The 60948-nt window shown below is 56.3% G+C and overlaps 3 protein-coding genes across 6 annotated transcripts in view; 1 reads left to right on the top strand and 2 right to left on the bottom strand.

The window, feature by feature from the left end:
* Positions 1-4435: 4435 nt before the first annotated feature.
* On the bottom strand, positions 4436-28560 carry L1CAM (L1 cell adhesion molecule). Of its 2 annotated transcripts, XM_045805127.2 has the most exons (27): positions 28466-28560; positions 18725-18914; positions 15318-15423; positions 14872-15074; positions 13679-13801; positions 13402-13572; positions 13059-13170; positions 12741-12925; positions 12462-12593; positions 12189-12332; positions 11466-11577; positions 11182-11348; positions 10915-11071; positions 10616-10740; positions 10380-10490; positions 9899-10096; positions 9630-9700; positions 9228-9450; positions 8637-8752; positions 8208-8409; positions 7995-8117; positions 7710-7883; positions 7491-7610; positions 7250-7402; positions 6793-6927; positions 6378-6450; positions 4436-5747 (listed from the first exon to the last, which is right to left on the bottom strand). In XM_045805127.2, the coding sequence occupies exons 2-27, from the start codon at positions 18798-18800 to the stop codon at positions 5516-5518; spliced, it is 3744 nt and encodes a 1247-aa protein (XP_045661083.1). In that variant the 5' UTR covers positions 18801-18914; positions 28466-28560; the 3' UTR covers positions 4436-5515. The 2 variants fall into 2 exon arrangements, with proteins under 2 accessions (XP_045661083.1, XP_087715508.1); XM_087859382.1 differs by lacking the exons at positions 6793-6927; positions 28466-28560 and having other exon boundaries at positions 18725-18905.
* A 16685-nt stretch (positions 28561-45245) lies between these two features.
* Positions 45246-48318, top strand: AVPR2 (arginine vasopressin receptor 2). Of its 2 annotated transcripts, none has more exons than XM_087860262.1 (4): positions 45246-45420; positions 46256-46315; positions 46713-47594; positions 47797-48318. In XM_087860262.1, the coding sequence occupies exons 2-4, from the start codon at positions 46291-46293 to the stop codon at positions 48000-48002; spliced, it is 1113 nt and encodes a 370-aa protein (XP_087716388.1). In that variant the 5' UTR covers positions 45246-45420; positions 46256-46290; the 3' UTR covers positions 48003-48318. The 2 variants fall into 2 exon arrangements, with proteins under 2 accessions (XP_087716388.1, XP_045644443.1); XM_045788487.2 differs by lacking the exon at positions 45246-45420 and adding an exon at positions 45714-45795.
* A 257-nt stretch (positions 48319-48575) lies between these two features.
* ARHGAP4 (Rho GTPase activating protein 4) overlaps positions 48576-60948 on the bottom strand; it is a 16908-nt gene continuing 4535 nt past the window's right edge. The window contains exons 2-22 of one of the 2 annotated variants that reach the window (XM_045788475.2): positions 60578-60785; positions 60339-60501; positions 60132-60194; positions 59663-59860; positions 58828-58956; positions 58525-58746; positions 54085-54186; positions 53743-53934; positions 53567-53651; positions 53296-53323; positions 52978-53080; positions 52058-52118; positions 51888-51965; positions 51671-51805; positions 51463-51568; positions 51139-51372; positions 50984-51057; positions 50712-50895; positions 50444-50536; positions 50057-50171; positions 48576-49156 (exon numbers count right to left, since the gene is read on the bottom strand). In XM_045788475.2, coding sequence (XP_045644431.2) covers positions 48926-49156; positions 50057-50171; positions 50444-50536; positions 50712-50895; positions 50984-51057; positions 51139-51372; positions 51463-51568; positions 51671-51805; positions 51888-51965; positions 52058-52118; positions 52978-53080; positions 53296-53323; positions 53567-53651; positions 53743-53934; positions 54085-54186; positions 58525-58746; positions 58828-58956; positions 59663-59860; positions 60132-60194; positions 60339-60501; positions 60578-60785 — 2804 coding nt within the window. In that variant the 3' untranslated portion in view covers positions 48576-48925. Of the gene's footprint in view, positions 49157-50056; positions 50172-50443; positions 50537-50711; positions 50896-50983; positions 51058-51138; positions 51373-51462; positions 51569-51670; positions 51806-51887; positions 51966-52057; positions 52119-52977; positions 53081-53295; positions 53324-53566; positions 53652-53742; positions 53935-54084; positions 54187-58524; positions 58747-58827; positions 58957-59279; positions 59512-59662; positions 59861-60131; positions 60195-60338; positions 60502-60577; positions 60786-60948 lie in introns of those variants that run through there. The other variant, XM_087860261.1, reaches the window with a different exon arrangement.

The following is a 60948-nucleotide window of genomic DNA, read 5'->3' as shown; positions in this document are numbered from 1 at the left end:
GTCTTTCCATTTCTTCGTGTCATCTTCAATTTCATCAATGTTTTATAGTTTTCAGGGCATGGGTCTTCCACCACTATGGTTCAGTTTATTCCTAGGTATCTTATTATTTTGGGTGAAATTGTAAATGGGATTGTTTTCTTAATTTCTCTTTCTGGTGCTTCATTATTAGTGTATAGATATGCAACAGATTTCTGCATGTTAATTTTTGATCCTGCGACTTTACTGAATTCCTTTATCTGTTCTAGTAGTTCTTCGGCGGAGTCAGTTGGGTTTTCTACATGTAGTATCATGTCATCTGCAAACAGTGAACGTTTTCCTTCTTCCTTACCAATTAGGATGGCTTTTATTTCTTTTTATTGTCTAATTGCTGTGGCTAGGACATCCAATACTATGTTGAATAAAAGTGGTGAGAGCGAACAGGGCACTCTTGTCTTGTTCCTGACCTTCAGGGGAAAGCTCTCAGTTTTTCCCCATTGAGGATAATGTTTGCTGTGCATTTTGCATCAGTGGTCTTTATTATGTTAAGCTGTGTTCCCTCTAAACCTACTTTGTTGAGGGTTGTTTTTTTTTTTTTATCATGAATGGATGTTGTACATTGTCAAATGCTTTTTCTGCAACTCTTGAAATGATCATATAGTTTTAATCCTTTCTCTTATTAATGAGATGTATCATGTTGATTGACTTGTGAATATTGAACCACACTTGCATCCTGGGAATAAATTCCACTTGATCGTGCTGAATGATCTTTTTAATGTATTGTTGGATTTGGTTTGCCAGTATGTTGCTTAGTATGTTTACATATATGTTCATCAGAGATATTGGCCTGTAGTTCTCTTTTTTGTGGTGTCTTTATCTGGTTTTGGTGATACTGGCCTCATAGAATGAATTTAGAAGATTTTATTTATTTATTTGACAGAGATAGAGACAGCCAGCGAGAGAGGGAACACAAGCAGGGGGAGTGGGAGAGGAAGAAGCAGGCTCATAGCAGAAGAGCCTGATGTGGGGCTGGATCCCATAACGCCGGGATCACGCCCTGAGCCGAAGGCAGACGCTTAACCACTGCGCCACCCAGGCGCCCCCACACGGCATTGCTTCTGATCCGGGAACTCACTTTACAGCAAAAGAAGTGTGTCAACGGGCCCATGCTCACAGAATTCACTGGTCTTACCATGTCTGTTCCCCACATCCTGAAGCAGCTGCCCTGATAGAAAAGTGGAATGGCCTTCTGAGGACTCAGTTTCAGTGCTGGCTAGTCTGATCCTAAACGTTTATTTGTTGAGAGTTTTTTGATGACTAATTCAATCTCCTTGCTGGTAACTGTTCTGTTCACATTTTCTATTGTTCTGCCATCTTGACATCACTGAATTTAGGGCAGGATTGAGTTCAAGTTTAAGTCAACCAACCAAATAGGCTGTTCAGAGTCCCTTGCAGCTGCATAGTCTAATGTTAAATACAGAATCTCTCGTAAAGGCACGCAGCTCAATAAATTGTGTCTAACTCAATGTTACATTCTGTCCTCTTTGGGGTAATATCTCTAGAATTCACTCTTACACATAGTCTCCCAGCTTTCTGCCAGTACTTATTAACAAAAATCTTGCTATTCTTTTGGTGTATAAGCTATTTCCTCTTGGGTCTTAGTGTGTGCCTATCCCCCCGAAACTTGCTCAGAGTAGACCCTAGCTATGGGTTTGATGGCAACAGGGGATGGTTGTGGTGGGTCTTGAGGAGAACGGGTACCCTCTTGCAAGGCACCAGAGAACTTGCATGAAAGCCCTAAACATTCTCTTACTTTTTAAGGGACACCTGGCTGGCTCAGCAGTAGAGTGAGCAACTCTTGATTTCTGGGTTGTAAGTTTAAGCCCCGCGTTGGGTGTAGAGATTATTCAACATTAAAATCTTTAGGGGCGCCTGGGCGGTTCAGTCGGTTAAGCATTTGCCTGTCATTACTATGAGAGATCCTTCCCTAGTGCCTTGAGAGGGAGCACAACTCTGCCGACCCCTTGATCCTGGACTTTTGGCCTCTGGAACCAGGAGATAATACATTTCTGTTGTTTAAGCCCCCTGGTTTGTTGTCCTTTGTTACAGCAGCCCCTGCAGACTCATGGTACAATGCGTAGGGGCTGCAATTCTTCCAACTTAGCAACTTCCAGACAGGGGCAGGGCCTAGCTAGTGCCAGGGTTCCTGAGCTCAGAAGAGGGCCCTGTGTGGCTGGGACTCAGACCTCTGAGGAGGAGGGGCACTGCTTGCCTGGTGATGGTGTCTCAGAGGTGGGATGCACCAAAGCTGTTTTTGTAAGTGTTGGGAAATTTGAAAATTCGTTTCAGCTGGTGCCATGGGACTAAACTGCTTGCTGCTAGCATGGAGAAGACTGTCGGGGGGACACACAGGAAGGGGCACGTCCCTTCCTCCTCCTCCAGCCTTGCAGTCTCCCTCTAACACCCTCTGGTAGCAGAGCCTAAGATGGAGCCAGCTGGCAAAGTACGAATGTGGTTTGCACACTCCCCACTCTGGCATCACAAAGCAGGTGACAGCAAAGTAGGTTGAGACCCAAAAGACGACAGTTTGATAACTGGCACACCCGCTCCCTGGCTCAGCACCTCTCCGCCCAGGGCATGTACCCCTGAGGGGCTGCACGTACCCACTTTATCCCTAACAGCCAGGCCTGGAAAGCGACAAGAGAATGGGTACATTATTTGTGGGGTGTCCCTACAATGGGTACGACTCAGCAATGAGGAGCAGTGAGGAACTGATACAGACAGCCACACGGATGATGCCACAGGAGAGGTCGTCTCTGGAGCAGCTTACTGGATGGCCGTAGGCATGAAGGGAATGTTCTACAGCTTGATCTGAGTGGTTTTCAGGGCAGCAAAATAATTCTGTAGGGTACCGTAAATGTGGATCAGTGTTGTTATACGTTTCTGCAAATCCATAGAACACACAACACAGAGTGAACTCTAATGTCAGCTGTGGATTCTAGTTAATAATAAACCGTAACTGGCTCATTGGTGGTAGCAGGCATCCCACACCAGTGCGAGATGTTAACAGGAGTGAAAACTGCTGAGGTTGGGGAGTGAAGGACTCTGTGTATGAATTCTACTCTCTGTTCAATTTTTCTGTAAACCTAAACTTGCTTTATTTTAAAAAATTGTTTAAGTAGGCTCCACATACGATGTGGGGCTTGAACTCACAACCCGAAGATCAAGAGTCCACTCTACTGGGGCGCCTGGGTGGCTCAGTCATTAAGCGTCTGCCTTCGGCTCAGGGCGTGATCCCGGCGTTCTGGGATCAAGCCCCACATCAGGCTCTTCCGCTATGAGCCTGCTTCTTCCTCTCCCACTCCCCCTGCTTGTGTTCCCTCTCTCGCTGGCTGTCTCTATCTCTGTCAAATAAATAAATAAAATCTTAAAAAAAAAAAAAAAGAAAAAGAGTCACACTCTACTGAGCGAGCCAACCAGGCGCCCCAAAGTCTGGGGCACCTGGGTGGGTCAGTCAGTTAAAGGTCCAACTCTCCATCTCAGTTGAGGTCTCGATCTCAGGGTCGTGAGTTCAAGCCCCGAGCTGGAGCTGGAGGCTACTTAAACAAGAGCAACATCCGGGAAGGTGGCAGTTCCCCATCGCCAGGACCCCGGGCTCCCTTGGTGTTGCTGCACAGCCACCCCCGGTAGTCAGCTTCCCTTCAGTGGTCTAGGCTGGCTCTTCCCAGGCTGCCTGACATTTGCGTTCCAGCGAGGAGATGGAGTGGGGCAGGGAAAGGCCCAGCCTAGAGCCCACCCGTCTACTCACATTCCACTGGCCCCACCTAGGTGCAAAAGAAGACCAGGAAATGGATCTTCAGCTGAGCAAAAGCCTATTGTTAGGTCAAAATAGGCACAGGTCCTGGGGAAAAGAAGCGGATGCTGACTGCCACAGCTGGAGATTAAGCAAGAATGAGGAGCAAAGACAAGTCTTGAGGAAGCACAGAAACAGGGCAAGAGCCGGAGGGGTGTACAGTGGGAGGGACAGGTGTTTTTAATGATGGAAGCTGTGATAGCATGTTTGTCTGCCCACAGGACTGATCAACAGGGACAGAAAAATTAGAGATGCAGAAGAGAGCAATCCCTGAGCGGCTCACGGACTGGGAGCCATTCCCCAGGCAGAGGGGCTGACCTTGACAGTCTGCAGCTCAGCCACGGGGGTGGGAGATCAAAGGGTTCGGGTCCATGGCTGGGGGACTGATCTGGCAGTGGGAAGGTGGGAATCTGGGGAATTCTCTTCTGATGCTTTCTCTGCTCAGTTACAGATGAAACACAGACTGCGACTGAGCTGTGCGGAAGGCACGGGACCTCACCTTGGAGAGCCAGGGGGCAGATGTACTCAGAAATCCCCAAGGCAGGCTGGTCAGCCCTGAGGGTCCACGTAAGGAAACCGTTCTCAGTAAAATGATGACAGTTCCTCTTCATTCACAGGTTTTTATTTGCCTGTCATAATTCTGATATTTATGTACATATATATATATTTTTGTTTTTTGTAAAGGGCTCATCAACAGACCAAGCAAAGGCATACAGGGAGACCTTGGCTGCCAGGCAGGAGCGCAGCAGAGCTGGGAGAACCAATCTTTCCTTTTTCCTTTCTTTTTTGTGTGTCTGTTTTTATTTTTCCTAGGATGGGATCATCAAAGCTAATTGCTATAAAACCTAGAAACCACCTAGAGACTCAGACATCTGCCTACACACTAGTGGCATATGGGGAAAGGCGAGGGCACAAACTTTCAAAGTCACGGTGTATTTACATTCCCAAGGTTGAGGGGCAGGGGAGGCTGAGGAGGGGCACTACTCAGACCGGGTGGGGTGGCTAGAGGGTCCTGGGCTGCAGGCGGTGGCAGGGGCAGCAGGGAAGTGTGCCTGCCCCACACCCTGGCAGTGACAGAGGCCACTTGGATGTTGTCTGGTGGGCACCGAAGGCAGCATGTGTACAGAGCTCCTGGAAGCCGGCCGCGGGGTTGGGCAGGCCGCGGGAGGAAGGTGCCGACGAGGGTGATGCTGGCAGGTGAGGACTCTGGGCTCTCCAGATGGCCTCCCCTGCACCCGTGGCCAGCTTGCCCAGCTCCCATCCTGGCTGGAGCAAATGGTGGGGACACCGAGTTCTGTCCCCAGTCCCAGCCAGGCTGTCCAAAAAGCAGCCACCCCTTTTTCTCTGCCCAACCACGGCCCAAAGGCTCCTGACGTGTGGGTGACTGGCCCCCAAACTGGAACAAAGCAGTGTGTGCCCAAGAAGGGGTGCAGCTGGGTTTTGGCAATAAAGTGGGGACCGGGTAGTCAGAAGGGGATTAGAGGCAGTGAGTTCCTCTCCTCTGCCCCCAACTTCAAGCCTCCCAGAGGCCCAGGGCCACAGGGTGGGGCCGAGGCCTGGCAGGGAGTGGACGGAGCCTCAGTCCCGAGGTCAGCACAGGTGCTGGGCTTGGGGGTCTTGGCCTCTGACTCCCCTGTAGCCCGGCCCTGGCCTTGGCCCTGCCTGGCCTTGCCTGGCTAGAACGCACTACTCAAGGGCCCCGGCAGGGTTGATGGGGGAGGCGGCCCCTGAGCTGTCATTGCCTCCTGCCGCCTCCTTCTCCTTCTTGCCGCTGTATTGGCCAATGAAGGAGCCGTCCTCATTGAACTGGACGTCCACGCTGCCCCCATAGTCAGCCAGGCTGTCGTCACTGCCCAGGGGCTTGATGTCTCCATTGAGGGATGGCTGGCTGCTGCCAAAGGCCTTCTCCTCGTTGTCGCTGTAGGGGCAGAGGGCAGGAGGGAGTGGGAGGCTGCCCAGTGGAGCCCAGCAGGAGCTGGCGGGTGCTGGCCTGATGGAGGAGGCCCGGCTGGAGGGCGGGACCCAGGTTCCACCTGCCTTTCATTTGCTCTGAATGCACTGGGGTCTTTAAGAAGTTCTCATCCTTGATGCGCACCCAGGAGGGCAGGTGGTGTGCACACCACCAGAGGGGCAAAGCGTGGGCATGCCTGGAATCCCGGGGGCCGCGAGGAAACAAGTGGGCACTCAGCCTGCAGGTGAGCGAGACACGGAGCAGGGGGCAGAGACAGGTAGGCCCAGAAACTGGGTGTCAGTGTGGGGACCAGCTGGGGCATGTTGGCTTCTCCCTGAAACAGGGAGCTGCTGGGCCAGAAGGCTGGGGGAGTGCAGAGCCCCCGGCAAGCGGCGGCCAATGGCACTCGCAGGCACACTGTCCGTGGGAGGGCCCCTGCCATCAGACTCTGACAGTATCTTCCCACCACCTCCGTCTTACCTCTCCAGGGACCTGACATCACCCAGCAGCACAGAGAAGAGAGAGAGACAGGGTCAGATATGAAAGCGAGGGTGGTGCTTGGCGGCCTGCTGGCCCCGGCTCTTACCCCCAGCTCACCTGTACTCGCCGAAGGTCTCGTCCTTCATCGGCCGGGCCTCGGAGTCCACCTGGGTGTCCTCCTTATCCTTCACTGGGGACACAGACACAGAGAAGGCCCGGCTTTCTCTCCCACCCCTGCCTAACTTTGGACACTGGGCCCCATCCCCAGGTTGGAGACACCGGCGAGGCCTCCCCTCTGTGCTCCCAGTGCCCCCAGCGCTCTCTCAGCAGCGCTCAGAAGCCAAGAAGCCTTCAAGGTATACCACTCACCCCACGTGGGCCTGAGTGCCATTTGCTGCTGGTCTGCACAGAAGCTCCCTTCGGGGCCCCTGCCTTCCCCCACATGCCCCTGCCATCCTGCCAGAGGCTCAGGGACCGAGGAGGACTTGTAGAAGCTCTACCACCCTCTCCTGAGCCCCAGGCCAGGGGTTACCTGAGTATTTGCCACCTTTGCTGCGTTTGATAAAGCAGAGGATGAGCAAGACAAGGAGCAAGAGAATGATGGCACTGATGAAGCCGATGAACCAGCCCTCAGTGGCGAAGCCAGCGGGAGGGAGCCTCACACGGCCTGGGGGGAGGTCAGGAGGACACTGAGCCTGGGCCCAAGCGAGACACCCACTCCCAGCCCTCTGCCCCTGGGGACAGACACCAGAGGGGCCAGGGGTGGTGGTGATGACCTGGGGCTAAAGCACGCTTGAAACTGACACTTGGGGGGGACCTTCTGCAAAGATGACTGCCCCGGAAACAGTTAAAACAGAAAGGGGCCATTTCAGGGGCCTGGAATTCTCCATCACAGGCCAAGCAGCACCCAGATTCCAGGAGGAGGACAGTGGAGCCATGCCATGGGGCCTGGGGCAGTGGCGGGCATGCTGGGTGGACGGAAGCCTCACCGGTGCCGTTGGTCTTCACGGCCATCTTAAGGAGCACCCTCTCCTTGAGCAGGTGGATCTCATAGTCGGTGTCGGGCTGCAGGTCCCACTGCGTGTAGGAGCTCTGGTTGTAGCTGACATACTGTGGTGGCAGATGAGGGCTCATCTTCTCGTCTGCAGGCGCGAGGGCAGCAGGGGTCAGCAGGAGTGCCATGCAGCAGCCCGGTCCCATGCCACCCCCTGGGGCCCCTTTTGTGCTCACCCCCCAGGGCTTTGAACCAGATCTGGAACCCAAAGTTGCACTGGCCCTCCTTGGGAACCCAGGAGACCACACTGTAATTCTCGCCGGCCATGGCCGAGATGTTGCCAAAATCCGGGGTCCCTGGAGAGCAAGAGGAAGTTGTGGGTCCTCAAGGAGGCTCGAGGCTGGCCCTCCTGGGCCTGGATGTCTGCGGGGGCCTCCTCGGCCCCTCCAGCTCACCAGATAAGGCCATGGTGCCTCCCTCCCGCACAATGGCCTCTCCGGGGCCCTCCTTCGTGGTGGCCTGCAGCTGGAAGCGGTACCGCAGGTGGGGGCTGAGGTTGGTCAGGTTGTGCATCCGCAGCTCGGGGTCCGGAAGGTCAAAAGACAGCTGCTCCTTGTCCCCGTCATCCACTGCGAGGAGAGGCAGGGAGTTGGCTGTGGCTTCCAGCTCTGCCTACCCCCCAGCTCCCCTCTATTTCTCGGCCATGCCGGCCTGGGACACAGGGCCCACGACACACGCACGAGGGTGGTAGGAGAGCACGTAGCCAGTGAGCACGCCGTTGTGGCTGAGCGGGGGCTGCCAGTGCAACAGCAGGCTGGTGTCCGACTGGCACTCCAGGTGCAATGCCTCAGGGTGGCCAGGCACTGTGGGGCACAGAGACGAGCGGCAGGTCCTTGCCCGGGCCTGCCTGGGGTGGGGGGCGGGGTGGGGGGCGGGGCGGGTACAAGTCTCACCTCCCTCTGGGGTCCTGAAGTTCATCTCGCTGGCGGGCCCCAGTCCTCGGCCATTAAAAGCCTGCACCTCCAGATGGTAGGAGCTGTAGGGCCGCAGGCCTCCCAGGATGGCACTGGTCGTGTTGGCGGGCACCAGCACGTGGCCTTTGTGGGCGTGCCTTTTGCTGTGCTTCCTCTGACTGCCCTCCCACCAGTATGTCACCTGCAGGGGGGGCAGGAGACCCCACAGAGGCAGAAGGCGTCCAGCAGCGCACACCCTCGGTGCGTGCTTCCCACTGCCCTCAATGGGGACCCTTTCCTCCCACCCCAAGGACTTCTGGGAGAGCAGTTCGCAGGGGGAAGAGGCCCACCCCAAATGCTGCTACTCCAGGTGGCCTCACACCTCACCCTGGGGATCCTCCCACCCCTATGCCTTGAACCCTTCCTTACATTGTATCCTCGGAGGTGGCCCTTGACCTGCGCTGGGTCTACGGGCCACCACCTGACCAGCACGGCACTCGAGTTGAGGATCTTGATGCCTTCCAGCTCAGGGCTTGCCTGGGGGTCTGAAAACAGCCAGTGACATGGGTGAGGGCCTGTGGCATCCAGAGGCCAGCCCAGAACCCTCCTGCAGAAGGAAGATGGATTTAGATACTATATGGGGGGCAGGGCATACGCATCGCGTTGCAAGGAGAAAAGATCTTGACCAGGTGATCAAAATTAATGTCTGGTAATGTTCCAGATGCAAGGAAAGGAAAGGGGCAGAACAACTAGACTTGATGGGGGATCCTGGACTGTATCCTGGACTGGGGGAAAGACAGCACTGACTGACACAATTGGAATCACCAGCTGCCAACTTGAAAAATAGAGGGTAACAATGATAAGCTTCTGTACTTTCATGAGGACACTTTGCTTATGGAAGAAAACGTCCTTACTCCTAAGAAATGCTCTATTGAGAGCCCCAGCATGGAGGGAGGGGTGGGGGCCTCGCAGGGGCATGCAGTCTCCACCCGCTGTGGGCAAGTCCAGCTCAATACTCACAGTCTTCCCCCGAGTAGCCAATGGTAATCTGGGGCTCAGGGCCCTTGCCCTGGCTGTTGACGGCCTGGACTTTGATCTCATAAGGCACAAAGGTGGAGGTGTTAGACACAACCAGGAAGGGGTCGCTCACGATCTGTTCCTGCCAGGTACCCCGAGTCCCCTGAGGGCGCCACTGGACACGGTACTGAACCTGGGGGGCATTCCAGTCCATCCACCTAAGGGGCTAGAGGGAGGCAAGCAGAAGAGGAGCTGGTCGGCCAAGAGCACCCCCCTTCTTTGACCCACCCCCGAGCCCAGTCTCATCTCCTATCATCCTCTGGCCCTTCGCACAGCCAGGGGGAGCAGCCAACACCTGGATCCTGGCCTGATGTCCTGGGGCATGCTCAGCCCGGGGCCCCTCACCTTCCAAGTGATGACCATGTTGCTGGTCTCGTTCCCTTCCCCCTTCACGTCCACAGGGTTCTTCTCTGGGGCTGGAAAGTAATGTGTTACCACATCAAAACTGCGCGCGCTGTGAAGGCCAAGACCCAAGGAATGAAGGGCCCTTTCTGGCCCCGGAAGCCAGGATCCAGAAGCTCTGAGAGAACCCTGCCTCCCAACTCCCACTGGAAACCTAGAAGCAGAGGGGCTCGGGCAGGTCACCTCTTTCCCTTGTACCACAGGTGGCTCACCTGCCTCAGGTGTGACCACAGTCTCAGAGGCTGGGCTGGGCTCTCCAGGGCCGTATTTGTTGATGGCAGTAACCCTAAAGGTGTAGTGCACATAGGGCGATAGCTTGAGGGTGGTGGAGGTCTGGTTCCCAGGCACCTTGCCCAGACTATACCATTCCTGAGGCGCCATCTCCTTGTCTTCAAATTCAATGTCATACTCTGCCAAGAAGTGAACCGGTGATTTGGCGTGTGGCTTATGGGGGGGGAGGTAAATGGGGGTACAAGTCCGGCTCTTCCTGAGTGGGGGAGGGAGTGCCCAAGGCGACAGGCAACTTCAGAGTCCCATGAGGAACTGTGAGCCCCAAACACAGGTGCATGCCCCAGTGAGGGGGGCGGTCACGGAGCCGTGGGCCCAGGAGGAGGGCGGTCCCACAAGGAGGGAAGGCTACCGGGGGTGGCAGTAGGGCGGTGGGGGGGGGCACGCCACGCTCGGGCCTCTTACTCTCAATGGGGGCGTTATGGTCGTCGGCGGGGCTCCAAGACAGGCGCACCTGGCTCTGCTTCAGCAGGTGGCGGTCAGACAGCTCCGGCTGAGGCACCGGCCCGGGGCTCCCTGAGGGTCACGGAGGGTGGACTCTCTGGGCCACACGCCAGCTGAGCACCCCGCTCCCCGGCTCAAGAGGACCTGTGCCCCCCCATGCCTCTGGGCTATGAGCCCAACACCACTGTAGGACTCACCCACCACCAGGAGCTCTGCCCTGCTCTCCACCACGTCCAGCTCAGTGCCGGCCACACAGCTGTAGTTGCCCTGGTCACTGTAGTCCAGACTGTGGATGACCAGGCGCCCGTCCTCTATGAAGTACCTGGCGGGGGGGGCATGCTTGTCCTTTTGTACTGTTCCCCTCCCCTCCCTCTCACCAGAACCTCCCTGCTCAATGCAAGAGTGCTCCCCGATGCATGAGGCCAGGAGGTTTGGACATCCTGCTTTCCCCACTCTGCCCCCTTCCACCAGGCCCAGGTTGGGGCTGGGCCCGCACTTGTCACTGTCCCCAAACTCCTGGAGGTTTCGACCGTCCCCTCGCCAGGTGATGCTGTGCTGCAAGGAGGGGTCAAAGGAGGCCTTGCACGTGAAAGTCACTTTTGAGCCTTTCTTCTCGATTGCACTCTGAGGCCCCTGTGTGATCTGAGTGGCATCTGAGGACAATGAAGGAAAGGGAGAGTCACTCCAGTGTCCTCCAGAGACCCTAACCCTCCCTTGTGAAGGTGTTGCTGATTACATCGGCGGGGGGGGGTTATAACCTGACCTTTGACCTGCAGGTTAGCCACAACGGTCACATTGTTCTGGTCATTGGCAGCCTGGCAGAAGTAGTGGCCAGTGTCATTGGCCTGGAGGTCCCGGATGCCCAGGGTACCATTGGTGTAAGGGAAGAAGCGTTCATCCTGTAGCACCGTCTTCCCTTCCTTGTCGAGCCTAGTGTGAGCAAGGCAGGCCCGGCTCAGACCCCACCAGGCTGGGTGTCCTGCCCTCCCCAGCTCCCTGGGCCAGAAGACGGCTTAGAGGTGCCCCCTTTGGGAAGGGCTCACTCACCACTGGACACTGGGCACAGGGGCTCCAAAAGCCTTGCACAGAAGATAGGCGGTGCTGCCCTCAACCGCCATGTAGGTCTCGTTGTCTGGGGTCAGGATCTTGGCCGGAAGCTCTGGGGAGAAGTAGTTACGGAGGACAGGGCAGGGCTCAGGGTAAGGCGAGGGTCCACAAGCCGTCAGGGCAGGCACGAGGTTCAGCAGGGCAGCCTCTCCCAGGAGGGCTTGGGGGGATGCTCAAGTCCCTAGCAGTCCTGCCCATCTTGCTTCCCTGCACCCAGGCTGAACCTGCCTTCCAACGTTCCTCAGATACGCCTCCCATCCCAAACACCCAAGTTTGACCAATTACTTGAGGCCCCACTGACAGCCCACCTCTTCCTGAAAGCCTTCCTGGCCCATCCCCGTGTTCCCTGAGGCTCTGGGAGAGCAGCCACCAGGCTGGCCTCAGGCACACCCTGGCCAGGGTAGGCTTCCGCTCAGTGACATGCGGTGGGCCAGAGCACGCTCTGAAGCCACTCTGTCATCTGTAAATGGTGGCAAGACCCTGCCCTTCTTCCATGCCACCACCCTCCACCCCCACCCCACGCTGTTGATGAAGGTGGGTGAGAGGTTGGGTGAAGGACCCCGGCGAGGAGAAAGGCAGCCGTGGTAGACAAAGCAGCTGTTGGCTGAGTCAGTCCAGTGGCCTTGCCTGGCGGGCTGCAGGACAGACAGACGGGTTACTCACGAACAACATAGATGTAGGCATTGGCCAGCAGGAGTCCATGCCGGTTGCGGGCCTCGCACTGTGTCACCATCGTGTCGCTGGGCTGCACATTGCTCAGGATCAGGGCCCCACGCTGGATCCGGTACTTCTGGTCCTTGGCCAGATCTGCATGAGCAGCAGGGGGGCCCACGGGCCCAGGGCAGAGCAGTGAGGCACGCTGAGGCCCCTCCTCACCCTCCCCGTCCTCCCCGGGGCTCCCCGACACTCCCTGCCCCTGCCTGAGGCCCCACTCACCCTCTACAGGAATCCCGTTGATTCTCCAGGTGACTTCCGGTTGGGGCCTCCCCTGCACTTGGCAGTCCAGGCGGACGGTCTCTCCAGGCCCATACAAATGGCTCTGGGGCTTGTGTAGCCAGTAGGGGGCAGCTGCAAAGGGGAGGAGAGCGGCCCTAAGCCGGCAGCCGGCGCTTGCCCCGACCCAGACCCTGCCCCCTGCCGACCAGTGGGCACCGCAGACTGCCGTCCCGGGAGGTCATTCCTGGGAGCCGGTGCCACCCAGTGGAGGCATCGTACCCTCCACGGTGACGTAGTAGGTGTGCCGGTCGCTGCCCAGTGAGTTCTCAGCCAGGCACCGGTACTCGCCATCATCCTCCTCCATCACGTTCAGCAGCTGCAGGGTCTTGTTGTGGTTCTGGTAGGTGACTCGGTCAGCTGGCATGGGGCCACTCGGACGCAGCCACTTGATGGTGGGTGTGGGGCTGCCCGGGGCCATGGTGGAGGGAGGCCAAGGTGGGGGAGAGCACATTGGAGAGAGCACAAGGCTGATCAGCTCGGTCCCATGACAGAGGTCCCATGGATCTGCCCACCCCCGCCCAGGGCACCCAGACTCACAAGCCCTCAGCGATGCATTCCAGGACCAGTGGCTGCCCCTGCAAGGCTACCAGGTGGCTGCTGGAGTTGGTGGGGAAGAGCAGGCGTGGTTTCCTGTCAATCATGCTGTTGGCTGTGAGGAGAAAGGAAGTGGGTGGCATGGCCCACTCCTCACTCCACCCATGAAGTTACCAGGCTAGGTGCCTCCCCTGCGAGGCCCGGGGGCTTGTTTCCTCCTCTGTCATACAGGGAGGGCCCCATCTCTGTTCTCGCTTCCTGGGAAGGGGTCTGGGCAGGGTGCAAGTCATCTGATCTTTGGGATGGGCCGTGCCTGAGGGCGAGAGAGAGGGCGGGTGGGACTCACTGGCCTTGACCCGGAGGTCAATGGGTTCCTTCTGAATGATGGTACGGGTGCCGGGGAAGTGGGCGTGGCAGATGTAGTCTGAGTGGTTGTCCGAGGTGAGAACGTTGGCGAAGTAGAGATTGCCGTTTTGGCCCATTGTCACCCGCTCATCCTGCTTGATGTGCAAGATCTCTGCGGGGGTTGGGCAGGGGGCAAGGAGGCAAAGGTCAGGCCCCCTCCAGGAGGATACACCCACTACCACCTTCACCCCAGTCAGCAGCCCCTTATGGGCACCCACTGCTATTCATCCAGTAGATCCGGAGCGGCTCGGCACTGGGCGGAGGGTGGCAAGGCAGAATCACCGACTCCCCTTCCTCCACCTCCACAGGCTTCACTGTCTCTTTCGGCCACTTGGGGGCACCTAGAAGGGACAGAGAGGCTGGCACTATGGCTCCCAAGTCTCCTCCCGCTCAGGGCAGGGCAGGGCAGGGCAGGGGAGAGCAGGAAGGATGGCCAAGGGCGTGGGAGGGCCAGATCATGAGGGAGTTCCCATTATGAGGAGGCAGAGACTCCCGGGCCTTTCTGGGCCCAAGGCTCCGACCCACCGCATGCAGAGGAGAGGCTGGGCGGAAGACCAGATGGCTGTGAAGGGTTAACCCTTCACAATTCTCAGCTCCCACCCAGAGGCCTAAGATGGGGGGTGGGGGAGGCTGTGGTGCAGTGATGGGGGAGGGGAGCTGTGGGAGGATGTGGGAGTCACAGACCCTTCCATCATCCTGACACAGAAACCATGGCAACAGTTCCCAAGGTAACCAAAGGGGTGGAGAGGAGAGAGGAGCATGCTCCTGAGGCAGAAAGCTCAGGGAGGATGGGATGCAGATGGAAAACCCCAGGGAGAGGACGGCACAGATAAAGACAGAGCTGGAGAGCGGCGAGGAGGGAGATGGAGGGCCAGGTCGGAGGTGGAGAAGGAGGTAGCAGGGAGGAGGGAAAGCAGAGGAAAGAGGCCACAGAGTGATGGGGGAGGTGGCAAGAGATGACCTGAGAGCCATGGAGAAGGAGATGGGATTGCAGAGTCCCAGAGGGGAAGAGGGGGACAGAAGGCCAAGCCCCAGCAGTGACTCAGCCAGACACAGAGCAGACCGGAGGGAGGAATGAGGCAGCTCAACAAGCCCAAGCCCTCGTGCGGGAGCCATGCGGCTGGCCCCGAAGCCAAGACAGGACAAAGCCCAGAGGGAGACTCGAGGAGGGGGAGCTACAGGTGACCAGAAAGACGGCAAAGAAAAGGACAAAGCACAGGAGGAGGACATTGCTGGGGAGCGAAGGACGAAGGTGGCTGCGGCTGGCAGGGCCCCAGTCTCTTCCACACACTAAACTGCCAGCTGGGGGTGCCCGGCTCCCAGCCTGGACCCCCACGCCAGCTCCCTGAGACCAGTTCGGGGACCCTCGCATGTGCCCCAAGCCCTCCCAGGCCCCTGCAGCGCCTAGTACCCTCGGCCATGAGCTGGATCTCATGGGACATGGCTGTGCCCAGCTTATTGCTGGCAAAGCAGCGGTAGGTGCCCTGGAACCTCTGGGCAAAGTTGCTGTTGTTGCCGATGATGGTGAAGGAGCCGGAATGCAGGGCCTGGTGCACGGTCACACCCAGTTCCTCCTTGGGTTTGAAGTGGACACCGTCCCGAGTCCAGCGGAACCTGTGGGCAGAAAAGGGCTGAGGCCCGAGGCCCTGGAACCCAGGACAGGGGCTGGAACAGGCCAGAGGCCAGGCTGTGAGCAGCCAGAGGCCCTGGGGATGGGCTGAGCAAGGGCAAGGGTCAAGGGTGATAGGAGAGATCTGGGGCATCTGGGCGCAGAAGTTGGCTGAGCGTGGGAGGCGTGAGGACTAGAAGCAGAGACCAGCAGCCAACAACAGGGCTTAGAAGGTGAAGGTCACTCACTGCACTTCTGGTTTGCCACTGGCCTCACACTTGAGGCTGATGTCATCTGTGGGGAAGACGACCAGGCGCCGTGGAGACTGTTCTGTGATGACAGGTGGCTCCATCACTAGGGACAGGACAAACAGAGACTGGTAAGGATGGTGTCTGGCTGGTTTCAAAGCCTCAACCCCTGTCCCATTGTGAAGGAAGCAGGCTTTGGAAGCCCTTAGAGCCCCAAGGCTACAGGGGTGGGGGGGAGGAAGAAGGAGCTAGAGAGCCACAGACTTGTGGGCCACGAAAAGAGGGAGAGAAGGGGACATGGTTCAAAGGTAGAAAGAGACAGGACAGAACAGCAACAGAAAGTGCAAAGACAGACACCTAAGAGTGAGATGAAGCCAGAGACAGAAACCAGGAAGTCCCAGGGAGAGAGGGGAGCAGAGAGGAAAGAGCACCAGCAAGAAGCAGAAGAGTGAGCAAGAAAACCCAGGCCAGGGCAGACACAGAACAAAGATGGCCCACAGGTGGCAAGGTGCGGAGAGCCAGAAAGAACAGCGACCCACATGGTGCACGGGGCTCGGGGGAGAGCTGAGTAGGTGGAGCATATGCAGGAGGGGGACTTGCTGGCACCCCTCTTTCCCTCTCTCCCTGGCCTTCTGGGAAACACTCCCATCCTCCCCCAACTTACCACGGTATCCTTCATCTAAGAAATCCAGGCAGCAAGGGAGAGAGCGGGAGAGAAATGCTGACACTAAGCCCCAGCAGGGGGCCGATGGCTGCGGCAGAAGTAAGCCCCAGCAGACTCCTGGGGAAGGGGAGGGAGGGAACCGGCCACGGGTGGTGTAACATGGGGGTTACATGCCAGGCTGGAGTTGTGGCCAGTCAAGACACAGCCCCATCACTGGTCTCGGGGTGGGGTCATGTCCACAGGGGGCCGGGCTGCCACTCTCCGCAGACAGGGAGAAATCTGTGCCTTTTACAAGGACTGCCCTTTGGACAGACCCCCGCATCCCCCCTGGTAGGGCCTGCAGAACTGACCCCCGTTCCACCCAGGGTGCCTCAGAGGGTGGGGGGACAGGCAGCCCAGCATCCAGGGCACCTTCCCCCCCTGCTCCAGCCCACTTCCCTCCTAATCCAATTAGCACAGCTCAGTGTTTTCAATTACCCAGGCACAGCCTTCCAGGCCCAGCTCCCCCCCCTCCCCGTGAAACCCTCCCAAAGGCCTGGCTGCATCTGAGTTTCCATCCCCTGCAGGGCTAACGCCAGTTCTCTCTTTCTCCCGCTCCTTCCTCCCCACTGGCCACCAAGTTCCCTAGGGTAGAGGCCAGAGCTACTGCTTCCCTGCGCAGGACTGAGCCGGGCACTGGCCTGGGTGGCTGTGTGGAGGGGAGAGGAGGCAGGGAGGCAGGACAGGGAGGGCAGTAGTGCGCTGCCTCTGAAAGCTTTGTCTCCGCGGAAGACCTCCGTAAGGGCCCCCAAGAGAGAGGAGGAGGCTTCCTGGGGACACTGTAGAGGGAGCCCTGAGCTGGGGAGGGACCCGTGCAGGCAGCCTAAGAGCAAGAGACGGTGACTGGGATGGGGAACGGGATGGGGAAAACGACTGGGTGGAGGAAGCGGGAAAAGAGACAAAGGGGCCTGAAGCGGCAGGGAGGGAGACTGTTCTAGCTGGAGGATAGGTTCCAAGGGGAAGGCACCAGGCCACCCACCATATCGTATTGGGGTCAATAACAAGTGCTGGCCAGTGCCCAGGGCAGCCCACTTCTCTCTCCTCACTCCTCCCTTTCTCCAAATTCTCCCTGCCCCTCCACGCACAGACACACCCGGCCAGATGGCCCAGCCAGTGTGGTAGCAGCGCAGGCCAGGCTGGTGCCCAGGGTAAGGCCTGAAAAGACACCAAGAGGAGATGAAGGGGAAGGAGGACAAATACATGTGAGTGTGCAAAAGTGTGAATACAGGCAGACATGTAAATGCTCCTGGGTGTACTGCCTGCAATATGTTTGCCCGGCAGTGTGTCTGTACATGGGTGTGTCTCGCCAGAGTACATCTGAAGGCTCTGTGTGTGCGTGCTTGCATTCACTATTGTACACCTGCCTCCGTCTGTGTGCATGACTCTGTTCCTTTGTGTCTAAACCCCTCGCTTGTGTGTGTGTGTGTACACCTTGTACACCTCCTATGTGTCCTCTTGGGGTCTCTGCCCCTTCTATATATCTGGGCCTGGTTGGATACAGGTGGCTTGTCTGTAACCAGAGTCGGCACAGGCATGACAGCATGGACCTCCATATCTAAGGGGACATCCACACCCTTTGTTCCGTCCATCCCTCTCTACCTCCACCAAACCCTCAGCTGCCTTCCCCCAAAGCCAGGTACCTTCCAAGCCCACCTCCCTCAGCCTCTGTCCCATTCCTGGCATAGACAGTCTTCCCCACTGCCAGCCCCCAGCTCATCTTTCAGTGACACTGGCCTCCTCCAGGTCCAGGCTCAGAGACAAAGGTGGCAAGGTGAGGGAGAAAGGATTGGAACTACCAAGGAAGGAGCAGGTTCAAGATAAACATCATCATGGTAACACACACCCCACGCGCAAACGAGTATTCACATGTGGCCCCAACTCACATGCACACACGACCCACTATAATCAAATGCTAACAGTCAAATACCTGCAGACCTTCACAATACTGACCAATAAGTAACAGTTACAGCGACTCACAAAGATACGCATATAGGAAATCAAAATCACACTCAAGAATATCCACACTTTGTCAATAACAACTACACACTTCCATACACACAAAATATACAGTCTGTGCAACTCACAAGCATACACAAATACTCATGTTTTGTCGCAAACCTTCAGCCATACCCCCCAACACCCACACACCTACCCATGACCTTTCACAAACTAAAGGTTCCAGCAGTCCCACCCCTCAGCCCCACCCAATCATAAGGATCCAGAAAGCTGCTGGGCCTTTGTAAGGGGTCTTGTCCTGTCTCAGTTCACAGATAGGGCTACCAAAGTCCCGCGATGGTATTACTCAAGTCAGAAGGAGGGCAAAACTTGAATCCAGGCGTTTGCACAAGCTAGCCCATTACTGGGGCCGGCCGCCTTCTCCTGCCCGTCACAACCCCGGAGGCGGGTGGGGGAGGGAGGGTCAAGGGAGAGCACAGAGGGGGCCCACCCCCGGCCGGCTACAAGCCCGCTGTCCGTGGTCCTGAAACCGCCCGCCCCGTCCGCGCCTATTTCCTATCCATGGTGCTGACACACCCCACTTCTTCCACCTTGTCATCTCCAGAGGTCCTGGGTACCTCCCGCCCACTCTGTGCCCAGGAAAGTAGGAGTGAGGGTCCAGAGCCGGCAGAAGGTGAGGAGGTAGAAGATAAAGAGAAGCCCAGCGCGGCGGCGAAAGGAGGCGTCAAGGCTCCCTCCAGCTACTCACATTCGTCGGGGATCTGGATGAGCAGGCAGGGGCTGCACAGAAGGAGAGGCCACAAGTACCGCAGCGACACGGCCATCTTCCCAGCGGCGCCGGCAGCTCGGCACGGCACAGCCGGCCGGGCTCCGCTCAGGCTCCGGCCGGAGGGAAGGGGGCTGGTGGGTGGCTTGGGGCGGGACCGGGGGTGGGGGCACTGGGAGAGGGAAAGAGGGAAAGGAGGGAAGGAAGGGTGGGGGAGAAGAGAGGAGAGAACGACGACTTTAGTGACTAACATCTGAGCGAGCCCGGGCTCCTGGCCCCGCCCCCCGCCCCGCCCCCAGCTGGCCGGCTCCCCCATCCCTCCCTCCTCCGCACCTTAGAGGGAGAAACCTAGAAGAGTCTTAGCACTAGCTAGACCTCCAGGTCGCCTTTCATTCCCTTTCTCCTCTGTCTGTGCCTTCAGCACCAGCTGCCTCTCCAGCATCAACTTGTTGCCCCAATCAGCTCCCCTGGGCATGCCACAGACCACTCTGTGCATGAGCGTGGATGTGGATGGGCATGTAGCCAAATATGCACATTAGTATTTATATGGCTGGGTGTGTGCATGCAGGGGCACATTTGTATATGTCTTCTCTGGGAGGGGAGCGCACTCACGAGTAGGTATGTGTCTGGGAGAATCAATGCATGGGTCTAGATAGCTGCGTGTGCACACTGGAGCACGTGTGTCTTCTCGTGTATATCTGTGGGGATGAATCTTCACATCTGCTATCTCTGTGTGTGCACACAAGCATGGTGAGCGTGTATGTAGAGAACTCTTGTCAGTCTCATTGCTGTGGGTTTCAGAGCCAACTGATCGCTGGGTGCTGTTCAGGTCTAAAAAGCTGGTGGGGGGCAGTGGGATCTTGGGAAGTGGGGACAGGGAAGGGAAGAAAGGGGCCCAGGAAGGTGGCATTTCACAGAACGGTTTGAGGAAATGGAAGAAGGAGGAAGGAAGCCTGACCTCAAGAAGTGGCAGGAGAAAGGGAAGTAGGAAAGCACCTCTCCTCTGTCTCTCAGGCTCCTGGGGGGCAATAGAAGTGACTATGGCCTTTCCCCTTCCAGATGCAGCAAGTCAGGATCAAGGGGAGCTCTGAGACAGTGTTTCTGTCACCTCTCAAGTGTCTGGCAGGCCCAAGTCTTTTGCTGAGTCTTCGGGCTCAACTGCTAGATGTGTCCACCCAAGCCCAAGTGACAGCAGCCATATCCACATTCCACCTGCATTCAAGAAGCCCTGAAGACTGGATGCCCAGGCAAGGGGGGTTTCTCTGCCAATGACTAGAAGAGGAAACACACTTCCAGAAGACAGCTGATTTTGACTCCAAACAGGAAAGGGTGTGAGAAAGAGACAACTAGAGAAAGTGCAGGAGGGGTAAAAGTAGGTTGCTGGTTGACAGAGAGCTTGAGGCTGGAGCTGGGGTCTGGATGCCCTCCCCAAGACCATACTGGACATGTTCATTGTGCTCAGCCAATACCTCAATGAAGGGGGACCAAGCCTCACCCAGAACAATGAAGGGGTGGGTAGGGAGGCCTAGAATGCCATGCTAAGGCATTTAGACTCTGTCAGGAAGCAACCAGGAGCCATGAACTGGTTTTGGGTAAGGTGACCCGAGAAGAGTGGTGAATGCAGCAGACTGCCTGGGGACTAGGTAGGGCAAATGGATGGTGGTGAAGAGCAGGCAGCTTGGAGCTCTCAGACTCCCACATCCAGAGCTGGATGGGCTGAAGGCCAAGAGAATGACTTAGAGGGCTGAAAGTGGTGAATACGTGGCCAATTCCCAACTTGCAAGAACTAAGCTGGGGCCCAGAAGGGAAGAACAACAGACCTGTTCTGCCCCCACCTTCCCCCACAAAGCCAGTACAAGCAGGGTGGCCCCCAGGCAGCCTTGGCCTCCACTTCAAGGCCTGTAGGAAACAGTAGGAGACTCAGATCAGAGGGCAGGCGATCAAACAACAACCTTGGGAGCTCTGAACACTCTAGTCTTCGGAGGGGGAGGGGAGAGAAACCAGCGAGGGCAAGCTCAAAGAAGGGCCTTCCTGCACGGAGGAGGTCTGAGTGCTCCCTTTGCTGGAATGATGATCATTGTCATGGTAGCTCTTCTTTGTCCTCAAAGTCTAGGCTCTCAGAATGGGGCTCAGCATACATACCCCAGGTGTATATGCAGGGTCAATACAATACTTCCAAGCCCTGGTCCCCATTCTCTGCCCCATCCCAATGCCCCACAGTCTCCTGGTATTTGCCACCCAGCTTGCCACTTTCCCAGGCACTCAGACAGGCAGCAGCCAGAAGGTTGAGGCCCCCTGACAGCTGGGAGGGGGCTCTGCCTCTTCCACTCCCACTGCTGCTGGGTCTCTGATCTCTCATCATTCCTCAGGCAATTACAGAGCAAGCAGCTCAGGTTGTCAGCTCAGCAGGCCCCCCAACCCCCATCAGCACCTCCAGGGCCAGGGAGGCACAGAGAGTGCTCCACAAGCTGGTGTGCAGATGGAGCCAAGGCCATGTCTGCGAGGGCTGGGGATGGGCTGGGGAAGACTGCAGGGTGACAGACAGGGTGAGAAAGAGGCAGGAGGGAGCCGGAGAGGTTGAGAAATGGGGCTGGGGGAGGGAGGACAGGGAATGGGAGACAAAGGATGCTGGACCACCACCACAGTAACCAAGATGGAGAAATCCAGCAACAGAGACTGGCACTGGGGAAAGGGGGGGAGAGATGGCTGCAGTAAGCCCTGATGGGAAATGGTCCAAAGAGCAGGAAGAGTGAGTGGTGTGTGTGCCCATGTGCACAGGCCTAGTGGTGCCTCCTTGGGTGTCCCTGTCCCTTGGGAGGTGTGCCAGGCAAAGGACTGAGAAAGAGGAGGGAGATGGGCCTGAGGAGGGGGGCTTCTTGGGCTTGGAGGTCAGGCTGGACTGACAGGCAGGGCAGAGAGACAAATGGCAGAGAAGATGTTGAGCCAGAACCACAGAGACAAAGCCCGTGATAACAGAGCAGCAGGTCCCCAGCCACTTGTGGCACTGGGGTTAGGAGACAGCTGTAAGAGAAGATGAATGAGCCACTGCTGGCTGGCCCTCCCGGAGGAGGTGGGGACCCCACAGTGGGGAGGAAGAAGCACTCAGAGGGTTCTGCTAGTGCAGAGTGGGCAGCCACCTGGCTAGGGGAAGGTGCCCACACATCCACAGGCACACCAGTGGGTGTCCAGGTGCATGCCTGCACTTCGTGCTGGGGAAACGCACAACAAAGGCAGGCTGCTGCTGAGTGGGTCCGGCTGGGAACCCATCCTCCCCATTGCACAGGCAGGAAGAAAGGGCGTGGCAGGCACTGAGGTAGACTGTCTGGTCCACTGGGGCCTGCAGAGAGAGGCTCAGGACTCCAGAGGAGCTCTGCCCCTTGCCACGCCCTAGCTAGATTGCACCCCTTACTCCCTGGGTCCCCTGGGGAGTCCTCTCCTCTGGCCTCCTGTCCTCTGACTGAGAGGAGGAAGACTTGGAAGGTCAAGGAAGGAGGCCAGACCTGGGGACACTGCTTTCCTACACACACACACACTCACACACACCATGAACCTTCAAGGGTGCCCAGCGTGAATTCCCAGGTCCTGTGTAGAGTCTTCTCTGCCCCTCCCATCTGATAAAAATGCACCTGCTCACGGGACAAGTAGCGAGAGGGCCCTCCAGCTCAAGGTCTGTTGAGAATGGCAGTGTCCCATGGCCTCGCAGGCTCAGGCAGGGGCAGGGCTGGGGGCTCAGTGCTCCAGGTGTGCGAGATGGTCCAAGTGTGGGTGCGGGGGGAACGGCTACGTGTGGGCACACATGCCTGAGCTGTCTCCCCAGCAGGGCTGGTGAGGGCCTTTGAGCCTGTCGGTGGCGTGTACGTGAGGGCGTGGGTGTCACCTGCACCCCATGCACTATGTTCCTTTAAGGCTTCTCCTCACCCTCCCCGCCCCCCAGGCTGTGGCTGGCGGGTTTCCATGGAGATGGAGCCCAACTCCCTCCACTGGCAGCCTGGAGGAAAGACTGCCACAGCCTAATGGGTTATTTAGATAATACATAAAGGAGGCTGCTGGGTGGGAGCCCTCACAGGTACCTGCAGGCCTGGAAGTCTTAAAGGATTGCCACCTTGCCCTCTGTGGTGCCCCCCCACCTCGTCCCTCCCTAAGGCGCTCCCCAGAGTGAGCCCTCAGCCCCCTCAAGGCTGCAGTCTCCAAGGCAACAACAGCTCACCTGTAATGGACCATTCTCCTTAAAGGATGAGGAAGGGGTGGGGCGGAGGTTAACCCTTCATGGGAGAGCGGGGAGAACAGACAGTCTCCACCGGGAGGGAAGCGGGGGAGCTCACCATCAGCGGACAGGACAGTTTTTCTCCACTCCCTCACGTGTGTGTCTCAGTCAGGTGCCCCATTTTATTAAATAAATGCATGGATACCACTTACCACACGCCAGGAACTCTTCTAAGCACTTTTATGTACATCACTCAATTAATCCTTAAAATCCGCCCCCTGGGGAAGGACGTGCTATCATGATCCTAATTTTACAGATGAAGAAACTGAGGCTCAGAGAGCCAGAGCAGTATCCAAGGTCACAGAGCTGGCGTGGACGGACACTCACCAGGGGTGAGCTTCTAGTTAGGGCACAGGTTCCCAAAGCCATCAAACACTACTGGGGGGAGCGGGAGGCAGCTCACCTCTCAGGCACCGGGCATCCCAACATGTGTACCTGCTTACACTCCCAGGGGGCCAGGGCCCTGGACAAGGATGGCCTCCAAGCCGTCCTGCCCCCTAGGGAAGGGCTTATTTGCTAGGCAGATGGCAGGCAAATGTGGGGGGCAGGGAGGGAAATCTTGGGAGGAGGCCACGTGGAAGTAGGATGTGACCCATATCACGCTTCAGCACAGAGCAGAAACCATCCATCCCTAGGCCTTGGGCTTTACATGACCCCCCATCCAAGGACACCAAGCAAAAGAAGGCAAATTCCTTTCCCTATTAGGCTTGGGGACAGACGTTGCAGAAGGGGAAACTGAGGCCCAGTGAAGCAGGAGCCAAGACTCCAGCCTCCCAGACCCCTAGAATGCCAGTGCTATAGCCAAGTTTCCCATGCACAGTTGGGGAAACTGATGCCCATAGCCTAAAACCTGCCCCCCTTTATCCCCTCTAAGTCTTCCCTTCAACTCTGGAAAGTGGGCTAAGAACAAGACGAGAATACCCCCCACACACACCTAAGAAATAAACCTGGCACTAGAAGGGGCTTTGGGGACCAGGCTAGAGGGCACAATGTACATCCCATTGCTATGGGCTGGCAGGGCCTGCCTCTAGAACCCGAGGGAAGAAAAGGCAGCAGAGCAGGGGGGGGAAGGTGCCAGGCAAAGAGGAGAGGCAAGAAGCCTCAGCTTGCTGCTCAGATCTGCCAGTCCTGGGACACCTGGCCCAAGGAGGGGAGTGGGGGACGTGCAGGGGGTGCCTAAAAATGGCTCAGAAACTGCCAGGCCCTTCCAGCCCCCTCAGGGCTCTCCACTCCCAAAGGGCTAAAGATCAGAGGGGGCACAGGAAGCCTGGGATGGACAATGGAGCTTCTGTTGTCCCCAGGGCCTCAGCATTCCTAAGGCATGAACGCAGGAGGCCAGAGGAGGGTCAGAGGGTACCCCCCCACACACAACGGGAAGCTCCATACCATGCATGTCCTGCACCAAGACATGCCAGCCCCCGCTGCCGCCACCATCAGCCCCACCCCTTCCCAGCGCAGGCCCATGGGGCATCTGAGGGGACCCATTTGGGCACAGAAGGATATGTGTGCCCACGCTCTCTCACGAACACAGACAAATGCACACATGCAACCAGATATGTGATCCCCACACATGCAAAGAGGAATACTGGAAGCTGTGCACACAGCCATGTCCAGCCCCGCCCCCATGCAAACGTCCAGCCTGGCTGCCCTCTCCCGATCTGCCTGGCTCTGAATGCTCTAGACCGGAGAGCTGAAGGAGGGCCTCCTGGGAACTCATCTCCTGCCTTCAGGCTCCTCAATCAGCCTGACATCAAGACGGACAGGCTCCGAAGGCCCCCTTGGCTGAATGCACAAAGCGCAGGACGCTGTCACCTCCTGCTCCACCCAATCCAAGGCTGACAGAGCCATCCCTGATGGGTTTAGGGCCAGAGGCTGACACAAGTACGACAGTGACTGGAGGCTTCATGACCTGAGGAGAACATGGAGGGCCCAGGCAAGCTCCTGAGGCCCTGGGTGGGGGGCACTGGACAAAGAAAAGCTTCTGGAAAGGCCAGCAGTCCAGACCCTTCCCCTGCAGAGGGACCCCGGCCCCCTCTCTGAGCCTTTAGGAAGCCACAAAGATTCTGTTGATATCTAAGGAGAAGGCAGACTGGCCTTGCTAACGCCTGTCCCCCAGTCCTCTGGCTAGTGGCCAGGAGGCGCCTCCTGTCCACCATCCAGGTCAGATGAGGCCCCTACAGGCAGTCTGGGCCCAACCCCAAGCCATGGAGCCCACTGGAGGAGTGCTGACAGCAGAGCTGTCACCCCAGGTGCTGAGGCTCAGAGCTGGGGCCAAGCTCAGGGCGATTGGGATTGGGGCAGGGGAGGAGCGTGGAGACAGATAGACAAAAGCGGAAGCAAAGAGACCCAGCCCAGGGCACCAAGGGGGAGGGGTGGAGCCGGCAGAGGCGGGGGAGGGGAGGAGGGAAGTAGTGCACCCCCGCACAGTGAAACTCAACTGAGTGGGGAGGAGAAAGGCGATGCCTTTGGGGGGGGGGACATGAAGAGCTGAGTGGCTGGCAAGGAGAGCGCAAAGAGGGGCAGGGGAAGCAGAAGGGAGGTGTTCAGGATAGGCCAGGTCAGAGCAAACAGGAGGGTGAAAGACTGGAGGGCAGGGCCTGCTGAGGGCCCATCCCAGTGGGGGCCCCACCCAGGGACCCAAACACAGCCATCCAAATCGATCTTATGGGAGGAGCAGGCAGGGAAAGACAGCGCCTGCTTGGGACCCTAAAGGGGCGGATCAGACCCCCTGCATCCCCTATTGTCTGAGTCACAGGCTGGGGCGGGGCCCCTGGGACTGCATTCTGCCTGTCATCTCCCCACCTCACACCTGCAGAGGGGAGCCTGGCAGAGTAGGGTGGTTGGCTGAGATGCCCATCTTGGTCGACCTCTGCACAGGACCCCCATCTCTACTCCATTCTCCCCTAGTGCATGCCCTCCCCAAGCCCTGGACAACCCTAGAAACCCATCCCCCTCACCCCAGAACTGTTCAATCTTTTGCCCAAGAAGGGGGTCCAGGAAAAGTTTCTATCACCTTTGCCCTGGTTCTCCTGGAGGCTGGCCTGGCGCTGCAAGTCATGACTGGCAGGGCCTGGCTTGGCCGTTCTGCAAGGCCACATAGCCCTCACTGCTCGCAGGAGTGCCCTGAGACCTTCTTTCCAGTTGCAGCCATTTAGAATGGCACCAGAGACTGTCTCGAAAGGGACCTTGGAGATGAACGAGAGTCTGCGCCCTCATGTGATAGCCAAAGGGACTGAGACTCAAAGCAGGGAAGAGACTGGGGGGCCCAAGTCACTGGGCTGGGGAATAGCAGGTATGGCACATGGAGCCACCCACCTCCTCCATCCTCCCCAGCTGGTTTTGCCCAAGTGCGTGCCATGGAAGGCACCCACCCTGGCAGCAGAAAGAGGCTGATTGGAGTGGAAAGATGCCACTGGAGTAGATCTCGGACAAGGCCCTTCATCTCTCCTTGCTTCCCTTTTCCCTTCAGAGAGTCACAAAAGAAAAAAGAAAACCAATTCTTTCCCTCTGAGGACAAAGGCGGTGTTGGTCTGGTTTGTTACTGGCTTGTCCATCAGTAGCACCGAGCCTGACCCAAGTGGGCACCTGGCAGAGAGCAGCTGCCTAGCGAATGACTGCCCACAGCACGGGCCGCTGGGCTCCTAGGCAGGGAGGAGCGTGTCACTGTGGAGAAAGGGGCCCCTGCCGCTTCAGGGCGCTGTACACCCACTCAGTGCTCTGCAGGGGGACTGGGGGCTGGGCACTGGGGGAGGAGCCTCTGGGGAGCCGGTGGTAGCAAACCGGGGAGACTGAGGCTAGGGTGTGCTGAGCAGTGATCAGATCACCAGCAATCCTTAATTTCTTTTGTTCTTTTCTGTGTATCGCAAGCATACCAGGATAGGCTGCGTTACTTCTGGGATTGCACACACACAGACACAAATAAGTATGAAGGGAAAGAGAGACCAGAATGCAGCAAAGAGAAATGACTAGGAGCCAGGCCGTTCCCAGTCTCAGCCCTGACACCAACTTGCCTTGTGGCCATCAATAGCCAAGAGCCCCTGAAGGCTGGGGAGCCCGGGGGGGTGCATGTGTGGGTGCTGCCTGGGTGCGGACTGAGTCCCACCACCTGCAGCAAGGAGCTGGTCAGGAGTTAAGGGGCCAGACAGGGCCCTGCCCCAGCCACCCCATAAGGGACAAGAAAGAGGAGGCTCGACAGCAGTTCATGAGAAGAAAGGCTGACTGGCTTATTCACTGTCAGGGCCACGTGAGTCAGCAGAGATGACACTGGGCTGCCCAGAAGCCCCTACCCTTTGGGTGGAGTTAACTGGAAGCAGGGCACTCCTTGGAGGGGGGTATCAGGCCTCCAACGGCTTGGGGCTGGCAGATGGCCCCGGGCTTGCCTCCCTAAGACAGGCAGTGATGAGCGGGGCTTCAGATCCCTGTAGGGGGCAGCAGGTTGTACTAGGTGCTCTTTGCAACCCCTGCCAACCAAGAGATCCCAGAAGTCTGTCCTAGGGAAGGGGAAAGAGGAATTGCAGGCCCCTCCCTTAGCTGAACAGAGACAGAGACTCGGCAACCGGCAAAAGACGTGCGGTGGGCAGGGACAGCGCCCTGAGCATCTCGCTTTCCAGAATCCCTGGCCCTTAGCCACTGAGACCCTCCCTCCCTCACCTCTACCCCACAGACCCACATTCAACACCCCTGTGCACTGCCGCACATCGGTAGGCGCCCAGGCTGACCTCACACAGTGCACCCTTTCTTGGCCACGAGAGCTTGCACAAACTGAGGCTCCAGACACACCCTGTGCCTCCACGGGAGACCCCGGTCTGGTGCAGGCTTGCAGGGGAGCCCCGGGGAGTCCAGGCTGGGGGTTGGAAAGAAGAGGGAGGAGAACAAAGCCCCCCCTTCGCTACCCGCCCTCGCCTTGGGGCGGAGGGCCAGGCAGCGCCCAGCCCTGTCCCCACCCCCACCTCCCATGGCAGGGGCAGCCTAGGCCAACCCCTACAACGCAGGCAGCGGGATTTTCAGCCAAACCAGCCCTCCACTGGGGAAGAGGTGCAGCCACGCCCAGGGCCACACCCCACAGAGGCCGATGGGGGGGGTCACTCGACCCCCATTGCGCTCCCTTTCTCACGCGCACACCCATAGGGATGTGCCAACTTCAGCCCCCACCTGCCCGCACAGGCCCTGCCTGACTCCCCGCGTAGTGTCCCTCTCCCGATCGGCATTTTGGGCGTCGCCCAGGTACCCCTCACCTGTCGGGCTCCAGCCCCCGTCTCCTTCCCCCCGCCTGGCTCCGGTCCGTGGGGCCCGGGCCCGGTGCCTGGCCTGGGTGGGGCTCCAGCCACCCTGCCCGCAACTGCGGGCAGGGCCGTGCGGCGCTCCTAGCTCTTGTCCCCCCACCCCCGGCAGGGCTGAGCCAGGGGGCCGGGGGCGTCGCAGCCGCAGCCGGGGCGCGAGGGCAGGCCTGCCCGGCTTACCTGCGCTGCGGCTGCCGCTCGGGCTGCCCGCCCAGCCTCCGCGCACGCCGGCCTCGGACCCGCTGCCCGAGCGCGTCTGCGATGCCGATGCTGCGGTGGCAGCGGCGGCGGGGCGGGGCGGGCGTGCGCGCAGGGGAGGGGGAGGGGAGCGCAGGGGAGGCGGGGGAGGAGGGAGTGAGATCACCTCCCCCGCGGCCCGCCCCGCCCCGCCGCGCCCTCGCCCCTCTTCACCGCGGACCCCGGCTGCTGAGCCCGGCGCGGGTCGAGAGTCGCCTACGGCCCCCTTTGGGAGCTCAGTACGACCCACGCCGCCAGATCTCGCCAGACCTGCGCCCGCAACCCCGAAGTCCCTGGCCCCTGAGCGCTCCGCACCGCGGCGCCCGCGCCGCAGTGTTGGCTCGGGGCAGGAATCGTGGGGCTAGGGTGCCCCCGGGGCGCGGGGCTGGGCGGTGGAGAGAGGAGTTGGGTGGGGAATCATCCCCCAGCCCTCACCCGGCCCTCGAGGGCGCTGGCGAGCGAAAGGTACCCACACGCAACGCGGTTCCGGCCGCGCCCTGGTCGTGGGGTGTTTGGACACTCCCCCACCCAGGGACAAGATTCCCAAGTCCCTGGGATCTCCCCTGAATCCCTCCCATCCTAGGCACCCGGTCCGGTAGGGCGCGGGCCTGATTTCAGCCCGCCAAGACGCTCCCGGGGTACGTAAGGGCAGCCCAGAGCCCAGGGGCGAGGAGGTCACGGGGAGGGAGCCCCTGGAGCTGCCACTCTCAATTCGTGGATCTTCCTCCAACTCCCTGCCAGCTTTCCCAGGCCCGCGTTTTATTTCTTTGTCGTAAGGATTGGCCCCATTTCGACCTTTCCCAGAGGCCCCACTCTCCGGCAGTCTAGCACTGGAAGCCTGCGAGGGAGCTCCTCCCTAGCTCTCCTCCTTGCCTCCCGCCCCCCGGCCGTGACCTCTGATGGGAGGCGCGGGGGGGGGGGGGTCGCAGCAATTCCGGAGTGAGCCGAGCCCGGCCGCAGGGCAAGGAAGGCCTAGGGCCCAGATGGCAGATTGCAGCCCTGGTGGCCACGGTATTTTTATGAGCATGCCTGTTGCCCAATGAAGCATTCCCGGGCCTTCATCTCAGCCTCTCGAGACCCTCCAAGCCATGCAGGAGGCCCATGTGGGAGGAGCCCGGGCGTCCTGGCCTGGAGTTCCCACCCCACTGACTGCAGTGCCAGCTTCCAGTTCCCCTGGAAGGGGAGGCTTGGAGTCCTGCCCTCAGTGAGGGTCTGGACGCGATGTTTCTAGGGTTCTTTAGAAGGAGACTCGCTGAGGAGACTAGGCTGCTGAGTGAAGGTGGGGGGCTGGAGAGCAGGAAGAGCCAAGGGAGCCCCGCCCGGCCCCCCAGGGCTGCCACTGCCCCCTCCCCGGTTTGGTTCTAGTAGACCCAGAGTGGGAGTGCTGGCCGCGCTCTTGGGCCACTAGTCCAGCCCTTTCAGGAGAGGGTGGAGGCTGAACCCAGCACAAGCTCCTTATGGAGGGCGGTCCTGGGCGCCCAAGAGGCCGGGGGTGTGGGGGGGTGTCCAGGAGGCACTGAGCTGCTATCTGCTTCCCTGCCTGCTCTGATCCCACCTCTGATAGGCCTAGTCTCTCTCCTCTCCAGCCACCTCTGCCTTCCCACTCACCCTGATAAAGTTGCCAGCCTCTTCCTCCAGCCCCAACTCCACAAACCCTTGACTCCTCTCGGGAATATAGGGTTTGATGCTGATCACTGTGACAGCAATGACAGGAATGAAGTAAGAGGACACAGCCCAGTTAGTATGCTCCCCCTAAGTGCATAATGATGGGTTCAGCCTCCATTGATTACACTAGTATTCATTCCTATTATGATGCTAAATCACGTTTATTGAGCCCTCCCATGGGCTTGCCATTGTTCTGAGCATGGTTCACGTATAAGCCCATTTATTGAGCACAGCAATCCGGGAAGGTCGATCATTATTAGCCCATATTACAGGTGAGGAGACTAAAGTCCCAAGAGCTCAAGGAATGTGTCCAGGGAGCAGAACTAGAAAGGGTCTCTTTTTCTTCGTTAGATGATTGCATCCACACATGACCCTGTGAAGAAGGTTCTGTTATCCTCACTCTCCAAGTGAGGAGCCTGGGGTCCAGGGAGACTGTCCTGCAGCGTCCCACATGCTGCTGTTCACCTACTCCTCAGCCTGTCACTATGAAGTGGGCGCCATTGTTGCCTCCATTTCACGGATGAGGAAACTGACGTTCAGGTGGGTCAAGTGACTTACCCAAGGTCACCCAGAAGGCAAATGACAGAGCTGGAATTTGCACTGGCTTCTCTTTGACTAAAAAGCCCCTTCTCCCACTTCTGTGTGCTAAGATGGAGGGGCCAACGGGAGTGAGAGCAGGAATAAGAGAGGACCTTGAACAAGAAGTGAACCACGTGCTCACTGTGGAGACTGGGAGACCCTGGAGAGACCGACGGCTGGGTCTTACCCACTCACCCCCTTCAATGACCAGAGCTGTAAGCTGGCCCTTGGTAGCCACCCAGAGTCTGACCAGACCCACTTCCACCCGCCACAAGACAAAGGCCATGTGATGAGGGTATAAGAGTCACTGAAGCTGGTGGAGCCCGCCGGTTAACAGGGCGGACTGATGAGTCTGACATATCTTTCTCTAGTTTTCTCCTTTCGGTTTTTCTGTGTCTTCCTGCCTCAGGTGTATCTCTTAAAACAGCATAGAGCTGGGTTTTGGTTTGGTTTCATCCAGCCTAACAATCCTTGCCATTTTTCAAATCAGCTTTATCGAAGTGTAACTTACATATAGTTAAATTTGCCCTTTTGACGTGCACAGCTCCATGATTTTTGATAAATGTCCCGTAACCATCACCAAAAGCAAGATCTAGAATATTTCCACCTCCCTCAATTCCCTCATACCCTTCTGAAGTTAAGCACTCCCTCTAGCCCTGGTCCCTGGCCCCCACTGGTCTGCAGTCTTTGCTAGAATTTACTATGAACAGAAAGTGGCGGTATATATTCTTTCGTCTGGTTTCTCTTGCTCGTGTAGTTTTTGAGATTCACGCATGTTGCTGTGCATGTCTGCCAGCGTCTGGGTCGTGTCCAGCTCTTGGCCATGATGACTAGAGTGCTCTAAGCACTAACAAACAGGTGTTTGTGTCCTCGCGCTTTCATTTCTGTGCCGACCAAGGAGTGAGATTGCTGGGTTATAGGGTGCCTTTTTCTACCATTGTTTTTTACCTGTAGGGTTGAGTTGATTATGTCGGTGGTGTTTGCTACATGTTTGGATTTGTTCTTATCTGCTTATTAAGTACTTTCTCTTTGCCCTGCTTTCCAAATTTCTCTTTTTCCGTCCCCACCTTCTAACAGCGAAAGTTCAGAGCAGGACACAGAAAGGGGTTTTGTAAGCCTAAGAAAGGGAGTCGCAGACACAACCACTGAGGGGCCAGAGGGGAGTGCTCTGGGCGGGGTCCACAGCTCAAACCCAGTTTCCCTACGGAGCTGCTACATCCACCACCATCAGCAAGATGGTAGAACAGGCGGCCACCAGGGTAAATGCTGGGTTCAAGAAGGTACCACCACAGCCCGAGTCAGGGATCAGCAAGCTGGGACCATAAGTGGAGACCCAACACAGGAGCTTCGATGCCAAAGCCCCACGCTTCCTTGTCCTTGACACCAAGCAGAAGAACAGCTCTGCGTAGCGGAAAGATGATCTCCTCTATCTTCAGCTTTCCAAATTTCGGGTGAGTGCACCTAACTGGCAGAATCCAACCTGCTTCCCAGAGCCTGGCTGGCCGTGCGCAGTCTGGGAAATGCCAGGGTCCTGGGATCAAGCCCCATGTCGGGCTCCTGGCTTCTCCCTCTCCCTCTGCCTGCCGCTCCCCCTGTTTGTGGTCTCCCTCTCTCTGACAAATAGATAAATAAAATCTTTAATAAAAAAAAAAGGGAGGACCCAGCCATTCCCTCTACTCTTGGTCATACTTAGATAGATTGAATTTGTGTTCTTGTTTCATTTTCCTTTCTGTTTAGAAGCACTGTATGAATTTTTTAATAGTTACTCTAGTTATTTTAATGTGCATCCTTAATAAAGCCTAAATTTAATCAATATCTCTGCTCCGGTGGTTTTAACCTATGGCCACAAATTCTTTGATGTTCCTCGATTCAAGAGGTGGCGCCTCCTTTTCTCCTCTTGAGTGTGGCTGGACTTGATGACTCATTTCTTTTTGTTTTGTTTTTTTAAGATTGATTGATTGATTGATTTAAAAGAGAGAGAGAGGGAGTGCAGGGAGGGGCAGAGGGAGAGAGAAGATCTCAAGCAGACTCCCTGTTGAGCGCAGAGCCTGATGCGGGGCTTGATCTCATGACCCTGAGATCATGACATGAGCCAAAATCAAGAATCAGATGCTTAACCGACTGTACCACCCAGGTGCCCCTTGAGGACTCATTTCTAATGAATAGAATGAAACAAAAGTGGCGGTGGGTAACTTTGGGGAGTCATAAAAGGCCCTGCTGCTTCCTCCTTGTTCTCTTTCCTGGATTGCTCTGTCTGGGACAAGTCAGTGGCTGTGTTGTGAGGGCACTCAACAGCCCTATGGCGAGGCTCTGTTGAGGCTCTTCTCACTGGGCCTGGCCACCCTCTGCTCCTCCTTGTGTTATCATTCTGCCTCACTCACCAGTGGCTCACCACCTTCCCCTCACCCACATAGCATCCCAACCTCTCAATTTCCTGACCTTCTTATCGCCAAAGACCTTGACCTCACCTCAGCCTCCCCCCCTCACAGTTATGCCTTATGGACCTCGTCATCATCTACAGAATTGCTCTGACATGTTAAATTCCCAATGCCAACTCTGTGCGCGTGACTTCTAACCTGTTCCTTCCTGTTCTCCAACTTCCTCCCTTCTACCAGCCCTGCATTTGGGCTTCACAAGAGCTTTCTAGTCCTTCGACCCCTGTACCCAATCTATCAGATCCCACTGGGCCTCTTTTGCTTCCATGTCCCACCCATGCCTTCGAAAGGCTCCAGTTTCTCCATTAATGGGGAGAACGAGGAATAACATTTGCATCAGTCAGGGCTCTCCAGTTAGAACCAACAGGATGCATGTCTGTGAAGAGATTTATTATAAGGAATTGGCTTATGTGACTATGGAGCCTGTGAAGTCCCAAGATGTAGTCCGCGAGCTGGGGAAAGTTCCAGGCCAAGGGCAGGAAAAGGCCAATGTCCCAGCTGGAGCAGTCAGGCCAGAGGGTTCCCTCTTACTCAGCCTCTTTCTTGTCTTCAGGTCCTCAACAGATTGGATGAGGCCCACCCACGTTAGGGAGGGCAATCTGCTTTACTCACTCTGTTTATTCAAATGTTAATCTCATCCAGAAACAGCCTCTCAGACACACCAGAGTGATGCTTGACCAAATGTCTGGGCACCCCATGGCCCAGTCGAGTCGACGCATAAAATGAACCACCACAATGGTGATCTCAAACGTGTGGACAGGAGCCCAGGCAGAGTCATGCACTTGAGCTCTGCGGAGTCTGAACCAGGGTTTTAAGGAGCGACTAGGGACCAGGTTATCTTATCTGCAGAGCTGAGCTCCTACCCTTCAGCTGCTGTCCTCGTGACTCAGCTCCTGCTGCTTCTACCACCAGCAACCAACTCCATTCCTCCCTCCTCTGTGTCTGTCTTTTTCATGTCTTTGATTCTGCCTAATCCTAATTTCTGCTTCCACTTGGCTTCTACTGCTTCATGACAATTACATTTTCCCTGTTCCCTCTGTGTCCTTTGGCTTCTAATCTCCCTGCAGTTTAAGTAAGAAGGAAGCTTATTGGCCCAAATACTCACTATCCTTACATGGGAGGAGCCCTTGTGCAGGTAAACTGATTGATGGGCAAGTGACCAGTCTAAAGACTGGCTGTTCTTGGCCAGGTACTTGTTTCTGGTCCAAGCAGCTGAGGCCAAGGTTGGGGCAGGCTCTGTGGTATACAGTGTGGCCATCCGGTATGGACTGAATGTCACGTACTCCCTCCATTCATGTTTTGAAGCCCTTACCCCTCATGTGACTATATTGGAGACGGGGCCTCTAAGAAAGTAATTAAGGTTAAATGAGATCATAAGGTTGGGGCCTTGATCCAATAGGATTAGTGTCATTGTAAGAAGAGACAGCAGAGGCTTCTCTCTCTGTCTCTGTCTCTCTCATTGCTATATGAGGACACAGCAAGGACACAACCATCTACAAGCCAAGAAAAGAGCTTTCACCAGGAAACCAACCTTGCCAGAACTTGTTCTGGGACCACCTGCCTCCGGGACTGTGGTAAAGTAAATGTCTGTTGCGCATGCCCCACAGTCTATGGTATTTTGCTGTGGCAGCTCGAGCCCACTAAGACCACCCATGTGTCAATCACTGGCTAGAGAGGCTTCCATGTCTTGGTAGACATGTGGCTTGGCCTGTCCAGTCTAACCACAGTTAAGTCACCTCTTGTGTTTCCTACACCCCCCCAGGCTTTGAACAGAACTGCCCATTTGGTGTGTGCAGTTCTCTCCCGCCCTCCAGGCTGCAGAGAGTCCCATCCGAGAGGCGCGTCCGTGTCTGGATGTGAGAGGCCGGCCCGGAAAGACTGCAATGCTGCCGCCTGCCCCCGCCAGCCTCCCTCTTCCCACCCAGGCACTCTTCCAGACTCGCTGCACGTACTGTTGACATGGAGGGGGACGAGCTACGCACAGGCATTGACTTTCTCTCTCTTCCGAAACCCCACTAAAATGACAGTGAATGACTCTTTAAAAGCAAACATTCCCAAGCACAGAACCAAAGGAGATGAGCTACCAGCCGCAGGCTGAGGGCTCACACGCGACGGAGACGTCGGCAGTGGAGACGACGCCTGCACATCTGTTTACGAGGCAGCTAGACTCCGCCATGCTGTCTGTCCCCCATCCCACCAGAAGAAGTTCCTTCTTTGGAGACGATGAAACAAAGAGTGCCCTGGCTGGGCAACACGGTGGACGGCTGAGGGGCACCACGCCGAAGACGGGAGGACGAGACAAATGGACACTTACTTACCTGCCACACAGCACTCTGGCCCCCCTGCCCGAGTCAGTTCGTGTGCCAACAGCCCATCCCTCTTTCAGCAACTGGATGCTGGAGAAGAGTCACCAGCACATGGCCATCCGCCTGCTTTTCCCACCAGTGGAGGAAGAGGAGGAGGAAGGTGGCCGACGGGCCGGCTGAGGGAGGGCCGCAGGGATCCGACACCTGTGCAATCAAGCTGTCTGAACGGAGCGCGGACTTGGCTCAGTTCAGCGAGAACAAATCGCGGTACCTGATGTGCCGGCCCGGTTGCGCAACAGCCCCGCGGTGCAAGAGCCTGAGCGCTCCCTCAGCTCGCCACTGCCGCTGCTGCCGGACGTCAGCCACCTGGAGGTGCCTGCCAAGACCCAGGGTACCCCCAGTGGTGAACACCCCGAGCATGAGCCCTCACCATGCACACTCATCTACTGCGACATGTTCCAGAGGTGGAAGATGGCGTCTCGTCGAAGCATGAAGATCCCGAGGGGCATGTGCGGGTGACACTGATGTTTCCTGCCCCCCACACCCGCCCCCAGTAAAGTTTCCCCTCCTTCACATCTTCAGAAAAACATAATAAAGGGAGTAACATTGGGATTCTCCGCTAAAACAGCTCAGGTACATCACCCTACAATGAAGGCCCTAAATACGAGCTGCAAGCAAGGATCACTAGACGGCAAAGGAAGCCTTTAACCAAATGAAGAGGAAAACAGTTGGCGGGAAACGGGACCATGAGGGAAGTATTTTCTTAAAATTCCTTAAGGAGTTTTCTTAAAAACTCCTTCATTTCCTCAGGGAGATAATAGAATGCAAATATTCATGAAAGAAGAACAGGAACATTCAAAGAACAACTGAGAGCTTCATCTCCAGCTAGTCGAAGCAGGATAACCTACAGAAGCACAGATTTTTTTTTTCCTTTGAGCCTGTCAGGGAGCCGAAGTTGCCAAAAAAAGTGGGCCCAAATCTATAAAACAGCAGGTCCTTCCTAGGAAAATGACCCATTGGCATTTTTATCCCTGGCGGCGGCAGCAATAGCAGGAAGAGGCTACCATAGACTCCGGTAAGAAAACAGGAACTATTAACACATTTTTAAAGGTCACATAAGGAATGGCATGACATTTTGAATCCCTAGGGGCCTCGGACACAAAGAGTTTGCATTCACCCACCAACTCTTTTCCATGGACTTCACTAAGAAAGTTTGGAGGCAGTATAGCTGGGCTGACATATTTTCTCTGAGATATCGATGTGCTTAGGGGTGCTGAAGTCTGCATGCAGGACAGGAGAACTGAGAGAAACCCCACTCCAGACCTTCCAGGGGCAGTTGGTGGCTGGGGAGGAAGGGCAAAAGAGCTGAGAGGTCATGCCTAGGCTGAAGAAATACAGGGTCTGCTGAAGTCTTAAGCCAGGGTAGGAGGACTGACAGAAAGGTTCCAGGCTCTCTAAGTCCTACACTGAGGACAAAGCAAAAGCCTGCTGTAGCGGGAGTCAAGGCAGAAGACCTGAAAGAGAAACTCCTGAGGCACGTTTTCATGGATTCACTAAAGTCTAAGGGTGACGTAGAACTGAAAAAAATCCCCTGGCACATTAGATCACAAGTCCACAATTTTTAAAAAAAGATTGATTCATTTAATTTAGAGAGAGAGAAAGCACATAGTGGGGGCGGAGCACAGGGAGAGGGAGAGAGAAATTCCGAGCAGGCTCTGCACTGAGCAGGGAGCCTGACCCGGGGCTCGATCTCATGACCCTGAGATTATGACCGGAGCTGAAACCAAGAGTTGGACACTTAACCGACTGTGCCACCCAGGCAACCCAAGTCCATATTTTTTTTTCCAAGTCCACAATTCTTTAAAAGAATTTGGGAAGGGCTCAACTGGGCCATCCTGCCTGAAGGTCTTTCATGTGGTTGCTGTCAAACAGTAGCTGGGTCTCAGAGACCTTCCATGTGGTCTCTCCATGAGGGATACTTTGGGCTTCTTCATTGTGTGGCAGCCTCAGGGAAGTTGGACTGGTTAGGTGGCGGCTAGAGGCTGGAAGGTACCCTGCTAACAAGGCAGAAACTGCACTGCCTTTTATGACTTAGCCTCTGAAATCAAGCAGCATACTCTATTGATTGATGAGCACACTCAAACCATATTATGTTGATTACAGACAAGTCACAAGCCTGCCAATCATAGGGGGGAGGGTTAAATTCTACCTGCTTTTTTGTTTTAAGATTTTAAGTAATCCCTACACCCAACGTGGGGCTCAAACCTACAACCCTGAGATCAGGAGTTGCATGCTCCACCAACTGAGCCGGCCAGGTGCCCCGAATTCCACCTTTTCATGGCAAAATGGCGAGATTCCAGAAGAGCAGACTGGGAGATACTGTTGGGGCCACCTTTGAAAAACACAGTCTGCCACACACAAGTTAAAAGGCAGAGACTGTCAGGCTAGATAAAATAGCTATATGTTATTTACAAGAAGTGTACTTTTAGCATAAAGACTCAGAGAAGTTGAAAGTAAAAGGATGGAAAAAGATATATCACAAACTCAGCATAAGAAAGCTGTTACGACAATATTAATACCAGAACAGAATTCAAGACAAAGAATATTACCAGAGATAAAGAGGGATATTCCATAATGGAAAAAGGACAATCAAAAAGACATAATCATTTCAAATATGTAAGTACCTAATAACAAAGCTTCCAAATACATGAAACAAAAATTTAAAGCACCCAAGGGTTCTAGAAATAGACAAATCTCCAAACATAGTTGGAGACTATAACATCCCTTTCTCTATAACTGATAAAACGGAGAGAGAAAAAAAATCAGTAAGAATATCGATTTGAACAACACTGTCAACCAAAGTGACCTAATATTTATATATCAAGAAAAATAACAAAATACACATTCTTCTCAAGTGTAGGTGTAACATTCACCAACACAGACTACATTCTTATCAGTATAATAAGGTTCAATAAATTATAAAGATTTTTATCTTATGAAGTAGGATTTCTAACCACAATGATGTTGAATCAGAAATCAATAACAAAACAGTATCTAGGAAATTTTCAAATATTTGGAAATGAAAAAATATGCTTTTAAATAAGCCATGAATCAAAGGAGAAATCACAAGTTAAATCTCATCTATTAGAAAAAAATCTTATTTAATTGAATAAAACAAAAAAAATCAAAATTTGGGAAGTCAAAACTAAACAAATGATTAAAGGAAATTGTATAACATTAACTGCTTATATTAGAAAAGAAGAAGGGTCCCAAATCAATTATTTGAGCTTCCACTTTAAGAAACTAGAAAAGAGGGGCGCCTGGGTGGCTCAGTTGTTAAGCATCTGCCTTCGGCTCAGGGCGTGATCCCTGCATTCTGGGATCGAGCCCCACATCAGGCTTCTCTGCTAGGAGCCTGCTTCTTCCTCTCCCACTCCCCCTGCTTGTGTTCTCTCTCTTGCTGGCTATCTCTCTCTCTGTCAAATAAATAAATAAAATTAAAAAAAAAAAGAAACTAGAAAAGGAAGAGCAATTTAAATTTAAAAAATTTTTTAAATACAAAATAAATGGAAGAAAATAATAAAGAACAGAAGTCAATGAAATAGAAAACAGAAAAACATATAGTAAATATATGAAACCAAAAGCTGTCTTTGAAAAGATTAATGGAATTGACAAACCTCTAGCCAGTCTGATCCGAAAAAATGGAGAGAAGATACAAATTACCAATATCAAAAATGAAAGACAGAGACGCCTGGGTGGCTCAGCCGGTTAAGCATCTGCCTTTTGCTCAGGTCATGATCTCAGGGTCCCAGGACAGAGTCCTGCATTGGGGTCCCTGCTCAGCAGGGTTGCTGCTTCTCCCTCTGCCTGCTGCTACCCCTGCTTGTGCGCTCTCTCTCTCTCTCTCTCTCTCTGATAAATAAATAAATAAATAAATAAATCTTTAAAAAAGATGAAAGAAGGAAAACAATGAAAAGAGAAAGAAAATGAAAGAGAAGATATCACTACAGATATTACAAATATTAAAAGGATAGTAAGGGAATGCCATGAAAAACGCATGCCAATACATTACAATACAAGTTAGATGATGTGGATGAATTCTGTGAAAGATACAAACTATCAAATTCATTCAGGAAGAAATAGATAAGAAATAGATAACTTATATCTATTAAGGTAGTTGAATTTGTAGCTAAAAACATTTCCACAAAGAAAACTTCAGGACTGTGTCTTCACTAAAGAATTCTACCAAACGTTATGGAAGAAAGAACACCAATTCTACACAAACTCTTCCAGAAAATAGAGGGAACAGTTCCCAACTCATTTTACAAAGTAAGACTTACCCTTATACCAAAACCAAAGACATTACACAAAGAGGAAACCACAAGCCGGTTCCCTCATGAATATACATAATGCAAAAATACCAACCAAAATTTTAACAAATCGAATTCAGCAATATATAAAAAGATAATACATCATGACCAAGTAGGCATGCCAGTTTGCTTTGACATTTGAAAATCAGTCAAGGTAATTAACTATAGTAACAGCAACAACAAAAAAGAAAAACCACATGATCATCTCAATAGATGCAGGAAAAACATTTGACATAATTCAACACCTACTTGTGATGAAAGTTCTCAGTAAAGTAGGAACAGAGGAAAACTTCCTCAGCCTGATAAAGGGCATCTATGAAAAACCCACAGTTAACATCTTATTTAATGGCGACAGACTAACTGCTTTTCCCTTTTGATCAGGAACAAAGCAAGGATATCTTTCATCGCTTTTACTCATTGTTGCACTGGAGGTCCTAGCTAGTGTGATAAGGCAAGAAAACGAAATAAAAGGCACACAGATTAGAAAGAAATGTGGGGTTTTTTAAAAAAGATTTTATTTATTTATTTATTTGACAGAGAGAGAGAGCACACGCGCAAGTAGGCAGAGCAGCAGCAGAGGGAGAGGGAGAAGCAGGCTCCCCGCTGAGCAGGGAGCCCGATGCAGGACTCGATCCCAGGACCCTGAGATCATGACCTGAGCCAAAGGCAGATGCTTAACCGCTGTGCCACCCAGGCGCCCCCCCCAAAGTTTACTTTTTAAAGATTTTATTTTTTTAATGTTTTTCATGTAATCTCTATCCCTAATGTGGGGCTCAAACTCACAACCCCAAGATCAAGAGTCGCATGCTCTACCAACCAAGCCAGCTGGATGTCCCAAAAGTTTGCTTTTTAAAAGAGACTGTTAGGGGCACTTGGGTGGCTCAGTCAGTTGAGCGTCTTCCTTCAGCTCAGGTCATGATCCTGGGGTCCTGGCATCGAGCCCTGCATTGGGCTCCTTGCTCAGCAGAGAGCCTGCTTCTTCCCTTCCCTCTCCCTTTGCTTGCCACTCCACCTGCTTGTGTGCTTTCTGTCTCTCTCTCAAATAAATAAATAAAATCTTTTAAAAACTAGAAAACAAAAAAATAAAGGAGACTGTTGGGGCGCCTGGTCGGCTCCATTGCTGGAGCATGCGACTTTGATCTCAGGCTCGTGAGTTCAAGTCCCACATTGGGGTAGAAATAACAGACTGTTAGTACAATGAAAGCACAAGTCACATACTGGGGAAAATATTTGCAAAACATATCTCGTAAAGATGTTGTATCCAAAATATATTAAAAATGAAAAAAACTCTTACAACTCAATTATGGGGAAAACTTAAAAAACGATGAAAGATTTGACTAGATACATCACCAAAGAATGTATACAAATGGAAAATAAATATATGAAAAGATTCTCACCATCATCAGTCACAAGGAAAATGCAAACTAAGATCCCAATAAAATACTGCTAAAAGGGCTGAAATTAAAGAGCCAAGGGCTGGCACGGATGCAGCAGCAGGGGCGCAGGATTCCAGCGGCTGACCCAGCGGCCTCGGTGCTGAGGAGCGATGAAGGCCTGCACTCAGGATTCAGAGTAGCCTTATTCATAAAAGCTTCAAACTAGAAACAGCCCACGTGTTCATCAACTAGTAATGGAATCAATTATCTGTGGTCCATCCGTACAACAGAACCCTAACAAACTCCTAACACACACAACAACAGATGGGAACCCAAAGGCATTCTGCTGAGGAAAAGAAGCCAGACACAAAATACTACATGCTCTTTGGTTCTATTTGTATAAAATTCTAGAAAAGACAAATCTATAGCCATAGAAAGATTATGGTTGCCAGGCTCCAGGTGGGGGGAGGGGATTGCAAGGAGCCATGAGAGAACTTTCCGGAGTGACACAAATGTTCTATATCATGATTATGGTGGTGGTTACACCACAGTGTACATGTGTAAGAAAAATTTGTGAATTTTATTGGATATGAATCATACCTCAAAAAGTCTGATTTTAAAAAGTGCGGCAAGCCAAGGAGAGAAGTCACCGCCTAGGCCGTGGCAGTCGGAATAGTGGAACCCCATGCCTGGATAACTCTGACCAGAAAGGAGGTGCCTTTGGCCAGGCTGCCTTCCCATCAGACAAGGACCTCGTGGTCACCTGGGGGCACAGCCTTCAACTGCTCACTTGCCCTCTACCCCCCAGGCCCTCAGCCCGGAAGAGGGCTGCTTCCAGTGGTTGCTGGGGACCCTGCCCCTCCCAGCCTTCAGGGCTCCTAATCCAAGCACCACTCTCCTTCCTCCCGAACCTTCTAAGTAGGCTTTGTCTGACTTCCGAAATTACTGTTCACTGAACTTGGACCTCAGGTGAGTGGACGCCCTGTCTTGCTATCACCGTGGACCCATGCATGTCCCATGTGTTTTTATTAAATGTATTTTTGCCCCGGTGGATCCCATCCTCTGCCCCAATGCCCTTTCACGCCATGGGAGCCTCTGCTAGGTGTTTGATTGCCATGGGGCTCTCCTCAACCCGCTCTTCGCTCCTCGCTCCGGCCGCTGTGAGCTGTGAGCGCACGCGTTGCGCGGCTGCCCTGCAGGGTCAGGCCTCTGCAATAACGAGATGTGCCCGTCTCTCCTCCCGGCCTCCTGGGCAGATGCTGTCCTAGCTCCATCGCTCCTTCTCCGTGTGTTTGGCTGCCTCCTCTTCCTCTCTCATCCCTGAAATCACCCTCAAGGGTTTATTCAGGGCCCGAGAAATGTCTTTCCTCTCCGTTCCATTAACCCACTAACGGGGTCCCACCATCTCTCCTCTGGGCGATGCCCTCCCCCCCACGCCCAGCCCTCTCAGCTGGGCCGGCACAGGGCCCTGCACCCTTTGGGGCAGGGCCGGGGTCCCTCCGCCTCTGCATGCAGGGCACAGAGAGTGACAGAGCAAGACCGGCAGATCCGGGTCTTGCCAGCTCTGGTCCCCTGCCCTGGTGGCTGGCACCTGGGAGGCTCAGTGCCTCGGCCCGAGGCCGCCTGTCCTCTTCTACTCAGACACTGGGCTGGGGGAGACACAGGCCCACATCTTGGCTACCCACAGAATCCCTCCCGCAAATGGAATCCTGGAGGCATGGGGTCGGGGGTGTGTGTGCTCAGTCCTGACCGTGGCCTAAGGCCCACCGAGGCTAACTGGCCCGCCCCGTGGCCAAGTCCTTCTCTGGCCTTCCAAAACCAGCTTCTCAGTGCTCCCTGGGGTGAGTGCAGACCCATTCGGTCACCCTCCAAAGACTCCCCAAACAACTCTCAGGAATCCCTCCTCTCTCCTCTCCAGGGGCCCCTGCCCATCTGCCTGTCTCAGGGAGGAGTGGCTTCCAGGTCAGTTCGTGAGAGGACAGGGGCTTCTGGGCCACCCAGTACCATCTCCACCAACTCACGTGGCCCTGTTGGTGAATAAGTCAGTCAGCCTTTCTTCCTGTGAACTGCTGCCGAGCACCATCTTTAGTGCCCCGGGTGGGGGGCGGGGGGGGGGGCTGGGGCAGGGGCCTGCCCGAGGCCTGTCACCTCTGATCAGCTCCTCGCTGCAGGAGGTGGGACTCAGCCAGCCTGGCCCAGGGTCTCGCAGCACCTGCACCTGCGCCATGGGCTCCCCAGCCTTGGGGGCTCTCAGTGAAGGCTCCAGACTCTCTCTGGCATGCCCTCTGGCCTTGGTGGCTTCTCAGTTCTGGCTAGCAGGGGCACGCTGTGTGCACAGTCTCCCTTTCGTGTCTGTTCTGGATGTGGACACACAGCCCTTGCCCCTTGGAGCCAGGAGGGAAGCACTGAGGAGGGGAGAGGGCTTCTCCAAGGTCTTTACCCCAGGCTCAGCAACAGGAAACAAGGGGTGCAGGGAGCAGAGACGGTGAAGGAAGTGCCTCATGGCTCAAGGGCCCCGCCCTGCATGTCAGCTCTCTGCTGAGATCTGGGCAGAGAGACCTGTCAGGAGCTTCACTCTCGAACTTTCGGCATGGCCCTACATACAGCCAAAGCGGACACTTCCATGGGCTCATCGCTGGCCAGCTCCAGGTCTTTGCCTATCCCGTCACCATCGTCGGCCTTCAGGAGTTGGCTTCCCACTTTACAGAGACAGAAGCTGAGGCCCGAAGAGCTGGACAGAGCCTGTGCAAGGTCACAAGCAGTAGAACGGCAAGGCGAGGACATGTGCCCTCCACGGGTGCCTCAGTTTCCTGGGCAGATGAGGGAGGTCCCATCCCACCTGCGAGGCTAGGCCCCGGGCACGGGGGTGGGGGGTGCTGGGGGAGGGATGGACATGAGAAAGGATGCTGGGTGTGGTGTGACTTTCTACCAGTGGCTCATAGCTTTCCCTTGACAAAACCTGTTCTAGAATCTTGCCCAGGAACTCTTACTTTCTACCATTGTTGTTCATGTGGACAGCAGTAGAAAAGTTGTTTCTATGCTTGTAGGTTAATAACGGCAGTGTGGTTACGGGGAGAAAGTGAGAATGTTCCTGTTCTTAGGAGCTGTTGCTGAAGGGTTGCGACGTGAGGTGTCAGCATTCTGTGTGTGTGTGTGTGTGTGCGGTTGTATTGAATGTATGGTACGTGTGCAGCAGTGCACTGTGCAGGGGTGGGTACGTGATGAGTGTGGAAGACACCCCCCCCACGCTGCTGTCCCCCTCTTCCCGCCAGGCTCTCCGGGCCAGGAAGAGGAGGCCTTAGTCTGGGCTATACTTGGGCCTAGTCAGTGCGAAGCTGTTTTGGCCTTTAGCCTCGCAGGTCATCGGAGAAGACGGACAAACAGGAAAACAGGGCCAACTGGGCCCAGAGCCTGGCCCTAGGAGGCGTGCAGGCCACGGCCTTGGGCTGGGCTGGGCAGGCCTTGGCTGAGCAGGGCCAGGCTCTGTGGCAAGAGCAGGAGGGGATTGGAAAGAGGGCTCCTGGGCCGGGAGGGAAAGGATGAGCTGGAGGGCTCAGGGGTCCTGGATGCCAAGGAGAGGAAGGAGGGAGAGCCCAGCCTTGAGGCCCCTGGGGGGGAAGCCCCTCCCTCAGACTCTCCACACAGTGTGCAGGGACATGAGCGTGTCATGTGTGCCTTTGTGGGCATATGACTGTTGCGCGCGTCTGTGTGTGTGTGTGTGTGTGTGTGTGTGTGTGTGTGTGTGTGTGAGAGAGAGAGAGACAGACAGACAGACAGAAATCTGAAGGCGCCCCCTCCTCCTAGGACAGGTAGCTGCAGGTGGGGGAGGAGGAAGAGGGTGGGGGTGGCCCTGGGGAGGAAGCTGGCTCTCATGGGGGCACATTAAGCCCTGGCTTGATCCTGCTCCACCCCCCCCTTCCTGTCCCTCATCTCCGGAGGCCCTCATTAAGGAGGGGCGGGTGCCTCATAGGCCCAGGAGGAGCCAACACTCATGAACTGGGGATTCCATGAGCTCTCACCCCTTCCTTGCGAGGGCCCAAGAGGGACATTCAAGCTGTGCCATGAAGAAGCTGGGTGCCCTTCAGCCTGGCCTCAGTTTCCACACTTATAAAATGGAGTTGCTGAGCTGATATCCCAGAGCTCTGCCGGACCTGATCTTCTAGCAAGGTGGGCCTTGTGGGGGTGGGCTTAGGCAGGGTTGGGGGTACAGCCTGCCTGACAGTCACAGCCAGACCAAGCTGCGGACCAGTGTAGGAGGGCTCAGGCCCTCAGTAGCGGGGGGAAAGGAGTCCTGGGGACAGACCTGGAAGGGCCGGGACAGGAAGGGCAGCACAAGAGACCAGGAGCCTACTTCCCGGTGCCACAGGCAGGAGGCCAGGAGAGGCACGTGGGGGAGGGGAGGGAGAGGAAGTCCCCTCCTGGGCAGGTCACTCCCAGAAGCCAGGCCGGGGCGGGGCAGGAGATGGAGAGCAGATCTGAGCTCCTGGGCCACCTTCGCGCCCGCCACTGCCCAGCTGCTCGGAGCCCAGAGAGCCCAGCCAGGTAAGGGGCTTCGAGGGGCCCCGGGGACATGCTGGTCCTTTCTGCCCAGCCCCAGCCCTCCCATGGCCGCCTCTCCCAGACTCCATCAGGGTGTGTGTGGGGGGGGGAGGCGGGTCTGTATGTCTGCCTCAGATCTTGAGGGCTGCAAGGTGGGTCCCAGGACGTGTTCATCCACCTGCATGACTGCTGCTTTCTATCTTACCCTACTCAGTACTGGGAGGAGCACAGTGGGCCCTGAGGTCGGTGACAGGCTCAGTGGGGCCAGATCTCACCAACCTTGATCTGACTAAGGGTGTACCCCCACCTCCCCATTGCTGGAACACACACACACACGCACACACACTGTTGCGGGCACAGGCTGGATCCCCCCGGCACCTCTCTAGGGGCCCCTGTCTAGAGACAGGACAACGTGGCTGGCCCCTCAGATGGGAGACTGAGCTCGATACCGTATCTCCTGCAGGCGCTCAAGACACCTACCCCAGCCCCAGCCCCGCCATGCTCATGGCATCTACCATCTCTGGTAAGGTTCCAGCCCCCGGGCCCCTACCCATCCCCCCACCAATCCCTCCACTGGGATGAGCCAGGTAGGCTGAGTGGGGTTGGATGAAGCAGAGAAACCCCTCTTCCCAAAACCTCCTTCACCCTCCTCTCCAGGCTGCCGATGTGGGGAGGGAAGTGCATGGCCCTGCGAGCTCACGGGGGGGGGGGGTGCGCTGCTCACTCCCCTCCATGTGAGGTGGGAATGGCGCATGTTCGCTGTGAGTCTGCAACTGGGAAGCCGGAGGGAAGCAGGCGGCCCAGGGAGATGACTGCTCAGGCTAATGGCTCTCTGCTTGGCCAGCTGGAACCTCCTTGGGCCCAGGTCCCCCTGCACAGCACATCCCCTAACTTGGCCTTCTTTCTCCATCCCTGCCCAGCTGTGCCCTGGACCCTCTCTCCACCTATCCCACCTGGCAACAGCAGCAAGGAGCTGCAGGACACCCGGGACCCGCGGCTCGTCCAGGCAGAGCTGGCCCTGCTCTCCACGGTCTTTGTGGCTGTGGCCCTGAGCAATGGCTTGGTGCTGGGGGTCCTAGCACGCCGGGGCCGGCGGGGTCGCTGGGCACCAATGCACGTCTTCATTGGCCACTTGTGCCTGGCCGACCTGGCCGTGGCTCTGTTCCAAGTACTGCCCCAGCTGGCCTGGGACGCCACGGACCGCTTCCGCGGGCCCGATGCCCTGTGCCGGGCAGTCAAGTACCTGCAGATGGTGGGCATGTATGCCTCCTCCTACATGATCCTGGCCATGACGCTGGACCGCCACCGCGCCATCTGCCGCCCCATGCTGGCATACCGCCACGGAGGTGGAGCTCGCTGGAACCGGCCGGTGCTGGTGGCCTGGGCCTTCTCGCTCATTCTCAGCCTGCCCCAGCTTTTCATCTTTGCCCAGCGTGACGTGGGAAATGGCAGTGGGGTCCTTGACTGCTGGGCCCACTTTGCTGAGCCCTGGGGCCTCAGAGCCTATGTCACCTGGATCGCCCTAATGGTGTTTGTGGCACCCGCCCTGGGCATCGCTGCCTGCCAGGTGCTCATCTTCCGAGAGCTTCATGCCAGCCTGGCGCCGGGGCCAGCAGACAGGGCTGGGGGTTGCCGTGGAGGGCACCGGACAGGCAGTCCCAGTGAGGGGGCCCGGGTGTCAGCAGCCATGGCCAAGACCGTGAGGATGACGTTGGTGATTGTGATTGTCTACGTGTTGTGCTGGGCGCCTTTCTTCCTTGTGCAGCTGTGGGCAGCGTGGGACCCACAGGCGCCCCTGGAAGGTAGGTGTGGCTGTGGCTGTGACAGTAGGGGACCGTGCGGGCTTGGCCCCGTAGGCCACTTTCACTCCCACGGGCACCTCCAACCTTGGGCTCGGGAGCACACAGGGGCTCACGTGGCCTGCTCTTCCCGAGTGAGCAGATGGGGTTGCCGCTCCTCGGCATGGGCACCCTCAGCCCCAGCCCGGGCTCTTCCACCCCCCAGAGGCCCCGTTCGTGCTGCTGATGTTGCTGGCCAGCCTCAACAGCTGCACCAACCCCTGGATCTACGCCTTCTTCAGCAGCAGCGTCTCCTCCGAGCTGCGCAGCCTGCTCTGCCGGGCCCACGGTCGGGCCCCACCCAGCCTGGGGCCCCAAGACGAGTCCTGTGCCACCGCCAGCTCCTTCCTGGCCAAGGACACTTCCTCCTGAGAAGCCAGGGGGCGCCTGCGTTCTAGGGGCTCTGCGAACCCCAGCTGCCTACCTGGGAATGGGCTCCAGGCTAGGAGCCAGAGCTCAGCTCCTTGGTGCTGGGCATGGGGAGGGGCTGGGGCAGCAGCAGCGGGCCGCAGCGCCTGGGGGTGACACGAGGCTCCCACCCCAGCCGGCGCCCGCCCCTGAGGTGGAGGCCCCAGGGAGCCTGGGAGGAAGGAAAGGGGGTGGGGCCAGAGGACCTTCCTCCCCCCCCCCCCCCCGCCTCCAGTCCCCCCTGCCCTCCCCTCTCACTCTCTCCCTAATAAAAGTTCCAGCTCATTTTCCACCGAGTCTCCATAGATCAGGGTAATGGCGGTTGTAGGGCAGAGTGGAAAGACATTCTCAGATCCCCCCACCAGACACCGGGCCTGGTATGCAGGCCACCACACCACACGGCCCTGGCACGGACAACTCTGTGCCAAGAGACCCCTTGTGGAAGCTGTCCCGCTGCCTAAGCTGCCGCTTTTGCCCAGCACCCCGGCATCTGGCTGTGCCTCCACCCTCCCAGCGCCCCCCAGACAGAGACCCGGCTTGCGAGGGGGAGTCAATGCACGCCTTTATAAACGGCCCCCAACGCCTGTCAGCCTCCACCAGGTTCACACCCCCAGCTGAGGCGGAGACAGGCCAGGCCCGGGCGCCCACCACCCGACAGCCAGTGACAAGCCCTCACAGCAAAGCCGGGGAGGGGCCTGCCCCCAGCCGCCTTCCTCGGCGGCCTCCCCGCGAGGGGGCCTAAGCCAGGGCTGGGGCAGGCAGGAGCGCTTTGGGGCAGCTGTCTCCTCCTCTGCGAAGGGGGCAAGAGCAGGACCCCGGCGCTGGCTGCACAGGGCCAGGGAGAAGCCAAAGGTGGCCACCTGGGGCGGGGTGGGGCTGGCAGACCCTCAGTGCTTAAGGGGTGAGTCCAGGCTCTGGGGATGGGATGCCGAGGGCGACGCCGGGACCCCGGAGCCCCGGGAGAAGCCTTTATTTCTGCCGAGGCGGCCGCAGGCTGGAGGCTTCAGGCCGCAGAGCCCGGGGCCAGGGGAGCTGGTGGATGCTGGCCCGAGGCCTTGGCGGGCGGAGGTCTTCCCCAAGAGCTCCTTAAACACAGAGTCCATGGTCTGCGCCACAGCCTAGAGGTGAGAAGACAGACGGAGGGCATCTGATGAGAGCCTCCCCCAACCTACCCAGCCCTTTCTTCCAGCCCCAGGTCAGGGTGTCGCCACCTGAGCCAGGAGTGGGGCCTTGCTCCCTCTGCTGCCCAAGCGCCCACTTGAACTCTTTCTCATTCCAAAACCTAAGTCCTTCGCCACCTTCCTGTCACCACGCCCTCCTCTCCATTGGCCCCAAGGCTGCCGCCCCTCCTTCCCTGCCTGGTTTCCCTCCTGCCACTTTTGGTGTGGCTGTCAAAGCCTCCTCTGGGGACAGCAATAGATCTAAGGTGAGGACTCCTTTGGCTGAGTCCCAGATCCCCCCTCTTCTCATACTTACTCCCTGGCTGGGATCACAGCCACCCCACACTGTCCCCGGGGCTTCTATCTTAGCCCACCGGGGCTCACAGGCAGACCGCAAGTGGACGTGCTAGGCCCATGAGAGCAGGGAGCTGGGTCTCCCCAGCCGGCCACCCACTCCATCTGTCCATCTCTTCCATCGGTCCCTTTCATCCTCCTTGGCCACCAAGTGCCTGCTAGGTCACTACCTATCACTTATCCTGGCTCTAGATGCCATGCCTGCCCGGGAGTCCCACTTGCCACTTCCCACTCAAGAGCCAAACGTGAAACCCATGTGCGTAAGCCTCCATGTCCCCCTCCACCCTGCTTTTGGGCTCGTCCTTCCCCTCTGGGCTCACACCCTTGTCGGCCTGTCCCTCACTGGGCTGGGCTCAGCCAGCTGGTCTGAGGCCAGGAAGGGCAGACTCGAACCTCGGGAGGAAAGAGTTTGGTTCCTAGGGGAGGCAGAGAACCCCCAAGCGGGGTGCCCCCTGTGCCCCGCCCCCCACCACTATCTGCCACACAGCCAGTCCCAGCTCTCACCTTGTCTACCTCCACATATCGCTCCGGGGAGGTGGGGACCAAGCAGTGCCGTCTGTGCCCAGAGGGACCCCCGGGTATGCCCAGAGAGGCCTCAGGTGGGGTGCATGGCTCTGGCCTGCAGGATATAGACAGGGCATGGCCAAGGGAGGGGGAACAGCAAGGCTGGCCCAGTGGATCTGTTCTGTCCTCCTTTGGCGTCCCTCACCTGGACAACTCTCCCCCAACTGGGCCCCTCTCCATGTGGCCAAAGCCAGACCCCAGCCCCTTCTGACCTGGCCCAGCACCTGCTGCCTGGGACAGGCTTGGTTCCCCAACAGCAGTGCTCAGGCCGAGGTGCTCAGGCCACCAAAATGAGTCTTCCCAAGGAACCATCTTTCCCTCGCTCACCGATGGATGAATTCCATGGCCAGGAGGACTTCTGGACTGCTCACCAGCTCCCCTGCAGCCTGCGGCCCCTGGCCCACCGTGTGCTTCTCTGCACTAGAGTCAGAGAGATGGCCCGTTGAAAGCCCTCATTCCCGGGGCAGGCTCTGGGGGCTGGTGGGCTCAGGGCTGGCCAGAAGTGGTCTGGGCTGCCCTGGGCCTAGGAAAGCTAGGACTCGGGGCAGGGGAGGGGCCCAACACCTGGGTGGCGATGGAGAAGTTGCAAACTCACCCGCCAGGCAGCGTGATGTACTTGTGGGGGATGAGTCCCCAGGCACCCGCACACTCGCCCCGCCACCAGTCGCCCGAGGCCCGCTCGTGCAGCCGCAGCACGTCCCCGCGCTGAAAGCTCAGCTCCTGGGCTGTGCGGCCCGTGTAGGCAAAGCAGGCCACGGCCTCCACAACCCCCTCCAGGTCTGGGGAGAAAAGGAGGTCTGAGCTGGGAGGCGGAAGGGGCACCCAGGGCAGGGACAGGATCGGGTCCTCCTTCTCTTCCCCCCTCACCATCCTCCTGGGCCGGGGTCCCAGCTTCCAGCTCTGGCTCGTTCTCCCCGACCAGGCCCTCCAGCTGGGCATCCCTGAGGTCAGAGCAAGGCATCTGAGTAGATAAGGGGGATCCCCTCTGCTGGACCCTCCCCCCACACACACAAAGGGCATACCCCAGGCAGCTGGAGGAGGGCGGTGCCATGCACTTCTCATAGATGGGGCCGGGCAGCAGGGTCAGCGGTGGGAAGACCCGCGAGGGCTGCACGATGAGAGTCTGCACCAGCTGGTTCACCCGGCCCTGCAAGGCCACCGGGTCCTGCCCGGCAGGCACGGGCAGCAGTGTCGGCCCAAAGCACACAGCCAGGTTGTAGGGGTCCATCATGTTCTCGTCGCTGTACTGAGCCAGGCTGGGGGCACACGCAGGTCACGGGCAGGGACCGTCCCGCCTGCTGTCCCCCCCCCTCGTCAGCCCTTCTCGTCCCCCAGAAAGCACTCACTGGTTGAGGAAGGTGAAGAGGTAGCGCAGGACCACCAGCACCGCAGCGGGCAGCTGGCCCAGGAGGCGGCTGACGTGCTCCACCCGCTCGGCCATCGCCTCCAGCTCTGTGGCCCAGGCCACCCCCCGGGGAGAGAAGCGCAGGAGTGAGGCCCTGGAGACAGGAAGTGGCCTCTCCCGCCCCGGCCGGCCTCAGGCCCTGGCCTCACCTGCAGAGGCCAGCAGCTCTCTGAACAGGTCCGGTGGGAAGAGCGGGGGGTCCAGGCTCCGGAAGTAGAGCTTCAGCACCCCTGCCACTGAGTCCAGGTCGTGGGCCGTGCAGCCTTCCACCAGTGGGTCCTCCCCTGAGGGTGACACGGGGCACAGGAGGCCGGTCACAGCGGCTCCGGCTGCCCCCCGCGCCTACCCCATCCTGCCTGTCCCTACCTCTCTCAAAAGCGTCACGGATCTCGGAGACCCGGGGCTGGGCCCCCGACACGCGGAAGATGCCCTCGTGCTGCAGGCCTGGGGGGGATGAGCCGAGGTGCTGAGGCCCCTGTCACCTCCTCGAGGGTCAGGGGCCAGGTGGGCAGCAGGAGGGCCCAGGTCTTGCTTACCATGCAGGTTGATGAAGCGAACACAGCTCTCCACCACCAGGGGCACGGGCTGGCCTGAGCTCTAGGGACAGAGAGGGTGCTCACTTCACTGTCCCTCCTTGTCACTGGCTCCCTTATACTTCTTTTAACAAGCCGCGATGGTTATTGGCAATGAGGCCTGGCATGTGGTTGGTGAGATTCGCTCCCGGGCACCTTACACCGTTTGCTGTTTAACTGCAATCCACTTTTGTGTGTTGACCTCAAACCCACTGACATTGTCGAACTCAAATTTGTTCATTTAAATAGTCGATTGGCTCTTTTGAATACATACATACAAGCACATCATTAAAAAGTCTAGCGCTATTTCTTCTTTTCAGACCCTTCTTTCTTCCCTTACTTTGCCGTCTAGGACCCCCAGTAGCACGCTAGCCAGAGCGGGGTTTGTGGGCTCCACTTCTCACATGCTCCTGCCTGAGGCTTTCGGTAGATGCGTGGGTTTTTGTTTTGGTGTTTTTATGGTTTTTTGTTTGTGTGTTTGTTTTTAAAGTTTTTATTTATTTATTTATTTAAGAGAGACAGAGAGCATGAGCAGGCGGTAAGAGGCAGGGAGAGGGAGAAGAAGACTCCCCACTGAGCAGGGAACCCGACGTCAGGCTGGATCCCAGGACCTGGGGACCACGACCTGAGCCGAAGGCAGACACTTCACCGACTGAGCCACCCAGGCGCCCCTCTGTAGATGCCTGCTACTAGTTAAGGATGTTCCCTTAAATTGGTGGAGGCCTGACAAAGTCCCGCCGGGGAAGGGACAGTTGACCAGTTGTCAGCAATGGAGGACACTGGAGTCACAGGCAGCTGGGCCACAGAAATGGCCCCAGGCTGGAGAGAAACCAAAATGCAGGGGAGGGCCTTCACTCCATTGGAGCATGAGGCCAAGCCAGTACCTGGATAAACTTCTCCATGTCTCCCCCAAAGAGTTTCTGGTTATACTGGGAGCTGGGGCGGGGGTGGCGGCTCTTCTGCTGTTTCCTCTGTGTGTACTGGGTCCTGTAGGGAGCGGAAACCGGCTCTGAGGGGAGGGGACATGGAGAATAGGATGTCCCACCCACTAGCCCAGCCAAACAGGGCCCTAGAGCCCATGAGTTAGTCTAGAACCCACTGGACAAAGTGGGAAATTGAAGTCACAGAATGATGAGCAGCAGAGCTGGGCCCCAAGGAGAGGGGAGGTGGGGACATGGCAGAACCCACTCCTCAGAACTCACCAAGACACCTCCCGCTCCTCCTTGTCACCTGGGGGTAGAAAACATTGGTGCGTTTTTCAGCCCAGCAGGTCCTCGATGCACCGCAGAAAGAAAGGCTAGCAGGATAGGGGCCAGGACCCTTGCTGGGTGCTTTCCAGCCTGCCAACTAACCTCTCTGGGCAGAGAGGAACATGGGCTGGGTGGGGGCCCCAGGCAAGAGAGCTGAGGGCAGGTGCCGCTCCTGGGCCTGGGGGTGGGGAGGAAGCAGCTCAGGGCCAGAAGTGGGGCCCACCTCGCTGAATGGCCTCCTGCAGTTTCTCATGCTTGGCCTGCAGCTTGGCAAGGATGCTTCGTCCACTCAAGTATTCCTGGAGCTTCTGGGAAGCCCGAAGAAGAGCCCAACGTTTTAATCCCAGCTCTGGGCCCTCCCCGTGCCCGGTCCCTGCCCCCCAGCCACCCCCTCCCCACCATGACGTAGAAGGTCTCAGTGTCCTGCTGCTGGCCTCGCCTCCGGCCAGCCTGTCGAGCGCCTGGATCCGAGCTGGCGGACTTGAGAGACTCGGTGGAGGGGCTGGCTTGGAGGGAGTCAAGCACATCCCCCTCTTCTGATGCCACCACCTCCAGCAGGGCCTGCAGTGTGGCCTTCAGAGTCTTGCTCACCTTGGGAGGGGACAGCACCAGGGCAGGAAGAAATGGGGCACGAGTGAGGGACAGGAAATCCAAGTCAGAAGGAAGAGGGAGGGGAGGCCATGGCCACCTGGCCCCATGTTTCCAGGTCTGTGTCCCCACCCTGAGCCAGGGCACTCATACCTCCTCCGTCTCGATGGTCTGTCGGTCCAGGCGGCTCTGGATATTCTGGGCTCTGGGCAGAATCTCATCCCGCAGCTCCATCTCCACCCGGATCTCAGCCACCTGGGCAGGGCAGCGTGCAAGGGACTGAGGGCTGAGCCGGGGGGCACAAAGCTCAGGCGTGGGAGTGGGCTGGGCAGTGGGCAGCAAGGCCTCTGGGCATGAGGGCAGCATGCACGTTTCCAACGCCTCGGCAGCTGCTATCCAGGACCCCCAGTGCTGGACACATAACACACCCGGTTCTCCCCAAGAGAAAGGAGCTCGTACGTGCCCACGGACCCTTGCATACATTCACAGCAGCACTACCCTTAACAGCCCAAAGGTGGAAGTGAGCCTGCTGTCTATCAGCTGATGAATGGAAAAGCAAGTGTGGGACATCCATACAATGGACTGTTGTTCAGCCACGAAAAGGAATGGCGTCCTGGCTGATCCATGCCACATGTAGATGAACCTAGAAGACATCCTGCTCCATGAAAGAAGCCAGACACAAAAGGCACATATATCATATGATTCCATCTACATGAAATGTCCAGGAAAGGTGAATCCACAGACACAGAAAGCAGATGAGTTGGTGCTGGGGGGGGGGGAGCGAGTGACTGCTTCCTGGGTCCAGGGTTTCTTTTTGGGGGTGAATGTGCTTTGCAACGAGAGAGTGGTGATGGTTACATAACTCAGCGAATATTCTAAAACCCATTGAATTGTACAGTTGAAATGGGTGAATTATATGGTATGTGATTCACACCTTAATAAAGCAGTTGATTATTTTGTAAAACATGGTCAGGAGGGCTGAGGTCTGAGACAGAAGAGGAGGGCCTAGCTAGAAAAACTGCTCACTCTAATCAAGCAGAAATAGATTCCCTGTGGCAAAATGCGAGTGGCTTGCATTTTGTGGGCAGAGTGGGGGAAGGGAGTAGAAGGCTTTAGGAAGAGAAGAATTCTTTTTTTTTAAGATTTTATTTGTTTATTTGTCAGAGTGAGAGAGAACACAAGCAGGGGTAGCAGCAGGCAGAGGGAGAAGCAGGCTCCCCATTGAGCAGGGAGCCTGATGTGGGACTCGATCCCAGGACCCCGGGATCATGACCTGAGCCGAAGGCAGACACTTAACCCACTGAGCATCCCATGGAAGAGAAGAATTCTTCTCCTTTGAACATTTAAGCATGCACAGAACTCTGACACTGACATCAAGTGAAAATTGGGAGTGAAGACTTCGCTTATCCATGGCAGGCTCAACACGCCCTGCTCTCTGTCCTCTGCAAGCCCCACTGGAAAGGGGCGCATGAAGGCCTAGGTCACAGGGACGCCAGGTGGAGGAGGGGGCGAGGCCAGCACTGGAGATGCCACCAGAGCAGCGGAAACGCCACCAGACTGAGGCGGCAGGCGTCTGGCAGGCGCAGGAGGTGCAGAAACCAGGACCGGCTAAAGTCTGTCCAGGAAACAATACCGTGGCCCCTCCAACAATTACACCTACACTCATCATAGAAGCCAGCAGTGCCACTGTGAAAGTAGGGGCTCCAAGAAAGATTTGCACACTCGTGTTCCCAGCAACCAAAAGCAGGAAGCAATCCAAGTATCTTTCAAGGGATAAATGGATAAGCAAAACGTGCTCTGTCCATACAGTGGAATGTTCGAGGACACTATGCTGAGCGACACCAGCAAACCACAACAGACAAATACAGTATGAGTCCATTCACATGAGTGATCTAGAGTAGTCTAGATCTACATTCAGAGAGACAGAAAGCAGGACGGTGGGTGCTGGGGGTGGGGGGAGGAGGAGCGAGTGTCTAACGCGGACAGAGTTTCAGTTTGGGAAGATGGAAAAGTTCTGGAGACGGAGGGTGGTGATGGCTACACAACAGTGTGAATGTGCTTAAAGCCATTGAACTCACACTTAAAAATGGTTAAAATGGGGGCACCCGGCTGGCTCAGTCAGTAGTGCATGCGACTCTTGGCCTTGGGGTCGTGAGTTCGAGCCCCACGTTGGCTACAGAAATTACTAAAAAAAAAAAAAAAAAAAAAAAAAAAACCATATATTATAGTTTAAATAGTTAAAATGGTAAATCTCCTGTATGTTTTACCAGAATTATAAAAAAGATCTCTCCAGGCCCTAGGAAACATTAACATCTGAAAACCCTCCTCCAAACCCATACAATTAGCAGAAAACTAGGGATTTAGCCTCTGGAAAGGATAAATCAGAGGGATTCTGGACTTAGGGACACTACTCACAGCTAAAGAAGGGGACAAAACTTCCTACTGATGACAAAGAAAAAAGCAGCCGCTGCCATCTGGAGCTGCCCAGATGGGACTTGGTGTTATCCTACTGAACATAAGGAATGTCACAGAGCATCAGCATCAGACAAGGTCACTCTGTGACCATGAGAGGTGACAATAAAAACAATAACACCTTGTAATCACATCTGAGTGCAGACAAAAACAAGAACTTTGTCCAAGCCACAAAAATAACCAAACCTCCCTGTTCAGGCAAATAGGAGTGTCTGCTGCTTTAGGCTCCCTTCATGTCCACCCCCCACCTCCTGCCTTCTAGATAAGATTTATGAAGACATCCAATCAGAGTTACCCCTGTTTCCTGACAGTATCTAGGCCAGAGCCAGAGCTGAGCCCTTCCCCCAAATCCCGTAACCTCAGCCCAGGTCCTACTAGCACCCTCTTACCAGGACACCCCAGGCTTCCCACCATGGGGGTCTCCCTGAAAGCAATGGTCTGAGTCCCTGAGGGGAAGCCCCCGGCTGACGAGCCGTGCTCATGCACATCAGATATCTCATCTAATCTACCTCTCAGCGCCTCCTCTTAAATGTGACCTGATGGCCAAGAATTGCCAGTCATTTGAGGAAAGCTCTAAAATGAAAGAGAAAGACGAAAGCGAGCTTTTTTTTTTTTTAACTGCAAAAAAACCCAGAGAAAAGGCAGGGAGCAGAGGAAAATGTCAAGAAAACAAAAACAAACATTTCAGAATGATTTAAGAAAATATGTCCACGAAACAAGAACAAAGGATTATTTTAAATAGGAGTTTGGAAAACAAAACAGAACTCTTAGAAACAAAAACTACGAAAGTAAATTTTTAAAAAATGTCAACAAGGGGTTGAAAAAGATAGTTGAAGAAATCTCTTAAGAAAGCAGAACTATAAGGTATAGAGGTGGGAGAAGAGGAAAGAGAACAGACAAGAAAATTAGGGAATCAACCCATGAGGTCCAACATCCAATTACAAGAATTCCTGAAAGCGAGAGAAAAGAAAACAGGGGGAGGAAATGATCAAAGGAATAATACGAGCCCAAAACCTAAGGCCACAGCATTCTAAACCAACAGCGCCCACCGGTTTGCCCAGCACCGTGAAGGAAAAAGGATCCCCAGGGAGCATCATCACAAAATTTTACCAGGTGGGAAAGAGACTCCTAGAAACTTTAGGGAGACAAGTCGCAGGTCACACACAAAGAATCAGAAATCAGAAGGGCTTTGTACTTCCCACCGACAATGCTGAAAGCCTGGAGTGATGCCTTTAACAGTCAAAAGAGAAACTTATTTTCAATTCTAAATTCTATATCCAGCTAAACTACCAACCAATTTCAAGGCTAGAATAAGGGCATTTTCAGAAAAGCGAAGTCACAGACTGCCTGGGGTGGTGAATGGGCTGTGGCAGGGCTGTGGAAGGAAGTCAGTTGAAAAGCAACTAGCAGCCCACACTGCAATTTGAACACAGGGAGGGGAGCACCAGAAACAGCAGCCAGAAGACTGGGAAGTGGCTGTTTCTGGGGAGTGGAATTGGGAACAGAAAGGGTGAATCAGAAAACTGCCACGGGCCATTGTAAGCCTTGAGTAACATTTGACTTTTTCAACTATGACTCGGATCAAAATACAGATTAAAAAGCTAAAAGCTCCATGTAATCCCTGTCCATTCACAATGCCCATTTGGACAAACTGGTAAAGGGAAAAAAACAGCTCAGGGACATGTAAAAAGATGCTAGCTATATTCTACTGCTTGTATGGTTTACTAACCTTCAGCTTGGCATTATGAAATGTCTAAAACATGCAGAACATTTGGACTTAGAATATTCAGATAGCTAGATACCCACCTACTCCCTGGCATCCACCTGGTGATATTTTTGCTGTGTTTGCTGTGGTGGGGAGGCATGCATTCACTGCTGAATTGCAGAAGTGAGCTGCAGAAGTTTGCTTGCTTCAAATGCAAGTGGTGAAACTTCTAGTGAGCCTCATTTGCCTTGAGGCCATTGAATGAGGGTCTGAGAAATTGGCTGCAGTTCAGGAGTTTCAACTCCTTAGCAAAGTGGGATTTATTTGACATAACCACTGTTACAGTGAAGACTAGAGAACACAAAGCCCTTTGCATCCATGCCTGGGGCATTGGGGGCAGGGGCAGTGACCCTCACCTCGTCTCCCTCATGGGGGTGGTAGTCAAAACGCTGTGGGGGACAGAAGGCGGCTGCATGCACCTCCAGCACCTTGGCCTTGTCCCCTGGAGGATCTAGGGAGTCCACGGCCTCTTCCAGGCTGCCCAGGCCCTGCATCTGGGAGGCTTGCGTGCGGCTTTCAGCAGCCGTGTAGCTGCGGAGCACCTGCCCCAGGGCTAAGTGGAACCCTGTGTCGCAGCACTGGGAGGAGGCAGGCACATGGCTCAGGTGGGCCCCAGGGCCTGGGCCCCCCACCTCCCGGCCTGCCCTCCCAGTACTCACATCCATGAGATCCAAGACGTCACGTAAGTAGTAGTTGCCGACAGCAGCGTTGACACTGGCCAGGCTGAGCAGGTACTCGTTGCGTGCCTTTGTGCACTTGAGTTTGTGCTCCAAGAACTTGGCCTGACGCTGCTCAAGGCCACACAAGTACACCAGGGTCACCTACTGGACCAGCCGGCCAGCCCCTATCTCAGGCCTTCCATGGAATCTCCACGTCCACACTCCCCTCCCCATGTGGACATCTGCACCAGGTATCCCACAGGCCCCTCAAAGCACATGGCCCAGAACTCCCAGTGTCTTCCCTTGCCCCACTCTGCCCCACCCTGCCACGCACCAACCCTCCCATCACGGGCCAGCAACCCCTGTTCTGCCTCAGCTCCTCCTGGCTTGGTACCTTCCCAACCTCTCAGGGGCCACCTCAAACATTCTCACCGTACACATCACCCAATCACCTGTCCTATGTGTCCTCTTGCCCCTCTGAGACCTGACAGCATTGTGTGAGGTGGGGGTGGGTGGGTGGAAAGGCTTCCTGACTTGGGAGCACCAAAGCTTTCTTCACTCCAGCTGGGTAGGGGAGAGCTAGGAGCACGGGGGAGACTGTTCTCCTGCCAACCCCTCCCCCACAGCATCTACCACCCCAGCCTGGGGAGCCCTCCAAAGCCAGCAGAGCTGACTAGGCCCAGCCTTACCAGAGATCTGTGACTCTCCTCTCCCCAGCCCTGCTTTCACCCTCCATGCACCACCTCCCAGCAGGCCCCAGTGAGGACCAGGGATTCCAGGGACAAAGGCTAGAACCAGAGCCTTCGAAGACAGACAGGGTGCCCTGCACGCCCACCTTCTCCACCAGCCGCCCTCCCTTCTTGAGGGAGCTCTTGCGGAGGGGCCCTGCCTCGGTGGCGGTGGCGGTGGTGGTGGTGGCGGCGGCGGCGGCGGCACTTCGGCCCACCCGCTTCTCCTCCTGCCGCTCAGCTTCCCGGAGCTTGGCCTCAGCATTCACACTCTCCGTGTGGTACACCTGGTACGTCTTCTTGGCCTGCAGGGAGGACCAAGGCCAGGCTGCCCTGCTGAAGGCCGTGGCCACAGCCAGCCCCCCTCCAGTCCATCCGGGATTCAGACCTGAGCACTGACCAACCCTGAGTAAGCACTGAGCCCAGCCACCCTGTGCCCAGAACAGGGAGAGACGGCCGTGCTTGCAGTCCCCCAACCCCAGGACTCTCCTGGGCACTTGATCGTCTTCCTTGAGCTGGCTGGGGGCAAGGCCATACGACGATCTCCCTCTGACTGGGGCCCTGCCCCGTCCTCACCGTCTGTAGCTCTGCCACCACCTCCAGCAGCTCCTCCTGCAGCCGCTGCTCCAGATCCTTACTCTGTGGAGGAGGCTGAGTGTGAGCACCGTACTGCCCCGTGTGGGCACTCAAGGCTCCGCCCAGCTCCCCTCGGCCAGACACCCACCGGGCCTCCCTAGATCCTGGGACCAACCACACCTCCTATGCCCAGGGCGAAGGTCTTACCTTCTTGACGATGCGCCCCACATCCTCTGCGATGTGACTCAGGCGCTGGGCCAGGGGCCCGGCCAGCACCTCGCTGAGGGTCGCGCTCTCCCGGCTCTGCTGCCGCGTCTGCTGCAGCAACACGGCCCAGCAGTGCAAGGGCGACAGGAGGGACGGCTCCTTCCTGGGGCAGAGGGGCGCTCAGACCGGGAGCAGGGCCGCGGGCCCCGCTGTGGCCATCCTGCCCCACCAGTACCTACCGGAAGCTTTGGTACTCCCGGCTGCTGCCCCCAAGGCGGCCGCCTCGGCTGGAGAAGCGCTCTGCCAGTTTGTCCAAGCCCCGGGAGTACTCGAGCTCCACCTCGGCGCGCCTCCGCATGAACTCGGCCAGTTCCTGCAGCAGCTCCCGCCGCAGCTCGCCCTGCAGCTCCAGGCAGCGCAGCTGCTCGCTCAGCTGCCAGCGCATCTCTGCGGGGGACCGCGGCTCAGGCCTGGGTGGGGGACAAGGCCCCAAGACCCAGGAGGGGAAGGAAGCTGGCCCCCAGGGAGGTGTTCTGGGCACAGCCTTCTGGCTGGGCTCAGGACAACCCTGGGGAAAGGGACTTCTGTGTTAAGGCTAAAGGGAACAGGC

This window comes from Ursus americanus, chromosome X (assembly GCF_024610735.1).
Source record: "Ursus americanus isolate L20-20 chromosome X, mUrsAme1.1.p, whole genome shotgun sequence".
Taxonomy (NCBI): domain Eukaryota; kingdom Metazoa; phylum Chordata; class Mammalia; order Carnivora; family Ursidae; genus Ursus; species Ursus americanus.
The sequence above is the reverse complement of the archived record's forward strand: the minus strand, read 5'-3'. Positions and strand labels throughout refer to the sequence as shown.

Bases quoted from the DNA above. Each gene is read 5' to 3' on its own strand.
- L1CAM (XM_045805127.2), bottom strand. From the start codon at position 18,800: ATGGCCGTGTCGCTGCGGTACTTGTGGCCTCTCCTTCTGTGCAGCCCC. The intron at 8,118-8,207 runs GTGAGACTTGTA...TGTGCCCCACAG, and splicing joins CTTCAGGACCCCAGAGGGAG to TGCCTGGCCACCCTGAGGCA. The intron at 5,748-6,377 runs GTGAGCTGGGGG...CTGCCCCTACAG, and splicing joins GAGACCTTCGGCGAGTACAG to CGACAACGAGGAGAAGGCCT.
- AVPR2 (XM_087860262.1), top strand. From the start codon at position 46,291: ATGCTCATGGCATCTACCATCTCTG. The intron at 46,316-46,712 runs GTAAGGTTCCAG...ATCCCTGCCCAG, and splicing joins CATGGCATCTACCATCTCTG to CTGTGCCCTGGACCCTCTCT. The intron at 47,595-47,796 runs GTAGGTGTGGCT...TCCACCCCCCAG, and splicing joins CCCACAGGCGCCCCTGGAAG to AGGCCCCGTTCGTGCTGCTG.